This window comes from Neovison vison, chromosome 6 (assembly GCF_020171115.1).
Source record: "Neovison vison isolate M4711 chromosome 6, ASM_NN_V1, whole genome shotgun sequence".
NCBI lineage: Eukaryota > Metazoa > Chordata > Mammalia > Carnivora > Mustelidae > Neogale > Neogale vison.
Window position 1 is genome coordinate 197,727,458 of NC_058096.1, and position 52,836 is coordinate 197,780,293.

General features: G+C 47.0%; 2 protein-coding genes across 5 annotated transcripts; one reads left to right on the forward strand and one right to left on the reverse strand.

The window, feature by feature from the left end:
- Positions 1-251: 251 nt before the first annotated feature.
- Positions 252-32,267, forward strand: ACOX2 (acyl-CoA oxidase 2). The gene is made up of 16 exons (XM_044253296.1): positions 252-618; positions 2,533-2,770; positions 3,192-3,354; positions 3,441-3,592; positions 3,994-4,101; positions 6,348-6,467; positions 6,799-6,914; positions 7,583-7,755; positions 10,083-10,245; positions 11,385-11,575; positions 12,945-13,121; positions 14,621-14,726; positions 19,436-19,653; positions 27,549-27,681; positions 31,091-31,194; positions 32,228-32,267. The coding sequence occupies exons 2-15, from the start codon at positions 2,611-2,613 to the stop codon at positions 31,151-31,153; spliced, it is 2,043 nt and encodes a 680-aa protein (XP_044109231.1). The 5' UTR covers positions 252-618; positions 2,533-2,610; the 3' UTR covers positions 31,154-31,194; positions 32,228-32,267.
- A 1,442-nt stretch (positions 32,268-33,709) lies between these two features.
- Positions 33,710-46,293, reverse strand: KCTD6 (potassium channel tetramerization domain containing 6). Of its 4 annotated transcripts, none has more exons than XM_044253299.1 (3): positions 46,275-46,293; positions 36,370-36,439; positions 33,710-35,141 (listed from the first exon to the last, which is right to left on the reverse strand). In XM_044253299.1, exons 2-3 carry the CDS (start codon positions 36,394-36,396, stop codon positions 34,455-34,457), a joined length of 714 nt encoding a protein of 237 aa, XP_044109234.1. In that variant the 5' UTR covers positions 36,397-36,439; positions 46,275-46,293; the 3' UTR covers positions 33,710-34,454. The 4 variants fall into 4 exon arrangements, with proteins under 4 accessions (XP_044109234.1, XP_044109232.1, XP_044109235.1 ...); XM_044253297.1 differs by lacking the exon at positions 46,275-46,293 and adding an exon at positions 43,131-43,195; XM_044253300.1 differs by lacking the exon at positions 46,275-46,293 and adding an exon at positions 42,612-42,651.
- Positions 46,294-52,836: the final 6,543 nt, after the last annotated feature.

Consider the following 52,836-nt stretch of genomic DNA (forward strand, 5'->3'; position numbering starts at 1 on the left):
CTTGGGGGAATTAAGAAACTCTGTCATAGGGCACCAAGAAACCGGTCATAATCTCAAATTACAACTTGAGATGATTAACATAATTTCAAGTTACAACTGGGAGCGTCACAGTTTGCCAAGAGACTTCCTTTATAGCCTGCGATTTACAGACAAGGGAAGGGAAGTTCAGAGAGGTCAAGTGACATCTCCCGGTCACATCTGCAGGGTCTGAGCCGGGGCCTCTGGACTCCAGGTGAGGGCTGTGGTGTCTGCTGATGCACAGGGAACCGGGTATGCATGTTCCGGGGACCTGCTCTGGAGTGCAGGCGGACAGAGGAAGAGCCAGCGAGAGTCAGCAGTTGACACTCCCAGAGCTGTGCCCTCACCACCCCACCACCCCCGCAGAAGGGGGTGGTGGCAGAAGGCAGAACGGGTCACACCACCTGAGGGAGCCAGTGCAGGAGAGGAAAGCAGGGAACTCAGCGTGGGGACCCTGAGAGCTGAGAGCCGGCCAGGTACTGCCTTCCGGGTTTTCCATGTTCCAGCCCATTCCAGAGGAGGAGAAAGGGGCTGGGCCACCCGCTAGAAACTTAGGCGTGCAGCTCCAGAGAGGCCTGCAGGCAGACACAGGTGAGACAGGTAAGCTGGGTCGGGGGACAGGGGAGTGGGAGGCCCCTGAGGGCTGGACCACCTCCGTCATGACCCTCCCTGTGCTCCTAATGACTCTGAGCTTGGCTTTCTTTGATTTCATTTCAGCCCCTATTTAGAGACCCTGCCCGTGGGCCAGGCCCTGGCTAAGTGTTAGTTTAACTTGACAAAGGCCCCTGCCAGGGCAACTCCAGGAGAGGAAGGCTTGGGATTTTAAAGAGGGCAGTCAGGTGGGCCTCACTGAGGAGGTGACATTGAGCAAAGACTTGAAGGAGGTAATGAGGGAGCAAAGAGGACACCCGGGGGAAGAGTGTTCCAGAAGAAGAGTTCGAGGCAGAGGATACAACTTGGCGGAGGTGGGGTGCAGGGGAGGCCTGCGGTGTCCAGGCACGGCAAGGTGGCAGCAACAGTAAGGGAGTGGAGCAGGAAGACAGGAGTTCAGCTCAGCAGCCTTGCAGGGATCCAGGGGCCAGATGAGAGGGGCTCCTTGACCGTGCCAGGCCCCTTGTCAGCACCCCCATGGCCCTATCACCCCCTCGGGGGTGTGAGTTTGGAAGCCTGCATACAAACCCGACTTGCCGCTTGTGGCTACATGACCTCACAGAGGGTCCTTCCTTCCCATCCTGACCTCCCTGTAAAACAGGCTAGTAACTGTTAAGTAGCGTATCTATAGGGCTGCGTTGGCTGCCTGCGGGAAACACGGATCACATGCCTCTGGACAGCTAGGTGTGGGATGCAAGGAAGTGCCGACCACCCAGGCGCTTGGGAGGGGAACATGCGGGCAAAAAAGGCATTGTTCCTATTGCCTACTCTAACAGCACCCAGCGGGGCAGCAAAGGGCCACTCAGTTTGGGGGGGGGGGGCGGGGGCAGCAGGGCAGGGTGCTACAGTCAGGAAGGCTCCTTGGAGGAGAGGTCCCTGGAGGTTGGGTTTGACTAGGAACAATGGGGGAAAGCGCCAGAAGCAAAAGGGAGCTGGAGCAGGAGGGGAGCTCCCCCGGTGCTGGAGTAGCTGATCCAGGGCTAGGGGCAGGTTGGGGGAAGGTGGTGGAAGCCTGGGAACATAGACTCTCTCCCGCAAAACAGTGCGCACCAAGGGGCAAATTCCAAGTGGAGGGTGGCGGGGAGATACAATGTGACTGCAGCTGAAGAGCTCCACCTGGCAGCCTGGAGAACTGACAAGGGAGAGGCCGAGGTTAGGTGAGAGATGGTGGGGCGGGGTGGGGGACAGACATGGGGATGGAATAAATGCATTTGAGATACTTGAGAAGCAGACTGGAGCCTACCTGATGGTTGCCTTGCTGTGGGGAAACAGGGGCTTCTGAGTGTCCAGGGGTTTGCCGAAGGACTCAGGTCCATCCTGAGTTCCCCGCAGGGGGACGCACAGGGATCCCGGGGGGAACACTGCCCAGGCCCAAAGCGAGCTTCCTCCCCCCCAGCTCTGCAGTACAGCTCACAGAAATGGACTGAGGGAGCCCAGGACTCAGGGGACCAGGTGAATGGGACTGCAAGTCCCTCGAGCGAGGCCCCCTGGCTCTGCGGTCAGACCCTATCCAACTCCTGGCTGCCTCAAGCTGTGCAGCTAGAAGCCACACAGATGCTCACTGTCACCAAATATTTGTACATGAGTGACTTGAACTACTGTGCAAGAATTCCCCCAGGTAACCCATGCAGTACAGGTTGCAGTGGATGGAGCTCGGGCCCTCTGACTGGATCCCGTCCAGATCTCGACAAATGGTCCTGCTCTACCATTTACAGAGCGATTACTGCATGCCTGGCCAGCCGAGGGCACCCTGGGAAAGGGGGTGGGGGTGTGGGGCACTCGCATATTTCAGGGCAGTTGCTTTCCTACCCGGAGGGGTCCCTAGCTGATGTTCAGCTCTGGGCACTTCCTCTTCCTACACAGAGGTCCTTAGTACCCCCGGAGCTTGGAGCACTAGGCCAGAAGTATCTCTCCTGAGACACCAGGCAGCTCCAGGCTAGGATGGACAGCCCAGTGCACCGAGTGTCCCTGGGGGATACCTGGAGCAGGCGAGTGCACCCAGACATGGCGAGTGAGAGGCTCATACAGTCCTTCAGCGTGGAACAACTCACCAACATCCTGGATGGAGGTGCCCAGAACACTGCACTCCGGAGGAAAGTTGGTAAGAGGGAGCTGGGGAGTGGAGCCCCTGGTTTGTGCCCATATGCCTTTCTTGGAAGAAGAGTCCTCCATTAGCAGTCCCACCTTCAAATGACAAATTTTGCTCTCAAAATTCCACTGTTAGAGATTCATTCCTTTGGCCTGGAAGGACCTCTCTAACAAGTCCCTATTCCCTGAGCCCAGCTGAAGGATAGAAGAGTCTTAGGCAGCAGAAGACCGGGAGGCTGGTCCTTAATCTGCCACTGCCTAGCTTTGTAACCTCGAGCAAGTCACCTTCCCACCTCTGGTGCTCAATCATTACATCAGTAAAATGACAATGTCTGACTTCCTTTCCATGCCCACAAGGCAAGAGGGTGGAAAGATCTGAAGGTGCCAGGAACCTCACCCTGGTCTCTAAGCCCTCTGTTCTCTGTCTCTGGAAGAGAGCATCATCCACAGTGACCCAGAGTTTAGCATGAAGGATAATTATTTCATGAACCAGAATGAACGTTACGTGGCCGCCGTCCAGAAGAGATTTCACTTCCAGATAATAGCAAAGCGCCTCGGCTGGTCGGAAAACAGTCCTGAATTCTATTATGCTTACAGGTACTCACTCCCAGGGCAGCCCCTGTCCCAGGGCAGGGTCCCTGTCTCTGGTGGGCTACTCCAGCACCGTGTCCTTTCCCCCACAGAGCCCTTTCTGGAGAACTGGCATTAGGCCTACACACCGTGTTCCTGAAATCCCTCCAGAGCCTGGGCTCTGAGGAGCAGATTGCCAAATGGACCCCGCTCTGCAATGAGTTCCGGATCATTGCATCATATGCCCAGACAGAACTGGGACACGGTGAGCCTGCGTTTCTGCATGCGCGGTTCCAAAGCCCACTCACAGCTGAGTAGTCAGAGATTGTGTATTTCCTATGGAAACATTCCAGCAGGTGGCAGTCAAGGGTCTGGAAGGAGGGGGTTCCCTTTCCTAGTTTATAGAAACACACCACATGAGCTAGCGTGTGTGGCGCAAGTCGTTCCTTCTAGAAATGTCAGCAGGCATCCCTTGTCACGGGCTGGACACGTCTCCCCCACTCAGCCCACGGGTGAAAGACAAGAAATGCCTGTAAGTACAGCTGGGAGCTCCCCGACTCCCGATGAGGCTGGTGCCTGGCAGTTCTGGGCCCACCAGGACGCTGCCCCCCAGGTGGGAATACTATCCTGAACCCTGACTTACAGACTCCCCTCCTTGATTCCCAGGGACGAATCTTCGGGGCCTGGAGACTGAAGCCACCTATGATGCAGCCACCCAGGAGTTTGTGGTGCACAGCCCCACGTTGACAGCCACCAAATGGTGGCCTGGGGACAGTGAGTATCCATCCGTACCCCAGCCCTATCTGTCCCCAAGGAGAACAAAGTTGGACAGCAGAGTAGCACGGCTCTGAGGTCCACGAGACCGCAGACAGATTCCCTATTCCCGGCTGGTGAACTTGAATGAATCAATTCATGTACTTGAACTTCAGGGTCTCACCCTGTCAACAGGGGGGATGGGAAGAATTTCATCCGTGAGTGGCTGAGAGACCCCAACTTTGAAGTAGCTGAGGAAACCCACCCTGTACTTGAACTTCAGGGTCTCACCCTGTCAACAGGGGGGATGGGAAGAATTTCATCCGTGAGTGGCTGAGAGACCCCAACTTTGAAGTAGCTGAGGAAACCCACCCGACCTGTTGGGGATGAGGGCCAGGGCCTCTCCCACAGGCACCCTGCCCCCACACAGACACACGCGTGCACGCACACATCACATACACACGGCCCAGTCCCAGGCACTCTCACCTCCCAAGTTAGTGATTAAGCTTGCCAAGCCATCACCCAGTTAGTTCACAGATCGCCCCCGCTCCAGAAAGGCTCAGCCACGGTCTGGCTGTCGGCACCTCACTGCCCCCTGTGGCCACCAGGTGGCGACCGCACCATGATTTCCCCCAGGCTCTGCCATTGTCCCAGAGGGGATCCCAACAAGGCCCTCTACCCTGGAGGTGACACACACCTGTGAGGGCCCGTCTGTGGCACTTCAGAATCAATTTGGTGAATGCTTCCATTGGGGAGGAAAAAAAAAAAGGAATCCCAAGAGTACGACTAAGCAGAAAGAAACAGGCCAGAGATAAGCAGAGAGGGAAAAAGCTTGAGAGAGAAGTCAAAGAAATAGGGACAGACAGGAGAGAGCAAAGAGAGAGGAGAGGGAGGGAATAGATGACCACCGTCAGAACAGCAGAAAAAAGGGGCGCCTGGGTGGCTCAGTGGGTTAAGCCTCTGCCTTCAGCTCGGGTCATGATCTCAGGGGCCTGGGATCGAGCCCCATGTCGGGCTCTCCGCTCAGTGGGGAGGAAAGAAAAAGAAACCAACCTTGGCAATCAGGCAGGCTTGAAATCCCAGTGCCACCCCGGTCCAAGCCAGTGACCTTGAGGGGCCTCCCTCGCCTCTCTGAGCCTCAGTTTCCTTACCTGGGAAAAGGGGTTCATCATCCCCGCCCTGCGAGAACTGGAGAGCACCAACACAGGGGCCAGCACCACCTGGATTTAGATAAATGGTAATTATCTGTATTCATTATTAGTAGGTGGAGGATACAGTGATTCATTTATAGGTTTTTGAGGACCGAAAAAACAAAAATCTTGCTCATCTCACAGTGCCTTTTGCAAAACACTATTAGATTTGTTTGGTTCTTTGGGAGCAGGTCTCCCTCTCTGGGATCAATGATTCTTTGAGGCCCCTGAGATGGGGGGTAGGGGTAGCAATACACACCTTTCCCTGTGATCCAGGACTGGTTTTCTCACCATGGATCCTAACAGACATACCCCAGCAGCTGTGGCATAAAGATCCTATCTCCCTGATTCCAAAGAAAATGACTCAAGGGCACACACTTCAGCCAGAAGACTACAGAAGAACCAAATTTTTAAAGAAGCCAAGATTCCCCAGATCATTTCATTTAGGCTATTTGCATTAAAATCCATAACCTTTGTGAACTTTGGCTTTGGAAGCAGGGAGCATCTGGAGGGTGTGGAGGGCTCCGCACCCCTCAGGATCTCCAGCAGCCTCCTGCAGCCCCCTCGCCCCGTGCCTGTGTATTGTAGGGAGGTTGCTCCACACACGTGACATTTAGACAGGACCCCCTGCACCTCCAGCCACCAAATGAGTATCCATAAAGTCCACCAAGCCAGTGTGTTCTAGAGCCAGATGCTCATATTAAAGCTCTCAAGACCGTTCCAGCCATTTCCAAGGATGGGTCAAGGCCATGTGAGTCAAGGGGTATCCTGAAAAAGCATCGCTTTGTTGCCCCATATGCTACCTCGTCCTCTGCCTGGCCCTCCCTGCCCTGTGTGACACCCCCCTGAGAAGGCCCTGTACCCTTCAGGCTCCTCATGCACCCTCCCCTGACCTCAACATTTGAGGCTGATCAAACAAAGCCCATCCCGGCTTCCCATGGTGCCCTGCCCTTCCCCAGGCCACCACATTGGTCCTCCTGGCCCGTTATAGACAGGGCCCACACCCAGGCTCCTGATAGGGAGAGTTAGCCTCCTACACCAGAGGTCATGCTGGGCCTCTCCTGTCTCTGCCTTCAGTGGGACGGTCAGCCACCCACACTTTGGTCCAGGCCCAGCTGATCTGCTCAGGAGCCCGGCAGGGCATGCACGCCTTCATTGTGCCCATCCGAAGCCTCCGGGACCACACCCCACTGCCAGGTAAGCCCATATGGCTCCCAGGACCACTGCCATGGAGAGACCCCACCAGGTCTCCCTATCCCAAGGCCTCAGAGCTCATGGGAGAAGCTGGGGCATGGCCCTCCTTGGGCAGGTATGGGTCCCTGGAAAGACCTGGTGCTAACCAGCTGGGTGAACTTGAGCAACATTCAGGACCTGTCTGACCTCAGCTTGGTCATCTGCAAAACAGGTGTAATAACCCCATGTGACAGGCTGCTGTGAGGCTCAGGGGAGGTGGAAGGAATGGGAGGGGGGTACCCGGCAAACAGAAAGCACTTGGCTGACAGACATTCCCATCTTCATCTCCTACTAGGAGTCACTGTTGGAGACATTGGGCCCAAGATGGACTTTGACAACACAGACCATGGCTTCCTGCAACTGGACCACGTGCGGATCCCTAGAGAGAACATGCTGAGTCGCTTTGCACAGGTGGGAGTCTCTCATGCCTACACTGCCTAAAGAGGGGACAGTGGCCCCCTGCGGAATGCTGCTGGCTGTGGGTCTTCCTCCAAAAAGCAGAGTTTGGCCACCCCACCCCACTCTAGAGGGGCTCTGGCATCCCACAGATCTGGGTAAAGCCCCAGTTTAGGAGCTGTGTGATCTTGGGCAAGTCGCTTGACCTCTTTGAGCCTCAGAGTTCTCATGGATCAATGCTCAGAGCTCCATGTGGTGGTAGAGCAGTCATAGGGCAGGGTGGCAAAGCGATGGGAGACGAGGGAAGGGCTGAGGGTGACCAGCTTATGTACCTACCGTAAGGCCTGGACAACCAGTCACTGACCAGACATGAGCCAACTGGAGGAAGTTCTGGAGGTCCCCATGTTGCCAGGCATTCCCTGTGGAATTTAGCTGTGAATTTGGGGAAGGTCCTGGGTGTCCCAGGAGAGGAGCCATGAACCCAGGCCCTGGAGGCAGGGACGGATCAGCAGAAAGCACAGGTGTGTTTCACAACCAGCGCACCTGGCTGGCGGTCAGCCACCTGCTCCCGGCGAGCAGTCTGAGGACGGTGTGCCTGGAGGGGACGGAAGCCCCACGGTCATGGGTGTAGGACAGACTTGGGGGCCTTGGCTCAGACCCAGCACCTGTCTCTGGTCCCCCAGGTCTTGCCGGACGGCACCTACGTCAAGCTGGGAACACAGCAGACCAACTACTTTTCCATGGTGGTGGTGCGGGTGGAGCTTCTCCTGGGCGAGATCATCCCTCTGCTGCAGAAAGCCTGTGTCATCGCCATCCGCTACTCGGTCATCCGCCGCCAATCCAGCATCCGGCCCAGGCAAGGAGCACCCACACGCTGACCATGACAGACAGGGCTAGCTCTCCATCCCACAGCGCCTGCCCCCTGATGCCGCCCCTCTGCCCGAGTGGGGTGCTGGGAATACATGTGACCCCCCACAACACACGCACAACCTCTGGCCAGACCCGGCCCGTCTGACCCTGTCTGCGGGGTCTCCATCGGGTTCTCTCTGTCCCTGGCTGATCTACCCCCAGAGATCGCGGTCTGGGTTTCTGTGTGATCCTGTACCGTCAGATCTGACTCAGATCTGTCTGTCGGGGTTCAGCGCGGCTATGACTGGCTGACTGTGTCTGGGTTGTCAGCTGCTTTGCCAGAAGGTGGGGGACTGTGGCTCCTGAGTTCTGTCGGGGTGGGAGTGAGTGTGTCTGGGAAAGGCCAGCTGTCACGTCGGGCGGTGTGTGGCTGAAGTGGGCTCTGTCCAGCTGTGGCTATCCGCACCCACGTGTGGCACATCCAAATTTGGATCCATTCTGTTGCCTGTGGCTGTGTCCAGTGGGTACCCCCTCTGCCCCATGGGACTGAATAGTGGACTGTACTCTCTGTCGTTATTTGAATATTTATTTCAGCAATCTTCAACCCAACATGGGGCTTGAACTCACAACCCTGAGATCAAGTTCCACAGGCTCTTCCCACTGAGCCTTCCAGGCATGCCAGGACTCTCTCTTTTTCACCGTGTGTTATGTTCCCCCGCGCTCATGCGGGCCTGTGTAAACCTACACGGTTGCCAGCAAATGAAAATACAGGACTGCCCATTAAATTTGAATTTTAGGTAAACAGTAAATAATTTCTTAGAGTAAATATACCCTCAATGGGGACATGCAGCCAAGATGTGGCAGCGAGGAGCTGAGCATATGGTACCAGAGTGGGAAGACAGGCACAGTCCAGCTGACTAAACTCATAGTGCTGAGGGATGGACTTCAGCCTGGCGGTTTCTTGTCCCAACTCAGCTAAGTGACCCTGGGCGAGTCCTTTGCCCACTCTGGGCCTCGATTTTCTTACCTGGGATGTGAAGAGTGGGAGAACCTCCCATCTAAGGACCCAGTATTGTTTCATGCCATGGGCTCGAGGATCCAGGAGACTAAAGCAAAATGGACTGAGGGTCAGAGGCCAGACAGACCTGGGGGACACACAGCTGGGCCGCTTGCCAGCTGTGGGAGCTGGGGCAAGTCTCACCACTTCTTTGTCCCTCAGTGTCCTCACCTACAGCACAGGGCACGACAGGAGCAATCCTTTAGGGCACGGTGGAGAGTGAAATGCAAAAAAGCAAGCCAGGCCCATAGCCCAGGGTCCTTTTCCTCTGGCAAATCCAAGATACTGGGACTGGCCTGGGTATCGAACTCCCCATGCTGAGGGAGTCTTCTCTGGAGGACAGGGGTGCTGGGGGGAAAGGTGCTGCTGCTGAAGTCCTGTCCAGAGCCCAGTTTTCTGGGTTCCACAAGGGTCCCAAGGATAGTTATAAAAGTATGTGTCTGAGGAATCTGGGTGGCTCAGTCGGTTAAACATCTGAACCTTGGTCACGGCTCAGGTCATGATCTCAGGGTTGTAGGGTTGAGCCCCAAGTTGGGCCCTGTGCTGAGTGGGGAGTCTGTTTGAGATTCTCTCTTTCTCTCCCTCTGCCCCTCCCCTCCATGATACATAAATAAAATCTTTTTTTTTTTTTAAGTGTCCAAATGAGGAGCTACTAACCTAAGATTCTCCCCAACAGCCATGGGAGGCTTCTTACATTCACACTTTCTTTTAATCCACAAAGAGTTATCCCGGTCCCCTTCATGCTGGGCACTGTCTCAGGCACTGCAGACAGATCAATGGACAAGGCAGACGTAGTCCCTGCCTTGGGATTCCATCAGGCCCAAGTTCACATCCTCAGAGTTACTGATTAGACTTGATCTACCGCCCAGCACATACTATACTTGCACCTGGACAGTGAACGGTCAAGTTTCACATCATGAAACTTGATGTGTACAAGACTGCAAGCCCTCACTTGAAGTCCTTGGGACCAAATGCATTGGAATTCAGAACTTTCCAGATTTCGGCAAGATAATATGGTGCATATGCTATAATTCTGTACACGTCCCCCATAGGGGCAGAACCCATAAGCAAGCCTGTCAATATTTCTACAGAGAAATGTGTGGATACTCATGTTAGATGACATCTTAAGATTATTATTAACCTCATGTCAGTTCGGGTCAAGTTTTGCAGTGAGTTATAAAAAACTATGAGTTTTTACACCTCTTATGGCTCTGGGGATATAGAAGGTTGAGGGAGCTGTAGTGATCTTCTAAACCTTCTGCTTTTCTTCTCCTCAGCGACCCAGAGGCAAAAATCCTGGACTACCAGACGCAGCAGCAGAAACTCCTCCCTCAGCTGGCCACAGCCTATGCATTCCATTTCCTGGCGCGCAACCTCTTGAAATTCTTGCACAGCTCCTACGATGCCATTCAGAACAAAGACTTCAGCCACCTGCCAGAGGTACCTGCTCTCTGCTGGGGGGGGGGGGCTAGGAGCTGGTAAGATGGCTGAAATTGTTCCTCCCACTGGGAAGCAGCCCCACTCTTGTTCCCATGAACTCCTTTTACTCCCTCCCCCAGCCTCCCAATATCCCAGGGCACCCAGGGCAAACTGTACCCCAACATATAAATCCACCTACATATGGCCTCCAGAAAGCTCCAGAAATGCTAGAGGGAATAATCACACATAAAACATAGAACCCAGGAACACAATCCCTGGTGTGAATTTGAAACCTAAAAAGCTCTGAAAAATTACCATCGTTGAGGCATGGTATGACCTGAATTGATCTGATATATCTCACTGGATATGTATACCTTTTGCAGCCAAAATACTAATGCGTATGATCACTAAGGCTGCCCCAGAATTTTCTGGGTATTATATATAATATGCCTTCAGTGCTCTGCCTTAGCTTTCTAAAATATAAAAAAACAGCAATTCCAAAACCCTTCTGGCCCCAAAGGGTCTCAGATGAAGGATTATGGACTTAGATATACACTGAGGTTCTGTCCACCAGACCATGGGCTTCATAAGCATTGGTTCATTAATCCTTCCAGTTGTGCCACTGGCCCCATTTGTAGTTCCATTTTACAGATTGGGAAAGTAAAGCACAGAGAGATTACGGGTTATGACCTTCCTCCCAAGGACTTAGAAGCCTGAAAGATGGGTAAGGGCTTTCAGAACCAAAAGCTCAAACAGGTCTGCTGCGTGGCTGCCCCTCCTACAACCCAGACCACTGGGGTTGATGGTGGACCTCCACGGTCCCAGGCCTGTTCTCCAAAAATTCCACTTGCCAGCAAAATCCATAACTCCTACATGATGGTGAGCCCAACTCCAGGAAAGCCCGTCTTCCCGAGATCCTGGAGACGCTGGCGAGGACAGGTTCCCTTTGTTTTTACTGCGCCTACAGCTACATTGCCTCATCGTAGGACCTTGGGCAAGTTACGTAACATCTCTGAGCCTCAGCCTCCTCCATGAAGTTGCGAGGGAAATCTTTCTTACTTCACAGGGTTGTCATGGGCATACAGCAGGGGCTCAGTGAGTGGGAGGCACGGTTGTTCCTGGAGGGCCCCCTGACTCACCGCGATCCCCTGTTCTTGCAGCTTCACGCCCTGAGCGCAGGCATCAAGGCCATGACGTCAGACTTGTGCTTCCAGGGTTCCGAGCTGTGCCGCCGAGCCTGCGGCGGCCACGGCTACTCGAAGCTGAGTGGCCTGCCCTCTCTGGTCACCAGAGTGACAGCCTCCTGCACCTACGAGGGTGACAACACTGTACTCTACCTGCAGACGGCCAGGTAAGGCCCCTGCGTGGGCTGAAGCAGCGTCCGAGGCCGCCGGCGGGGGCGGGCACCGGGCGGCGCCGAGCCAGCGGAGGCCAACCACGCACAGTCTCCAGTCCACCCCGAGCTTTCGGTAGGCGGGACAGGAGCACAGCTTTCCCTTGCTTCACAGCCTTCAGGGCCTCCCTACAGCTCACGGGAAAACGCCAAGCTGCACCTGCCCCAAGGTGTCCCTGAGGCCTGCCCCGCCCCTGGCCCCGCCTCCCTTCCCACGTGCTCTCCCTCCCCCCTCGTGTTCCCCCTGCCCCACGTGCTCCCGCTTCCCCTTGTGCTCTCCCTTCCCCAGCTGGACCCGGTTCCTGTTTCCCATCACAGGCTCCCGGAGCTTCCCTCGCCCCGAGAGCTCTGCCCCAGCCTGCTGGATCTGCCGCTCCTCTCAGCCCTCGGGTCCCGGCTTAGCTGCCCTCCCCGACTGAACAGGCCAGGCCTGCACTGAGCGAGGGGCTGTTCTCTGTGAGCCCGAGTTTTGAGGGGCTTGCTCACCGCGGGTCCCCGGGTTTAGCACCGGGCTTGGCCGCCGAGCCTCCCACGTGAGAGGCAGGAAGGGAGGCAGCATTTGCCTCCGCGCAAAGTGGAGGATTCTGTTTATTCTCTTCTGGGGGTTGGGGGGGGCCCTCGGACTGACAAGGCCTTTCCCATCCCTAGAGTATTATGGGAGGTTTTCTCAAATGATAAGAGGGCTACAGTATCCTGTATTAGACATGCAGTGCCCCACCATTATAGGAGCATTACAAATAATTCCAGTTTTCACAAACCTTCTGTCAAGTGACTGTTATCCCCATCTAGAGATGGAGAAACTGAGGCCAAGGGAGATGAGGTAACTTGGACCAGCCAGAGGTATCTGTAGAGCTGCCCTGGAAATCCAGGGCTGGCTGAGCCCAGAGCCTTTAACCACTGGGTCGTCAGAGGAAAGAAGCCGAGAGTCACCAGTCACTCTCCACTCATGTTAGCATTCCTAACCCCTGTCCTTTCTCAAGCAAGAAAATTTGATTTCTGTCATCACTGTACAGTTGAGCACGAATCCCCAAATCCCAAGATCCTAACCAGGAGAAAGGATTCTGTTTGCTCAGATACCAAAAGGGTTTACACTCTGGATCTGAGTGTCTGCGCAGCTCTGCAGCTCCAGCCTCCTTTCCCTAGGGAAGAGACTACAGCCTCAGGGTGCGTTTTTCTGAGGGCCTCACAGCAGGCGGGCTCAGGGGGCTCTGGAGTGAGCTTGCCCATGGGAGGGGCAGGAGCCTGCATGGCCCCGGTTCTCCTGTAGGGAGTATAAGACTGCGTGTTTTCCCCACTGCTTACCTGTTTCCCCCGCCCCCACCCCCAGGTTTCTAGTGAAAAACTACCTGCAAACTCAGGCGATCCCAGGCTCCACACAGAAGTCTCTCCCTCCATCTGTTGCATACCTGACTGCACCCTACCTGGCCAGGTGCCCAGCCCAGAAAGCAGCTGACTTCCTCCACCCAAAACTCTACACCACTGCCTGGGCACACGTGGCAGCCAGGTGAGTAAGAAAGTGGCCGTTCCACCTGGGGGCAGGCTCCTTCCCACACTAGGGCCTTTGGAGCGGGGCTGGGTGAGCATTCGTGGATACTCCTCTGAGAAGAAACCCCCCCTCCCCAACCTCAGTCCTCTCGGTTCCTACCACCATGGGCAGAGAAGGGGAAGCCACATCCATGAGCCACCATCACTTCCCCATCCTGGCCGAGCTGGTAGAAGGACATCACCCCTCTGGCCAGTGCAAGGAAATTCTTTTTTTTTTTTAAGAATTTTTTTGGGGGGGCACCTGAGTGGCTCAGTTGGTTGAGCGACTGCCTTCAACTCAGGTCACGGTCCCGGAGTGTCGGGATCAAGTCCTGCATCAGGCTCCCAGCTCCATGGGGAGTCTGCTTCTCCCTCTGACCTCCTCGCCTCTCATGCTCTCTCTCACTGTCTCTCTCTCTCTCAAATAAATAAATAAAATCTTTTAAAAAAATAGAAATTTAAAAATAAAACACCAAAACAAGCTGGAAGAAATATTATCAGCATATGAAAAGAGGTGTTATACCCTTACCTGTGGTCCAAAGGATGGCTAATAATTATTTCAAGATCACAAGCAACTTTGGACATCCATTTATTTATTCCACAAATACTAAGTGCCTACAGGGCACCAGATACTATTCCAGGCATTTTGGATTTATCAGGAAACCAGTCGCAAAAAGCCCAGGCCTTACAGAACTAATGTTTTAGTTGGGGGAGGTGGTGAGTGCCCAGTAAAGCTTCTCGGGGTAGTTAAAATGCCATTATATTGATTTTTGCTTGGAATTCGATGTGACATCTGTTTATCTACTCCCTGACAAGTAAGAAAAGATAAATATTGCTTAATAAACAGTGTGTTTTGCGTAGAAATTCCAAGGGTCATGAGTGAATGGGTAGGGAATAGAAAATAAAAGAATAAAGGTTATGTACGTGGCAAATGACCGACTTACTGGTTTGGGGGGACAAGAGTTTGTTTAGTTTCTTTTCTTTTCTAGTCTTTTAAGGTCCCTTAGGTAGAACCTGGAACAGGCCAGGTGACTGACAGGTGTCAGTAGCCTTTACAGGAAAACCATTGTCCTTGCTCAGCCACAGAAGTCAGTCAAGGGATTCCGTGGAAACACTGAATGCAGATGTGTGGCATCTGCATTAGAAAGGAGGGTCAGTGCCCGCCCGGGAACCCTGAGGCTTTCCAGCTCCAAGGTCAGGACAGCTCTACCCTTTACTGTGTGACCCCAGACCGGTTAAGTGAGCCAGTCTGGGACTCAGCTTTCCCCATTGTAAATTGGGAATGCCTAGCCTTACAAGGGTTAGAGAGATAATGTATAGTCACCATTTAGCTTTGCAACACAAACCAATAGTCAATCAACGGTAATGACTGCATTTCTACTTCTGAGGGATCCCCAGTTAGCCTGAGACCAGACTCTATCAGTGTCCTTCCCACTCAGTCAGCAAATGGAAGCTTTTTTTTTTTCCTCTGGCCTTCAGGCTCATAAAGGACTCAGCGCATCACCTAGAGACTCTGATACAATCTGGGGCTGACTGGGATGAGGCATGGAACCAGACCACGGTCATACACCTCCAGACTGCTAAGGTGAGCTGCCCCTCAGCTGAAGCACCAGCTGAAAGGGACCTGTTTGATTCCCCAGCAGACCATCACGCTGAGAAAATCTGAGCTCTGCCATTATTCCCCAGCCCTGCTCCGTGGCTGCCCTCGTTTCACTTCCACGGCTTTCGTCCAGGGTATTTTAATTAAAGGACTTAACTCCAAAGCAATCTTGCTGACAGCTCTTAGGGAAAAATGTAATGAGGCAGTGTTATTGGATTTGCTTCAGGTTGTTCAAATATTTCCTCCCAGATAGAAAAGCAGGTCAAGTCTCCCTTTAGCCCCACAGGCAAGCCTTAGATGTCTGATTCAATTTCTACTATGTTTTGTGTTTGTGCATAATTCACATTCAGTCAGCAAATATTTGAGCACCCGCTCAACACCAGGCATGGGTTGGGGGCTGGGGCCTCCGTGGTGCCCTGACACCCAGTGCCATCAAGGCAGCACTGTGATGGGGAGACACAGGCTGCCGCGGGGTCCCAGAGAGGTGCAGCTCTTACCGGGCGTGAGGATCCGAAAGGCTTCCCAGAAGGGACGTAGAGGCCAGGACTTCAAGGAGGAGCTGAAATTAGCCAGGCAAAGGATAGATGCTGTGGTTTGGGAAACAAAGGTTTCCTGGCAAAGGGAACAGCAGATGGAAAAGGAAGAGGCAAGAAAAGGCGCGGTGCTTGAAGAAATGCAAATCCTCCCAAGAAGGAGCTCAAGGAGGAAGACTGAACCCAGGAGAGGAAGGCAGTTAGGGGATGGAGAAAGAGAGGCAAGGCCTGGGACCTTCTGCCTCACTGTGAGGAGTTTGGTTTTGTTCTCATTGCCATGGGAAGCCTTGGCCGACTTTGTATCATGGAAGTAAGGTGATCAGAGTTTCACTGTAGAAGAATCATGCAGGCTGCCTGGGGAGCAATGGACTGGAGGCTGGAAGCGAGTTAGGATCAAGCAGCAGCAATCTGGCCAAGGGCTGAGGATGGTCCCGACCATGACCTTGGCAGAGGGCATGGAGAAGAGTGGATGGATACAGACATATTAAGGGGGTAGGAGATAGTGACAGGCTTCTTAGAGTAGTGGGCTGGGAAAGAGGTTGAGTCCTGAGCTCTAGTTTAGGCAGCTGAGACTGTGGCCCTACCTACAGCTGGAAAACCAAGATGAATGCTCGGATCCTCAAGCATCAGGCCCAGGAACTGGCAGGAGAGCCCGAGGAGTGCTTTGTAGCGCCCTCGGGGCGCGGGCTGGGCATGAGCGCCCCCTGGTGACTCGCCCCCTCTACCACAGCAGCAGGTGCTGGTCTTCCCCGGGGCCACCATCCTCCAGGCTGTGTCCACCACAGGAGCACTCCCTGCTGTGCTAAATGTCCTATCAACACAGGCGAGGGTGAGCCAAGGCTGTGTTCTCACCAGACAAGCACAAAAGGAACCCCAGCTGCCCATGATGCATCCGTTTTCCCAACCTGTGCTCTGCCTTCCAGTGGAGTGGACCCTGCATGCCAGGGTTACCTCATTTAGTACATACCACCCTGGGGGGGGGGGAGCAGCATAATCTCCATTTCAAGGATGAGGAACCAGAACTCAAAAGAATTAAGTCCCAGAAGTAGAAAATAGTTAAGATGCTTTGCTTTCCTTTCCCTCACAGAGGCAAGCTGTGTCCTCAGGGAGCCACTGTGTGTAAGGGAGGGAGGTCATCCCCGAGTTCTAGGGTTACCGAGGGTAGAGAGTTCCACCAGCCTAGAGGAGAAGAGCAAGTCCCTTCTCCTCCGGCCATTGTAAGCTAAAGAAGAGTGGCTTCCTGGGGAGATGGTGCCCAAGCTGACTCTCCGAAGTCAGAAGGGGCAGGGAAATCTGCAATTTCTGAGCTTCATGCTTTGGAAGAACCATCTGCTCTACAGAACTCTTAAGCACCCACCAAGTCCCATCTAGAAACCATAAATATGCAGGTAGAGAGTGAGCAATACAAGGGGAGTGGGGACAGCGGCAGAGTGGTGGCCTAAGTTCTGTTCCCAGCTCTGTGCATGACCGGCCTGTGTGACCTCCAGTGTCCTTCCTTCTCTGGGCTGTAACTGCCCAGTCTGTAAAACAAAGGGGCATGAAAAACACCTTTAGGTTCTGACGACTTCTGGTCCTATTATCTGAGACCCTGCTCAGGAGAGAGGTCCGTCCCTAGGACCACAGGAGCAAATGCTGGCCCTCATTCTAATCCAGCCTCGGTCTCTCATGGCTTTGGCAATGCAAGGGAATGGTGAAGAGTACAGATGCTTAACCAGGAGATGGACTATTTTGGTGTGGATCTTGTTACTACCACTTGCTAGCCAGGTGACCTTGGGCAAGGAACTTAATCCCTCAATGCCTCAGTCTCCTCATCTACAAAATGGAGCCAATCATAGTACCTACCTTTTAAGATTATTATGGAGATTAAATGAGTTAATACATGTAAAACGTAAAATGCATCTAGCATATAAATGCTACACATCCCACCCCATACACCAAATTAGTCAGGAGGCAAGGTTTAAACCAACACACACAAAAAGTAAATAGAGTTCATTGCATTTGGAGCATGGTGCCAAAGTTTGGCTCACCCTGTCACTGGAACAGAAGCCACGGAGGCCAAGACCCTCCAGCAGCTTTTTCTCACTCCACTCCACAGCCCAGGGCCCTGAGAGTTTAAGGATGTGGTCCTCAGATGAGAATAGGGAAGCCGGGTCTTTCTGACTCAGCAGGGGCAGCAACGCACATCTGCTCCCCTTCTGCACCCAACTGTTGCAAACCCAGTGTGGCTGGGAGCACACCAGGTCCAGGCGGCAGAGTGTGTCGTTAGCCCCCGTGTGAGGCCTCCCGTGGGGAAGGCAGATCCTTTCCAAGTGAGAAACCTGATGGGCTCATTTTCCTGTTGAAGACTGTGGCTCTCTGACCCCCACGGAAAGAAATCCCAACTGATGTGATCTGATGTGGGTCTCGGGAGAGAATGGTCAAGAAAGAATTCTTGAGCCATTTTTGGTGCAAAAAAGGTGGTTTTATTAAAGACCAGGGGCAGGACCAGTGAGCAGAAAGAGCTACCCTGGGAGTATGAGGAGCGATTGATTGCATACATTTAAACTGGGAGGGGTAGAGACAAAAAGAGTTTCCAAAAGGATTTTCATACATTCGAGAAGACTTACTGGATCCTGGAGGCCCCGTTATTGTCAAGCTAAGGTGTTTTTTTCCCCTCTAGCAAGGCATTAACATGAAGACAGTTCAGTTGTGCAGTTCAGTTCCTGGAGGAATGTCATACTCTGTCTGTCTCAACTATTTGTCAGCGGGCTGCAAGTTAGAGGAAAATTTCATCTTATCTACATTTCTTTTGCCTTTGTTCCCCACTTCCCCAGCCATGTGGATCGCGGCGCTTCACTGGCGCGGGGCTATGTGGGGGGGGCAGCCTCACCACTGCAGGTGGGCCATTGCCTCACTCTGCCCCAGGGGCCAGCCCCAGCAGACTGGGGCAGCCTCCTGCAAGCACAGTCCAGTGTGCACGCAATAACCCCGGCCCTGTCCCTGTCCCTTGTCAGACTTCTTTGAACCCTCCAGACAGTCTAAGCCTTGCTACTTAAAGGCATTACTGGGAAGCTACCTGGAAATTTGCATTTTCACGAGATGCTCAGCTGATCTGTATGCACATAAACATTTGAGAAGAGTTTTGTTTGCTTGCCTTTTCTCCCTCCCCCCATGGAATTCGTATACCTAACTTGATAACAATAATGTGCATTTGTCTTGGGGAGAAGGGGAATCTTCAAAAATATTCAACAACCGGGGCGCCTGGGTGGCTCAGTGGGCTAAAGCCTCTGCCTTCAGCTCAGGTCATGATCCCAGGGTCGTGGGATCGAGCCCCGCATCGGGCTCTCTGCTCTGCAGGAAGCCTGCTTCACCCTCTCTCTCTGCCTGCCTCTCTACCTACTTGTGATCTCTGTCTGTCAAATAAATAAATAAAATATAAAAACAAAAAACAAAAAACAAAAACAAAAATATTCAACAACCAGCAGGGGGGCACAGACTAATCAGAAAGCACTACAGGCCTCACAGAAGCAGGGGTCTGAAAGCTTCCTGCTGGGTCAGGCATTCATCCTTTATTTGCAGAGCTGTGGGGAGGAGGGGGTCCCAGAGAAGGATCCTGGCTTGACAGAAAGGGGGGTCTCACTAGGTTGAGGGCTGTGGTCACTTACCAAGTGGAACTACTGACAAAGCCAGACTGTTGGGTATGGGTCAACTAACAGCCCCGCTTACTTTGCAGAGTTTACTTTCTAGCTGGGATACATTTTATGTCCATCATGTACCTCTACTTTCTCACCCCAAGACACACAAAAGCACACACACACACACACACACAAACACCCCGCTGCCTTGAACATGGCAAACAACAAACAGCTGTTCAGAAATGTGGTGCTGTCCTCCACTGTCTCCAGGCCAGCCTCCAAGACCCCTGTACTCTTTCTACTTTCAAACCTCCTTGAAATTTCCCCAAACAAAATGGGGAAGTTACCGAGTCGCAGAGCCCACAAGCCCCCAACCGGACCACATGTGCGAACACATATTCACACGCACACACACACCCCATGGAGACCCGCGGTTAGCTCGGGGAAACACGTGGCCACAGCGACCTCACCCCAGCAGTCTTGCCCAGCTTCCAAAATGACTTCTGGAGTCAGAAATCGGAAGCTGATGGATCTTCATGTCTTTTAGGCACACTGCTACTATATCAGTGTGAAGAGCTTTACAGAAACTCTGGAGAAACTGGAAAACAAGCCGGCGGTTCAGCAGGTACTCAAACGCCTCTGTGACCTCTATGCTCTGCACGGCATCCTGACTAACGCTGCTGACTTTCTCCACGATGGCTTCCTGTCTGGGGCCCAAGTAGATGCGGTGAGAACCGGCTACCTAGAGCTGCTCGGCCTCGTCCGGTGAGTGGCTGGCCCCCAGACCCTCAGACCGTGCGAATCTTCAGAGAAGAGCCCCACACTCTTAGTTCCCTTCCCACTCCGAAACCTGGTGCTCCAGGACTTTGCTAAACAGGGTCCGGTAGAAGCAGCAACCACCCTGGAGAGGCTGACCCGGTAGCACAGTTACCTCAAGGTAAAGCGTGATAGATGAATGAAAGGAAAAAAAAATGAAAAAACAATTAGAGGGGCGCCTGGGTGGCTCAGTTGGTTGGACGACTGCCTCCGGCTCAGGGCGTGATCCTGGAGTCCCGGGATCGAGTCCCACATCAGGCTCCCAGCTCCATGGGGAGTCTGCTTCGCTCTCTGACCTTCTCCTCGCTCATTCTCTCTCTCACTGTCTCTCTCTCTCAAATAAATAAATAAAATCTTTAAAAAAAAAAAAAAAGAAAAAACAATTAGAAATAAAAATGCTTAAAAACAAATAATCGCCACCAAATACTCTTCAACACTGTAAAGGAAATAAGGAGAGTATCTAAATGAAGCATCCCACCGTATTCATAGTATGCATTATTACATGCATGGTATGCATGTAATAATAAGTCTTCATCATAGCTCATATTTAAGGAACACGTATATGTGCCAGGCATTATGCCAAAAGCTTTCACATGCATCATCTCACTTAATCCTTACAGCCTTCTGAAATGAACACTATTAATCTCCCCATTTTACTGGGGAGGAAATTCAGGCTGAGGGGAGGAAGTACCTTGCCCCAGGTCTCAGAATCAGCCAGGGGAGATCAAGGGGCACTCTGGGGCCTGACCTGAGAATATGCTCTTCAACTGTGTTAAAGTTAAGGTGGGGTGATTATTTGTTTCAAATAGATCCTTGTCTTTTTGAATGGGCTCAGGCAAACCCATACTAAGTGGGCTAAACTTACTTTAATCCTCGCTCAGCTTCATGATGATTTTTTTTTTTTTAAACCTGGTCATTTATACAAAGATTCATAAAGCCATAATACAAACAGTTCTTAAATGCACACAGTTCAGAGTCATGACATACTAATGCGGCCCTTCCATTCTGTTACACTGTATATAATCTAGATGATCACTTTAAAAACATTGAAACCAAAGCCCCAACCTGAACAGGGCACTGGAAGAAACAAACAAAACAGGGTAGGCACTGTTGTCTCTAGGATAAAAATGGGCTACTTAAGAGTGCAAACTTTTCTGAGAAAATAGGATGACTGTTTCATGTGGGGTGGTATCGTGTGTGTGTGGGGGGGGGAGAGAGAGAGAGAGAGAGAGACTTTTCCCCTAGAATCTCCAATAGTTCATACTATCTATAAGACTAAGATGATAAAAAAGGCCAATAAGCTACTTGTGACAAAGTTTTTTTTTTTTTAAATCCAGATCAAATTATTTTTATTTCTAACAACATGCAACATGCTACAGACCATTTATGAGTCCATATAAGCACCTAACAAATATTCAGTGGTCAGCAAATGTTCAATTAAATCATCAAAAACTGTCAAAAATACATTTTTTACAAGTATGGCCCAGATATTAAACTTTTCCAAATAGAGAGAATCCAGTGGTGAGAACCATTAATAGCAGAACTGAGTATTACACAGGTCAAGCTCAAGTGTACCTAATTCTGAAATGCTTGGCATTTTATTATTTTTTAAAGATTTACTTATTTAGGGGTGCCTGGGTGGCCCAGTGGGTTAAAGCCTCTGCCTTTGGCTCAGGTCATGATCGCAGGGTCCTGGGATCGAGTCCCACATCGGACTCTCTGCTCAGCAGGGAGCCTGCTTCCCCCTCTCTCTCTCTGCCTGCCTCTCTGTCTACTTGTGATCTCTGTCAAATAAATAAATAAAATCTTAAAAAAAAAAAGATTTACTTATTTATCTGAGAGAGAGAGAGAGTCTGAGCAGGGCGTGGGCACTGAGGGAGAAGGAAAGAGAAAATCTTCAAGCAGACTCCTGCTGAGCACAGAGCCCAAGGCACAGGGCTCTGAGATCATGATCTGAGCCACAATTAAGAGTCAGCGGCTTGGGGCGCCTGGGTGGCTCAGTGGGTTAAGCCGCTGCCTTTCGCTCAGGTCATGATCTCAGGGTCCTGGGATCGAGTCCCGCATCGGGCTCTCTGCTCAGCAGGGAGCCTGCTTCCTCCTCTCTCTCTCTCTCTCTCTGCCTACTTGTGATCTCTCTCTGTCAAATAAATAAAATAAAATATTAAAAAAAAAAAAAAAAAAAGAGAGTCAGCGGCTTAACCTTCTAAGTCACCGGGCACCCATGAAATGCTCCGCATTTTAAAGCGTATGAAGTCAATAAGATTCTAGCCTGATTGACATAGATGAAACACAAAAGATCACCCTAACACCTCAGAAGCATGATTTTTTAAAATCTGCTACAGCATTTCTAGGTGCTTGCCTTGGTGCCGGAGATTTACAACTTAAAACCAACAGCACTGACACAAACAGGCAACTTATGCATGCATCTAACCCACAAACTGATTTCCTCACATTATGGTTTTTTGTTTTTTTAAAGATTTTATTGAATATTTGACAGATTGAGAGAGATCATAAGTAGGCAGAGAGGCAGGCGGTGGAGTGGGGGGAAGCAGGCTCCCCACTGAACAGAGAGCCCAATGTGGGGCTCGACCCCTGGACCCTGAGACCATGACCCAAGCTGAAGGCAGACGCTTAACCCACTAAGCCACCCAGGTGCCCCCATGTTATGTTATGGTTCTTAAGTAAACTTCCTATCACTGCAAGGGAGTTAGGTATGTAACAGACATCGTGCATGTAACAGTTCTGTGTCACAGTTCCCTCCCCTGATTACTTAGTATCACCCTCTAATTTCTGAGATGACAAATGAAGGATGGCACACTATTTCATGTGACACTAAGAACCAGCTCTCTGTGTAACGGTAATTAACTGACCCACAGTTTACAGTTGTTTAAGGGGTCATAAAATCTCGGGTGGAGGACAGACAGATGAAGACAACAGACTGACCATATGCATTTACTTTTGTTCCCTCCTGGAACCCATGAAAACACCAGCAAATGGATTAAAAACTTTTTAAAGGTATAAATTGACAAAAAGAACAACCAAGGGATGGGCACCTGGGTGGCTCAGTTGGTTCAGCAACTGCTTTCGGCTCAGGTCATGATCCTGGAGTCCCAGTACTGGGTCCCACATCGGGCTCCATGCTCAGCAGAGAGTCTGTTTCTCCCTTTGACCACCCCCCCTTCTCATTTCTCATGCTCTCTTTCAGTCTCTCTCTCAAATAAATAACTAAACAAAAATTTTAAAAAGAGGAAAAAAAAAAAAAAGAGGAGGAAATGTGAAAGTAAGAAAGTAGATGGACAGTGACTTAGCAGAGCTGAGAAAAACTGAATCACAAACCAGAGTGGGAAACAAGTTATACCAAAGAACCCCAAGAACTAACAGCACTGTGTACGTCTGGCAATCAGGGTGAAAGTAAAACCCACAGGAGGGGCTGAAAGTCTATTTCAGAAGGAGCTGAACTCCTAGCTCCCCTCCTTCTCTGCAAGCAGTTTTGAGATTCTCTGACTCCACCCTGGCAGAAGGGCACACAGATGGTCTGTGGGCCAGGGAACATCGAGCATAGTTGAGAATGAGGCTACCCACAGAAAACAGGGACCTGGATAAATGTTTATAGGCTAAGTGCTAACCTAAGCCCTGCCCTCAGCTCTCTTTCCCCTGGGTCCCAGAAAACTGGCAGCCAGGCCAGTAGCTACAAGAAGATGATAGCATATTCCTTCTCTGGAGAATCTGAACAGCCCAAAGGAGACAAAACTGAAGATACTGACACATGGGTCCCCCCAGTTCACTCCATACTGAATCCCACACATTGACAAGCACACCCAGACTTGTAATCAGCTAGCTAGTGCCCCACTCTTAGCTACGATTAGACACTGAGGATCCCCAGACACCTGGGGGGGAACCCCTGACATAAAAGAGACCCCCAATAAGCAAGAATGAAACAAACTGGACTGCACAAGAGAATCTTCAGGGAAAAGGAATCTTTTTAAAAAGATGAGTAATATCCTTAAAGAGTTAGGAGGAGATACAGCAAGCACAAAATAAGAATGTTATTTCTTAAAAAGTAATATTCAGGGAAAAAAAAAAAAAAAGACCTCTGTGAAACCAGAAAATGATAGTGGAAATGAAAAACTCAGTGGAAGGACCGGAACTGAAAGTTACATAAATCTCACAGAAAAGAAAGCAAAAAGACAAAAAGATAAAAATTAGAAAAGATAAAAATAGTAAGAAGACTGATCTTAACTGTCCATCATCTGAAAAAGCAGTCTAGAAAGGGCAGACAGAGAAAATAGAAGGGAACAAACCATTAACAGAATAATTCAAGAAAATACTCCTCAAATGAAGAGCACAAGTTTCAGACTGAAAAGGCCATAGATGTTTACAGACTAGAGGGACAAACACACACGGAAAAAATAAGTCAAGCATATAGTGTGCAAAATGGTAAGTAAATGCTATGAAGAAAAGGAAAGCAGGGAAGGGGATCAGGAATGCTGGGAGTGCAAAGCAGGGGAAGTGGGGGACTGTAGTTTTATTTTTTAAGGATTTTACTTTTAATCTGTATGCCGAAGGCAGGGCCTGAACTCACAACCCCAAGATTAAGAGTCACCGTCGGGGCGCCTGGGTGGCTCAGTGGGTTAAGCCGCTGCCTTCGGCTCAGGTCATGATCTCAGGGTCCTGGGATCGAGTCCCGCATCCGGCTCTCTGCTCAGCAGGGAGCCTGCTTCCCTCCCTCTCTCTCTCTCTCTGCCTGCCTCTCCATCTACTTGTGATTTCTCTCTGTCAAATAAATAAATAAAATCTTTAAAAAAAAAGCCAGCCAGGTGCCCCAGGGACTGTAGTTTTAAATAAGTCAGAGAAGGCCTCTCAGGGAGGGTGATGTTTGAGGAAAGATCTCAAGGGGTGGGGGCAGGAGAGAAGCCATGGGGTTGGCTGGGAAAGGAGCACCCCAGGCAGAGAAGTACAAACGCTGGAGGCAAGAGCAGGCTTGGCGCGTCCATCCAAAGAACAGACAACAGTGACTGAGGTGGGGGAAGGACAGCAGAGGTCAGAGAGTTTAGGGTGTACCGGGCCAGGGGTGAAAGGGGGTGGAGATCGTCCCAAAGACTTAAGATGTTGGCTCTTACTTTGTGTGAGAGTGGGAGGGTTTTCAGTATTTCAGTCATCTGATGAATTTTTCTAAAGGATCATTCCAGCTGCCATATTAAGAAGTGACTGGACAAGGAGGGTGAATAAAAAGCGGGGAGCCCAGCTAGGAGGTTACCTCAGTAACCCACGGGAAAGATAATGCAGGGTTAGACTAGGTGTTGGCACTGGAGGTAGTGGGAAATGGCTGAAGTTTGGGTGTATTTTGAAGGTAGAACAGGATTTGCTGACAGATCAGATGTGGGGTGTAAGCCACGGAGAGCAGGACAGGTGTTTGGCCAGGACAGAGTTGCCATTCACTACAAATGCACCAGGTTTGGGCAGGATGTGCAGAAGGTGTAGAAGATCAGGAGTTTGGCTTTGAACATGTTCACTTTGAAGAGCCTGTTAGAAATCAAGTAAGATGTTAATAAGCAGGTAAATGAGACGGGAGAGATAAATTTGGAAGTCATTAGCATATCGCTGGTATTTAAAGCCCTCAGAAGGATATCACAGGGAGTGACTGTAAAAGACAAGATGCCCCAGTACTGAGTCTTGGGACCCTCCAAAGAGGAGGAGAGGTGGTGGCCCTGACAAGGGCTATTTCAGTGGAGTGGTGGAAGTGAAAACCTGGACAGATCTAGTCTAGGAGAACAGGTGGAGGAGAAAAAATAGCAAAGCATAAACAAGCACAACACTTTTAAGGAGTTTTATCATAAAGGGGAGCCAAGATCTGGAGTAGATGATGGAGAGGAAAAAATAGACTCAAAACTTTGTTTTCAAGATGCGAAATAGGAAAGCACGTGTGTATCTGAAAATGACCCAGTGGAGAAAGATTTTGACATTGTAGAGGAAAGGCAAGAGAATTTCTAGAATGTTTTCTAGAAGGCAAGAGGGGAAGGCATCTAATGGACGAGGAAGGACTGAAGTGAGCTGGGCACTTGGAAAGCGTACCTGGACTAAAAGAGAAAGCACGCAGAAATATATGGGCGAGAACTTGTGGCTGGGCTCTTACTGAGTCTATTTTATCAGTGAAATGGAACCAAAAGTCATCTAAGTAAGAGAGATGGGGAGGCGGGTAGTGTGGATTTAAGATTCAGAGAGAAGGTGTGAAATAATCATCTAAGAGAATGGGAGTGTAAAGGAATTAGAGCAATGTCATATGATCACTAGGCAGCAGGAAGGGAGTTACATACACCACTTGGCACTGGTTTCCCAGTCACCTATAGCTACAAAGGCACAGAGTCAGTGAAAAACTGCTGAATCTGTTTTTGAGGGAGTAAATGTAACAGACCAGGCATTTCAGCTGAATAAGGAAGGAAGGGAGGCCACCAGGAGGATGAGGGACATGAAGTAAGTGGTGGGTGTGGATAGGGTCAAAGAAGTGTGAACAGCCTGAAATGGAAATGCTCTCACAGTGATGGTGAGGGGTCACCCAGAGAAGATGACAACAGGTAGGTACAGTATCCCAGTCGGCTCAACTGCTTTGGGTGTAAACAATGGCAGTGTTATGCTTTAGATCCTTTCCTTAAAAAAGGAAAAGAAGCATGTGAACATTTGTTTAAAATACTTCATTCGATAGGCTAAAATAAAACATATTTCGTTGGGGACGCCTGGGTGGCTCAGTTGGTTAAGTGGCTGCCTTCGGCTCAGGTCATGATCCCAGCGTCCTGGGATCGAGTCCCACATCGGGCTCCTTGCTTGGCAGGGAGCCTGCTTCTCCCTCTGCCTCTGCCTGCCATTCTGTCTGCCTGTGCTCACTCTCCCTCTCTCTCTCTGACAAATAAATAAATAAAATCTTAAAAAAAACAAAAAAAACATTTTTCGTTGACTGAAAAAGAAAGTGTCAGAGTCAGAACTCTAGAGGGAGTAAGCTAAAAGGGCCGGAGCCAGCAACAGGAAGACACCCCACATCGCCATCCCAGAAAAGGTGCCCATGTGGAGGACCGAGACCTGGGGGGCTCCTGCTGGCCAGTGACAGCGCAACAGGATCAGCGGAGAAGATCCCAGAACGTTGAGGCCACATTTTAGAGGAACATTCGTGTAAGCAATGAAATCACTAAGGATGATGACAGAGGAAATGGGGGAGAGAAGCAGCAGACCAGGAGGTACATCACGAATGGAGAGACCTGGTAGGGACACAGCTCAGCTGTGAGCAGGATACATGAAGTCACCATCATACACACACATACAGCCATCACAGTGGAAGCCCCTAATGCAAGTCTGACTCATTCATAACTATACTAGGAGCAGGAAGGACAAGGAGAAGCAATGCCAGGGCTGGGGCTGGGGGTGGCGGGGGTGGGGGAAAGAGGGGATGACATATAGGGGTGAGGGTAGGGGACCAAAAACATATCCTTATCTTTTTGTAATGGAGAGTTGACAGATAACATCTAAAACGGAACAATCCAGAAGTGGCAATCCAAACAAGATAGAGACATTCAAAATATATCAGCTTAAAGACTGAACCGGATTCCAGGGGTGGGGGAAGTAGAAGGGAGACAAGGAGGTGCTGATTTTAAGTAGCAGGCCTTGAAGACTGCTGGGCTCTATAGTTGTGTAGAGAACAGATCAAAAATCAAAAGTTCTAAAAAAATTTAAAGCTGAGTTGTTAAAAAGTGAATAATGATCTAGTCTCTAATTAGGTGTTGTTATTCACCATCCCTGATTAATTAGATTCATAAGAGCAATCTAAAATACTCACAAACTCTTGTTTTCTCTCACAGGAAGGATGCCATCTTGTTAACTGATGCCTTTGACTTCACGGATCCCAGTTTAAATTCAGCACTTGGCTGTTACGATGGAAATGTCTATGAACGTCTGTTCCACTGGGCTCAGAAGTCACCGACCAATACTCAGGTAGTTGAGTAGAACACGTTATAAATTATGTAAGAGAGCAGAGAACAAGCAGTGAATACACCTCCATGTTTTCTCATTTTAATTGATCCCCATTAGGTTGGAAATTGCTTGGCATAGCGTGTCTGTTGAAAATATTTTGAGAATACATAAAAGAAACCAGGAGTGGGGATATGGCCCGGCAGGAACAGAGTTTGGACTGTAATCAGCAAAAGGCATTGCTCAGAATTTGGTAAAGGGAACTAGGAGGAAGGTCCAGACTCTAAATCATGGCTTGACATACCCAAGGGCATATACACATAGTGGCAGACGGGCTTTTAAATAACAAAAATAAGATAAATCATTGCAGTGATTTAACCATCTTATTTTCGGCCTTTTAACTCTCAGTTTTGTGTTGATAAAAATGAGTACTCAGAGGGGACAGGAAGCTTGGGATGTGGGGGAACACTCTCAGATCCGACCATCTGCTGGAGACACCTCCTTTCTCCGCATTGAGGAACACGGCCCCAGGAACAAAGAAGGCTGCCGCAGCGCCATCGGCAGCCCAGCAGAGCCGTATGAATGACCATTAGGAGGGTTATGGCAAAAAGACCCCCAGCTGTCCTAAGAGAGAATACCAGAACTCGGTGTCATTGACAGGAGAGGGGAGGACTCCTAAAATCCTAATGATCGAGGGCCTGCATCAAAGACCCTCTGCTGTAAGCCTCACTGGAAAAGGTTATGAATGTCAAGGACTCCAATTACTGGAGTAAAGAAATAAACCCTATTTTTAGAATGTGGTAACCCATATTTAATAGCAGATTTGATATAGATGATCAAAACAAAGATAATCTATAGATATGCAACAGATAATTTTAAGCTCTATAGTGCACATATGTTACTCAGATAGGGAAGCCTACTCTTTTACCCCTTAGGTCAAATTTCAGAAAAGGTGTCTCAACGCCTCATAAAATCGGCAACTCTCAGACTTTCATTCACACTTAGCGTGGTGTTAGACTTGCTCTTCACATTTTGCATCCTGTCATACCTCATAGCTTAATCTACCACGATTATCTAAAATTAGAACACAACTGGTCACCTCCAAGATGCTTGTCAGAAGCCAATCCATTTTGGCCACTCCCCGTCTCCAGGGAGGCAGCCTTTTAACCTGACAAGAAAATAGAAAGAACTCACCTAGAGAAAGGTTGATCCATTTACCGCTTCATACAGTCAAGCTACTTCTGGCCTTTTACTTTTTCTAATAATTAGCTCTCCCTGCTTTCTACGGTTTAAATCCTGGCGTGAAACAGCAGTCCTCCTACTCCAGGTGAGCTCCTGTGGCCTAAGGATAACTGTATCATGCCCTTTGATGTGCCGGCGAGAAACCGAGCCTGCCGTACACCTGCCAGCAAATGCTGCTCTATTTAGCTCAGACCTGCTTAACTAGCAATACGAGGAGGAAACATGCCAGTTCTGATTCCTCATCTTCGCTAAAGAACATAGGGAGTCCCTTGGTTTGTTGTTGTTGTTTTTTACACTTTGTGTCTCCTCTTTACTTTAAAAGCACTGAATCTGGATACTATATGAGGGCAGGCTTATGGAAATGAGGGGCATGACTGGTCCATGGCATCAACAGATCTGGTAAAATGTTGATGTATTTCTTCCCATTCACTTCTGTTTTTCCTTTTCTCCTGCTACTTGACTGTGAACAAGGAGGGAGTCTTCCTCTTCCTAAGTCCAGGATCTGTCTCAGAGTAGAATCTTTCCATTTATGGAATAAATGAACACAGTTTTATGATCCTCACAGCGGGCCGGAGAACCTGCTGTAGACACCGTAGGCGCTGTAGACTTCCTGCCCATTGTGGCTTACATCACTTGGCTAAAAGGGGGCCAGGTATAGCAGTGTGGCTCTTCCATGCACAGTAACTTGGGCATGTGAGGTTATCAGTGACCTTGGGGAATTGTCGGTGAGTTAAAATGGCAGTTGGTTGACCACTGACATAGAGCCACAAAATCTTCTGTCACTGGCTCCTTGAGAGTCTACCGAAAAAGCACTTTTAAGGTATGTATTTCTAATCTGCTATAGATAATTCTGAAGCTGCAATAAGAGACATTTTCCCCCTTCATTTGCACTAATAGAAAAAGGCATGTGACAGGTATTTCAAATAAATTAAAACAACAGCTACGTTAAAACACGCCTTGGAGACACAACATTACAAACGGGAATATACTTCATCAACATTTTCTACCAAAAGAAAAGTGCTATGCTAAGTTCAATGTCTTAGAACCCTAAACAGTCTCTGCTCTGTCTGGGCAGGTTGAGTGTTGAGCTCTATCCCTAGATAGGACGATCCGCTTTCTCATAGTTTCCTCTAGCCACGGTGTGTTTTCTGGCTTTTTTCCTGAGCTGGGTACTATTTCAAGCCAGATTCTCCAAAGGAATCGCAAAAGGCTGTTCCTGCTCCTGATGTGAATCCATATTTAAGCGATTACCTATAGATGCAAACTGCGCAAGAATCACTGGGGATTTCAAAACAAGACTCCTATATCCCCTAAGTATTCTACTGTAAAAATTTGTCCAAGTAGCTGCTAGAAGCATTAAACATACCTACTGATTCATTCAGTCAGTCGGTCGTTCAGTAAATATTTATTGAGCATATGCTATATGCCAGAAACTATTCTATGTACTAAAGCTACAGTGGAGAACAAAAGAATCATAGATCCTGTCTTCAATGAGGAGCTTCAAGTTTTAGCCAAGTCAGGCAAAAAATGTGGCTCAGTGGGTTGGGCCGCTGCCTTGGCTCAGGTCATGATCTCAGAGTCCCGGGATCGAGTCCCGCATCGGGCTCTCTGCTCAGCAGGGAGCCTGCTTCCCCCCTCTCTCTCTGTCTGCCTCTCTGCCTACTTGTGATTTCTCTCTGTCAAATAAATAAATAAAATCTTTAAAAATAAATAAATAAATAAATAAATAAATAAACAAGTTAACATAAAAGATGAAAAGATGAGGCTAGAACTATAAAGGAAAGAATCAAGACACACAGTAATGAACAATGGGGAATAACCTACTCTGATATAGAATCTTGATTACCTTAGGCCACCTTCTGATTCCTTGCTTTGTGGTTAATGTTCAATTTCAAAGAACCTCAAAAAGTCAAGCATTTTATTTGTATTAAATTCCAAAAGCAAATGATAAGCTGTTTCTAGTTGGCCACCTGCATCCACAATTTAAAATCTGCATGAGAAAAGGAAGGATGCCCTTTGGAAAAAATGTTTCTCCATATGTTCACACAAAATGCCTTTAAAAAATAATTTTTAAAATTAAGAATCTTATGTAATGTTACTTTTTTGAAACTAAAAACTTAATTTGAAGGTAGAAGTCATTAATTCCCAGCAGAAATTAATGTCCTAACAATGCACTTTTTTCTACAAATAGGGGAACCCTGCCTATGAGAAATACTTAAGACCGCTATTACAAAGCTGGAAATCCAAGCTGTGAAGTCATCAACGGCATTCAAGAGGCACCACTGTGTGATAATGGTACTATGGCATATACAGCATTAAATTTTAAAGTATGCTTCACATACACATTATATATTTCAAAGTGCATATATATATTGTTTTTAAAGTAAGCTCTAGGGACACCTGGCTGGCTCAGTCAGTTAAGCATCTGCCTTTGACTAAGGTCATGATTTTGGGAGTCTTGGGGTCCTGGGATGGAGTCCTGCACTGGGCTCCCAGCTCAGTGGGGAGTCTGCCTCTCCCTCTCTCTTCCACTCCTGCTGTCTCTCTCTCTAATGAATAAGTAAAATCTTTAAGGAAAAAAAAACAAAACAATAAAGTAAACTGATACCCAAGGTGGGCTGGAATTTACAATCCCAAGATCAAGAATTATATACTCTACCAACTCAGCCAGCCAGGCATCCCCTGAAGTATTTATTTTTTTAAAGAGTGGATCATTATCTGCGTGGACTGATAAAACATCTGTGATTTACTTCAAGATAATTCATGAAAAGAAAAGAGGAGAGCCAATAGCTGAAGACAGTCAGTGGGTCCAGGGGTGTTTGCACTATTCGACTTCTGAGTATGTCTGAAATTTCCCATCATAAAAAACAGTAGTGCTATCCATTTGTTGCATCTATTTAGTAAAACTGAAGAATTTTACTTTAGATCTAAAGTCAACAGATTCATCAGTTACCACTTGTGTTTAATTTAGCACACATTTATCCAAGGGTTTAAAAGAACATACACAATTCTCCAAATGTGCTTGTATTTGGAGTAATCTAAATAAAATGCAGAGCCCTGAGAATACCACTAAGTATCGATTTTTGAAAATCAACTATTTCGCAGTGAAAATTATTTAAAATTTTCTTAAAAAGACATAATTGTTTCCAATTACCCAAATATAATCAAACTACATTTTTCATATTGCATAAGTGAATAAAACATTCAAAATTAAATGCCACCAGACAAATTAAATTGCAAAAAATCTCAGCTGGGTACTTTTCCTAATTTACTCATAAAAATAACCATTTAGGTGTTAATATTTTTTTCTTTTTTCTTTTTTTTTCGGTAGCCTCCACACCCAGCATGGAACCCAACTCAGAGCTCAAAGCCATGACCCTGAAATCAAGATGAGACCTGAAATCAAAAGCCAGATGCTCAACAACCGACTGAGCCACCAAGGGGCCCCTCAGTTGTTAATAATTAATAAATCTGAGAAAATTTACCAAAACAAACTTCACTCCAGTAAATCGAGCAAGGAACAGACCCCATAAGATTTTAACTTTTAAAACCCTAGAACAGCTATTATTCCCATTTCTACATCAATTTTCAACCCAAGTCACTCTGTCTTGCCTCTACTTCCGCCAACTCAACACATTAAGTGGCTGGATATTTTTTGGTGGGGGGGACTCTAATCAATTTGAAGTGTGAGACGATTTTCTAAAAAGATAACCTCACACTAGCACATTTACTGAAACCACGGCAACCTGCCAAGAGAATGAAAACGGGAAAATTACAGGTTTCTAGATGCTGGTCATTTGTCAAATCTTTTTTTTTTTTTTAAGATTTTATTTATTTGATGGAGAGAGACACAGTGAGAGAGGGAACACAGCAGGGGGAGTGGGAGAGGCAGAAGCAGGCTTCCCGCAGAGGAGGGAGCCCAATGTGGGCCTCGATCCTAGGACTCTGGGATCATGACCTGAGCAGAAGGCAGAGGCTTAACAACTGAGCCACCCAGCACGCTGGTCATTTGTAAAATCTTAAAATAAATTTTCAGAGACATGGGCAAAAATGGATGTAGGTAAGTGTTCTTATCCTCTTTTCAGAGCAAGAATCTCAGAATCTTCTCTGAGAAGGAGTGACCTGCCGGAGGGCACACAACCTCAGAACGCTAGTCTTCCCTTTAGAAAACAGGGAAGAAATTACATGACTTCCCTTTATAAGGTGTTCTCGAAAACTAAGAAGTCTCACTATAGTTACATAATCCTTCCTGTAACTTCCAAGAAAGATAATCAAATGAACTATTCAAAATAAGACCACAGTGAAATAAAGTACATCCATTTATCTCCTGTTCCAGAGCCTACAGTCACTGCAGTTTAGTTTTTCTCCTCAGAAACAGACTTAACCATAATAATAAAATATATGTGTTGGCCACCATAATATTGTGAGAAAAAAAGTAGCTGAAGGGGCATTTTGTCCCTGTGCTCTCAGTACAAAGCTAGAGTAAGGGTCACATTCAGTGCTGACCGTTGGTGGCTTACTGAAGAAAAATCTGTAATCTTCAACGCAAGTCCTATTTGAAAAAAGTTTACCAACTCTATGTTCACTAATCAAATGTGTACTTTTAGACAAAACAATTAATTCCATCCATTCCTGTTCCAGTAACATGGGAGATTATCTATAAACTGCATCCTAAGTTTCTGCTGAGTCCTCCAGTCAAACACAAAGGCTCTACAGGCAGTATATAGTGGGACATAAACTGAACAGTGCAAACTTGAGGCAAGAATTATGATTTCCCCCCTTAAGTAACAATACTCAACAAATACAAACCTAATTTTCATATTTCGTTTTTTATTAGTTTTTTTTTTCTTCTGGTAGACAGTACACTTGGGAATTATACTGCACCAGGCATAAGAAGTAAGAGTTCTACCACAGGGACATTTTGTATTCAGAATCCAATATAAATATTTCTAGTCAGACATTTCCATGGCTACAGATATTTGGTTGCTTGATTTATATGCATAGAAAGAAACAGTTGTCATAACTGTAAAAAGCAGTACTCAACAAGTACTTTTAAATGATTGGAACAGTTTTCCTTTAATATTACAATACTGCTTATTGGTTTGGAAACTAGGTCACCCTACATGATGTTTTGATTTTTCTCAAAGGCATCATGAGTACTCTGTTTATTCTTTCATTCCTGCATTTTTAACCTTCTAGTTGAGTTAGGGACCATTTAATCAGAAATCATTGTAGCACTGTAATAAAAAAAGCTCTGTTAAGAGTAGATTATATACCATAATGATTTTCATACTTCTTTTTATAAAAAAGGTATCTGGAGGCTCCGAACAGGCACATGCATACTCAAGGTAAAGGGAACAAAACATACAGGAGTCTGCTAAAGCACAAATCTTCCTTCTGGTCCTCACTGCCTTCAAATAAATACAAATACTTAAAAAAACAAAAAAGAAAAACAAACAAAAAACACCCACACTGTGATTTAACAAAAAAAAAAAAAAAAGTCTCTTCCATGGCCTGGAAAGTCCGTTTCCAGGAACTCCTCCCAGGCTTTGAAATCAGTCATCGGTCTTCCGGGCCAGCCTACAGAAAGTCCAGTTGTGCTCCACTGTGTTCTCGTTGGCCCGCTCACTCATGTGATGCACTCGGGTGTTGCGGATCGTGAAACCTTGTTTTGTAATGTATTCCATCAGGTGGACCCTGAGAGAAACTTCCTGGTGATAATCACAGGGTCCGAAAGTGAAGGAAACCTGGCAATCTCTGGTGTCCATCATGTGCTTATTCCACTTCGTGAAATAGTTTGAGATACCTTCTAGTAAGGAATGGACCTTGGTGGTGATGGTTAACTGTGTTATGATGACAGCTACTGGATTAGAGTACTTAGAAAGCTTCCGAGTACTAGATAACTCCACAACTTCTTCAAAAGTATCCATAGGATACAGAGGCTTAGGGTCATTGAGACATTGAATCAAGGGCTCAATCTGATAAAAATCTGCTTCTTTCCGAAGCAGATCAAATTCCTTAAAATCCAGGGGTAAGGTCAACTCTGAAGTTCTTAAGAAGTTGAGGACATAACGGAAAAGAGGTCCATCTCGATCAATGAAGTAATTGCCTTGAGGGTCTCGAGCTGTGGGGAAGTCCCCCCCAAACATAGCTCCAAGCATGGAATCCGGGTAACGCGTCAATGTGGTGAGAGACGTTGTATACAAGTGTCCACCTACATTTAACGTGACTGGGTCAGTCATCTGAAATTTTTAAAAAATGATCAGTCATCTGAAATTTCTTAAATCCTAACTTTGACAAATTAAGAAAGTTAACAGTAACAAGCAGCAAGGCAAAAGACTCCTTTAGACTATAATGTATTCAGCAATCCTATAATGCAAAATAGCTTTACTATCAATGATAAACCTATCCAGATGAAGGGATCTAACATTTTCTTTCAATAGGAAAAGGATAAATCTAATTCATTAAAGCCTTACACTAAAAAAGAAGAGCATGACTTCCAAAGCCACTTAATTTCAGGCCTAGTATCTACCAAGAAGTTTTTAGGGCAGCGTACACTATGGGAAGAGAAAAGCCAAGCTATGTTATGCTCACCTAAGTTTTTTTCTCACATAAGTTTTTTATCTTCCTTTTTCTTAAGTCATTTTAACACAAAATAGAATAAAAATCATCTGATAGTAGAAAGACATCTACTTTCAATATTTCTTTTGTTTTTCCCACTCAAAAAAGGGGAACAAATCATAAAAATTTATTTTAAAAATAAAAATTTGTGCAGACCTAATCTTTATAACTTCTCCATGGAAATAAAAGTGCCAAATACTAAATTAGAATACACAGTCAATACCATCTTATATACTCAAAGGCTAATAGCAGCATTCAAATTGTATAATCCAATCATGTGTTCACTTTTGTAATAATGCTGCAATTTGGCCTTTAATTTCGAAAAGCAAGCTCCTCTAAATAATACATACTTTACCTTTTAGACATTATATGTAAGGAAAAAAAATAAAGACAAAAAGACTTCAGGTACTAGACAAGTGGAGTATTTCTTACCAAAGGAAAATAGGAAGACATTCACACTCAAAAAAAGTACAAGTGGGAGAAGTGGCAGCTTCTCAACCTTTCACTTCCCTAACACAAGAAAATATCCTCTGTACCATTACCTACTAGAGCATTTTAATAGTCACGACTCTATGAAGGAAGAGTTTTAAGAGCAACATACTTTAAAGACCAAAAAAAATAGTATGCTCTCAAGTAAGTCATTACAGAAACTTACTTAGTTCATATTGACTTTGCTTACATAAAAACAGCAAATTAGACCCCAAAAAACAAACAAAGAGGGGATGGGATGATGTACCAATTTATAATTTTCATTTTTATAAGATGTATTATACCGAAGAACACAGAAGAAGGGGGGAATGACACAAATTATCTGCCAGCCTTCAAAACGCATCTGCAGAAGTATCTCACCATATAGCCCCAGTCTCCATTATCCATCTGCTCCAGCGCTGCGTCTTGGGGAGCCCAGGTTCCAGGGAAACTTGGGGAGAAGAAAAAGACATATAACAGAGCATGTAACTATGAAAAAAGAAGGATTATCCCACCCAACAAAGCAGACAGCTACTCATCTTTGCTCAGCCAAAACGAGCTACAGGGCAAAGATCTGGAGAAGAAAATATTCCTCTGCGACCATCCACACATAACTAAAAGATTGACAATCTTTAGAGAAAAAAAATTAACCTATGTTTAAGGAAGGAAGAAGAGCCTAGTAAGTACACCAGTCATTCAAATTCTATCTGCTCTGAAAATTCAATTTTTACAATTTATATAGGAGTACATTACAATTAACTGTTTAACCCTAACCTCATACAAACCTACACTGATCCTTATCAAAAAGGTGGTTTAGGGAAAGGGAGAAAGACGGGGCACCTGGGTGTCTCAGTGGGTTAAGCCACTGCCTTCAGCTCAGGTCATGATCTCAGGGTCCTGGGATCCAGCCCCGCATCAGGCTCTCTGCTCAGCAGGGAGACTGCTTCTCCCCACCCCTGCTTGCCTGTCTGCCTGCCTCTCTGCCTACTTGTGATTTCTCTCTCTGTCAAATAAATAAATAAAATCTTTTAAAAAAAAAAAAAAAAGGAAAGGGAGAAAGACAAAACTCTTTATCCATTTCAGTCACAGAAGCTAAACATCTCAGTAAAAGTCTCAAAAGCCATAAACCTTCACAACACCAGCATCAATTTCCAAGAGAAAGATATCAGAATGGTATTTCTTTTATAACATAAAAATCACTAATGACACTTTTAATAATGACATATTTCATTTTGTACAATAATCAAAACAAATAGAAAACAATTTAAATGCCAAATCATCAGAGCACAACTTGGGACAACCTTACCAATCTGGTTGCAAGTCACTCAGCCGGCACTTAGGGAGAACCAGGCTGAAGACATTGATAAACACCCAGATACTAATGATGCCAGTTTGAATTTATTTTTATCTACAATTCAAAAGCACTTAAAACACTTTCCCAGCTACAGAATTGCTTTAGTCAGTCCCCTCACACATATCACTCTCCAAATCAACCGGCAAAGCAAACTGCAGAGCAAATTTCAAAAGCTCTGGCAAGAGACAGTCAGAAACATGAACTTATCGGTATTTATCCAGGAAAAGCACTGGCTTTTTTATATGGTCTTTGAACAGATTCACTTTTCCCACTTTCAGAGAAATCTGGCACACTATTCCCAGAACAGGCCCTGGCTACAGAAGATCACAAAGGCTCTTTCTCAAAAAGGTCACTCAGGCATGTAGAGAACATTTGCATAGCACAGCAGGGGCTGAAATCAGAGCCTGAAGCATCTATTTTTCCACCTTGCACATTCTTCAAAGAAAACAAGCTAAAATGTGGACCAGACAACGTGCAGTCAGGTTTAATTCTCCATACTCAGCAGCTGGATATAGATAGACCTCCACATGCTATAGGGTGAGAAATGGAACAAATGTTATATTAAGGGGGGTTGTGACAACCCTGCATTCCTCTGACTTGCTTGGCAATATCTGAAGTAAACAGAACCAAGGAAACAGGTTTTATCAATTTACATTATGAGCATCTGATTCAGTTACTGATACAACAGACAGATAAATGACTGAGCGATTTAAAAGGCCAGTCATCCAAAAGTTCTGGTAATAGACTTATCTTTGGCATCTTCCCATCACTCAAAGTTTTCATTCCTGACAGCCTCAAAAATTATTCAGTCAACCAACATTTATTATAGGTGAATTTGGTTGCGGGGATTGTGGGGGGCGATGTGCAATGTAAAGACACAGAAATAGGAAAGATACAATCCTTGTCCTCATGGAGCTTCCTACCTGTGAAGAAAGGCAACATGCAACAACTGTACAGAAAAGTGCTACATAATGGATGGACTAGCAGAGGCCTTCAGGAAGAAAAAGCAAGAACATTTCTAAATGGGCCAACTTCAGAAGAGCTCGCTCAGGACGACTCTGCAGGAATATCTGGACAACCCAAGAGGAGAAGGGATTCCAAAATGAAGAAATAACTTAAACAAAAAGAGATGGACCTTTTTTCTCCCACAATATTCCTGTTACATAAGCCATGCATGAGGGCGCCTAGGTGGCTCAGTCATTAAGCCTCTGCCTGCACCTCGGGTCACAATCCCAGGGTCCTGGGATGGAGTCCCACATAGAGTCTCGCATTGGGCTCCCTGCTCAGCAGGAAGCCTGCTTCTCCCTCTCCCACTCGCCCTGCTTGTGGTCCCTCTCTAGCTAACTGTCTCTCTCTCTCTCTCTCTCTCTCTCTCTCTCTCTCGCTGTCAAATAAATAAAATCTTAAAAACAAAACAAAACAAAACAAAAAACACTTGGATTTTCTGACTGCTAGTCTAGATCTTTCTAAAAATCCCCTCTATGGGTAGAAACTGAAAGAACAGAATCCAAGAAATAAGATGCCCCCCCAGTAGGTGGATTTTATTTACAAATTTAACAGTTAACTCAGTTTAAGTGAGCAGTCACAATGGGTTTGTAAAAATTCCCCTGAGGCAAAATAGCAAGAACCTACTCACTAGTGTGACTGAAGGCTGGTGTCCTCTGCCTTAAGTGAAGCAAAGAACTCTAATCCAGGAATATACGAATGATTAAATGAGAAATGGGAGACCAAAGACAACAGAAAAAAATCAAGACAGCATCAATGTTACAGCTGTTACGCAAGGTCTGTCCACTATTAATCCTTTCCCCCCTTTTTTACTGCTAAACCAAAACAATATAACTTCTTAAACAATCATAAAAAGAAAGTTAGATGATGCCTTTGAATCTGTTCCACAACAAAAGCCCAGGTTCTGTTCTGATACAAAGATGTAATGAAACCTCAAGCTTAATAATTCAAGAAAGCAATTACGGGAATCTATATAAACCCATGTTTCTTAAAAAGCACCCCAAAGCCTCCCTACACTTGTGTATAAGATACAGATACTCAAAATAAAATGAAGTTACTATAAGTCACTCCCAATAACAATAACTAAACAGTCCAAAAAAATCAAATCGTTCACTAAGAGCTCTAAGGGGAAAAAAATAGTATTGATCAGTTTAAATGTTATCCCTACTCCTTACTTCCAGACATCCTCTGTGGAGATGCTTAATGCTCAGATACGGCAAGAAACAAATTAAAAAAAAAAAAAAGCAGTTAGATTCCTGGTCATCCAATAGCTGGATAATCAGCTTCTAAATTGATGACTACTAGGAACATCTCAGAGATAATACAGATGAATGAAATAAAACATAATCCTAAAGAATTTCCGGGATAATGTCAATCTCTTCTACAAATCATTTTTCAGAGCTGCTAACAATTAGAAAATGATTTGTTTGCTTTTCATCTTCTCTCTCTTCTGGCACAGTCTCCAGTGGAGGGCTTAATGAGAAGTTAAATGACCACAAGACAGGCAGCAGAAGGACGATCTTGAAATGGGCATCAAATGGACCTGTTTTACTTAATGAAGACAAAGAAAAATCAAATATTCCGGAAAATTTGCCAGGAATAAAGATTATGAAAGTAACAATGAAAAAATATTTTCTTTAAAGTGACTCTCCTTATTAAAGATCATTTTAAACGGCAATGAATGCAACCAAGCACAATTATAAAGTTCAAAGAAAGGCTTCCGGCCCCTGAAAATCAGTCCTACCTGAAAATATCTGACCTTCAGTGAAAATAAAATTCTTGTGGAAACTACTGGCTAACCATTGCCAAAGAACATAAAGAGTACTGAAAACTCACCCACAGTTAAGCTTCAAAGGTTAATTATGACTAGTGTGTAAATCCTGACAGTGTAATTTTAGCAGATAATTAAGCCAAGGAAAACACATACTGAAGAATTTATAAAAGCCTTAAAAGAAACTGCCAACAATTTTCTCAAGTAGCAAATCTGAAAAATGTACAACCCAACAAGTTAATAACCTAAAGAATAACCGAAGAACTCAGGGCCATTCTCCTCATCATTGCAAAGCTGCAATCAAGCTTTTGGTTATTAAGTAGCTAATTCTACATAAATATTCTGGGTTTACCATTTCTGCTACAAACTAAAACTGAGTTTTCTCTCAGGCAAAAGTCCTACTCCTATATAACAGCCTATCCATCAGAATACACACCACCAAACTCAGATAAATAAAAAAAAACCTCTAACTACTGCCTTCCCAAAGTTTCCAGGTAGCCCCTGTAAAATGTTTTTCTCCTGAAATCTTTGTGTCTGGCACTCAGAAAAGAAGACTCGATAAATTCTATCTATACATATCTTCAAAATGACTTTTGGTATGGAATTCCTCAGTTCTTGAAACATGGGAGTTTGAAAATGAAAACTTTTTATAGTAACTAAAGGACACTAAAGGAATCTTTTGGGTTAACATTCACATATAGGCTGATATAGCCAGGCACACAAAGAGAACATGTTAGGATTAACCATACCAATGCAGAAACAGATTGTTTTTCCTAAAACTAATTATTTTTTTTCTCTCTCCAGTCTCCATATAGTCTAGAGGAAGGAGGTCTAAATTGAAAAAATGACCTTAATGCTGAAGAGCTGTCACAAATAGTCACAAAATTAGAAGATTCCTCTTACTCTCAGTTTCTACAAAATAAAATAGGATAATACCACCTTCCCCAAAATAATGATACCATTTAGGCATAGAACAAAGGCAACAACTGACCTACAGGGTAACAGATCAGGACTAGGGTTCCAAAGTCACATGCAGGTCAGTGCAGCGGAAAGAGAACTGGTTAGTGGTGAGGATTTGTATCCCCCTTCTGCTCCTTTACTAATTATGAGACCCTGAGGAAATTTCTCCTTAAGCCCAGCTTCTTTGCAGAATACGAGAAAATAAGCAAGATCATGAATAGAAAACACTGGCGAGGGGCGCCTGGATGGCTCAGTGGGTTAGAGCCTCTGCCTTTGGCTAGGGTCATGATCCCAGAGTCCTGGGATGGAGCCCCGCGTCGGGCTCTTTGCTCAGCGGGGAACCTGCTTCCGCCTCTCTCTCTCTCTGCCTGCCTCTCTGCCTACTTGTGGTCTCTGTCTGTCAAATAAAATAAATAAAATCTTAAAAAAAAAAAAAAAAAAGAAAGAAAACACTGGCGAGTATTAAACAAACGTGAAAATACTAATGGCAGTGGCATAAACAAAATCTCTGTGATAAATTGAGAAACTTGAGAGTGTGAACACAAGTAATTTAGAGCCCTGGCAGGAAACAAGACAAATATGGAAGAAAAAGTCTCTTAATTTGCTTCCAGTCTTCCCAGGTCCTCCTTTCTTCAGAACTCCACAAGGCAGAATTACAAGTAAAGGGGAGCAAGATGGCTTGTATAGAGACCACCAGACATCTGAGTTCTTGATCACAGAAGGAACTTCCCTAAAGCATGACTCAGGATTATCTCTAAGGTAAAGCCAAATCCAAATACATGTGCTCTGTTTTAAACAGACTCTTAAATATCAAAATTCAAGACACACTGAAGGATCTACAGGATTCACCATAGGATTCCTTTATGTAGGAATGCTTTGGGTAAAACAGGATTTATGAACATTTCAATCATACAAATCTTAGGAATGGCATCTGTGGCAGTCCTCACCACTCAATCTTTAATATCTATAGCATTACATTAAATATAGTTCTCAACTGAACAGCAAGTTCTCTCCAACTACCAACCCTGCAGATAGGAAGATTTTCCTTTTCCCAGCCACACATTTGTTCATTTGAAAATATCAGTCCTGGGCTCAGGCCTGTGCTAAATGCTGTCCTCTAGCTTTCTTCCTATTCTGAGATCACACTTGGACATTTGTGAGAGGAAGGAAATAAATATGTCAAGGGGAAATGGTAAGAGATACCTGGGCTACCCCAAACATTCTTGGCCAAACCAGGTCACCCCGGGTCTGCCTGCCACTCAAACCTCTTCTATCACAAAGTCCTAAAATTGGATTTATCAACTTGTTCCAGAACAGCTATACTTGAACAGAAACATGATAACTTCAGCAGAATAGCCAAAGAGGATCTGGTTCGTTTCTCCGGTCCCACCCTCAGACACAACCTCCACCACTGTCAGCCCAGCAGGTGCTCCAGGGGCTCCCCATTACCACGGTCATTTATCACCTCTGACATCAACCATTAAAAACGCCAAGATACACAAATCCGGGCATAAAGAACTCAGCTGCACTCACAGAGTATCTTTGAGGGCAGGACATGCCCTAAAGAGGTGCTCAGAAGCCCTGCCACAGCCTTTAAATGTGGGCAAACGGTGGCTAATAAGCGCCACCCCCAAGACAATCATTTTCGGGCAAAACTCGAGGTGTCCCCGTCCGGGCCGTGCTTCCCTGTTGCCCGTAGCCAAAGTGCTCCCCCCCACCCCCAACCCGGCCGGGCGTGGGACACAAGATGCTCTGGGCCCGGGCAGGGGGCGCGCCCCGGTGTCGCGAGCTCTGGTCAGCCGAAGCCGCACGTCCCCGCGGGGCGGGCCCCGGAACCCGCCCCAGCCCGGCCGCTCCGCCGCGGGCTGTCCGCCGCGGGCTCGTGCCAGCCCCGGAGCGCGCCGCGCCGGCTCCCCACGGTCCCCTCCGCGCGGCCCGCCCCCGCCCGGATTCTCCTTAACCCCGCTGCCCCGGCCGCTCCGCGCGGGCTTCTCCTTGTGCCTGGCCCTCCCGAGCCCCAGGCCCCCAAGCCCTGGGCCCGCCCCCACTCACTGCGGGGTGGCGGCAGCGGCCCGGCCGGGAGACGCCGGCTGCCGGAGAGCAGGAGCGCGAGGACGAGCGAGCCTGCGCCCAGCGGCGGCGACGGCGGCGGCAGAGCGGACGACTGAGCCCGCGCCCGGAGTTGCGGCTCCTGCCGCCCGGCGCGGGCGGCGCCTTCCCAACAGAGCCGCGGCGCCACGAGTGCGGGCGCCCCCTAACGGCGGCTCGAGCGGGAGGCCAGAGGGCCAGGAGGCCGAAGGAGCTCAGCTTGGCGCAGCCTGGGCCGAGTGGTCAGGCTGGCTCCGCCGCAGTCCCGAAGGCCCGCCCCGAAGCCGAAGCCTCCGCCCCCGAAACACGGAGCCCGCGTCCAGAAACCCGCCCCTTCGTCCCGCCCCCGACCGCAGTTTGGAATCAGCCCAGGCCGTGGCAGTTTTCCTTGCGTCCTCGCACTCGGGTGCTCACAGCTGTTTCTCTCTTTCACGAATACGCATAGGGCCCCGACCATGTACAGCGGCCACCGAGACGGAAGGGGGTCCTAATGAAAGAAGAAAAGAGACAAGACCCAGGAAAATAGCAAAATAATGACAATTGTGATTCTAGGTCTTGGGAAGTATAAGGTTGGAGGAAACGGTGTAAAAGGGGAGGGGCCTCTGCCTCACACTCAGCGGTGGTCAAGACGACCTGGACGCCCTGCCTGTGACCCTAGAGGGAAGCCACCCTGTGATAAGGTCACCCATCCGGCCTGGTGGGCATGGTAGGGAAAGGCAGCCAGCTCAGAAGGGTCGCCATGGGCAGCCAGGTGGGGTGACGGGGAGAGCTGAATTCAACAGAGAAAATGACCAGTGCAAAGGTCCTGAGGCCTAAAGAAGCTGGCCCTAGTTGAGCTGGTGCAGGTACGGCGCTACGGAAACCAAGGCTGCAGAGTCAATTACCTAAAGTCTCAGAGCGAACTGGTCCGCAAGCATAGACTCTTCCCAAATTCCATTCTCTTCCCGCTAACCAGATCTCTGTCCTGGTACCTGTCGGGACCAGGCAAATGATGTTGGTTTTGTCCTTTCCCCGTCTACACCAGGATAACCCCTGGCCTTAGAAACTCACCTGTTTTTCATGTTCGCATGTGCCTGACTGGCTCTGGGGTTTAACTTTTTTTCGCATGATCATCACAGCCAAATCTGATAATTTGGTTTTTCTCCGAAAACTCAAATCGATAGATTGAATGAATGGCATATGTTTCATCAGCATGACTGAGTGCTGTATTATCATATTCAAAAAGACTAGATGAGGATACAGGGAAATGTGTATGAAAATAAGACATGCACAAAATGGTATATGTGGTATAGTTCTAATCTTATGTTTAAAAAACAAAAATATACATAGACAAAAATTTTGAAGAAAATATTTCAAGTCATTGATCATAGTTCTCTAGGATGGGGATGTTAGTGGTTTATTCTTAATGCATTTCTGAATTTTCCGTATTTTATAGAATGCATAGATTTTGAATTTATAATCAGAAAATATAATGTTTTAATTTTTACAAAAGAAAAACACACCAAAATTACCCAACACTCAGATCTTCAGGATTTGGTGCCACTGAAAATCTAGAACTGCCCCCTGCTTGCTAGTATCCTTTAAAGAGTTACTTCCCTTTTCCTCAACTAAAAACAGAGGAATTAATTTTGTCAGTTGTTTTCTCAGAACTATTCCTATATATCTCTTGAAATGTTTATTACTATTATAAATTATATTTTCAAATATACATCTTATAATATATTGATGATTACTGAAATGTGGTTGGCTTTTATGTAATGTATCCAGCAAACTTGGACTCTTTTTTGGCTCTAATAAGTTTACAGCCTCTCTTGAATTCTCTGTTAAATAATCATAGAGTCTGGAAGCAATTACATTTGGTATCTCCCTGTTCAGCCTTTATTTCCTGTTCCTTGTTTTAAGGCACTGACTAAAATCTTCAGCACAATGTTGAAAAGCAATGATGACACTGGGCATTTCCATCTTGTTCTTGACTGTTTCTAATATGTTACCTTTAAAAAGAGTGTTAGTCATAGATTTTTGATAGATACCTTTTATGAGGGTAAGGAAGCACTATTCTGCTTTATTAGGAATGGGTGCTGAATTTTATCAAGTGTGAGATTTTTTCCCCCCCTTACCCAGTGGTGGATTTTATTATATTAAACCATCCATGCATTCGTGGAATTAACATACCTTTGATGATGTGTTCTTTTTTTGAGATAGTGCCGGATTGCATTTCTCAATATTTATTTCTCAATATTTATTTCTCAATATTTATTTATTGCATTTCTCCATATCTACAATGAGATATGCCTGCTAATTTCCTTTCCTCTTCTCTCCTTGTCTGGTTTTGCTATCAAAGCTACATGAGCTCATAAAATCAATTAAGGATGGGTGTCTGTTCACTATACAGCTTATATAAGAGTGTGATTTTTCTGTAGTTTGGATTTTCTATAGAATTCTCCTGCAAACCATCTTGGTTTGGGAGTTGGGGGTGGAAAGTGTTTATACTGACACCCCAACCCACAATATTCAATCTGGCCTCAGTCTCTCCACCTAAATAGCTCTTGTGGGGCCACCAGGAATCTCCTTGTTGCTGAATCCAAAAGAACCTCCTTAGCTCTCCCCAACTCAGCACCCGCCACCCCACAGGTAGGGATGCTCTTGACCACACCCGCCAGGAGTCAGCCTCTTCCCAGGCCCCATTCTAGTTTCCCTCCTTCCTCTGCAGCTCCTCCTCTCAGACTCATGGCAATGCTCCTCCTCTTGCTTTACCTGCCCCTTCGCCCAGGTTTCTGGCCAAGGCCATCCTCTTCTGTCTACCCATCTCTGTGGACTGGCTGAGCCACCTCCATGGATTCCATTATTGTCTCTAAGCCAAAAGATTCCCAGATCCATACCTCCAGCCCAAAGTCTCTCTCCTGAGCTCAACCCACAGATATTACGTATTCTATGGCCCCTACCCTGCTCCAGGCACTGTGCTAAGTTTTTTGCCCTCTGGATCAGTTCTCTATTGCCACATAATAAATCAACCCCAAATTTAGGGGATCAAAGCATAAAGCATTTCTTATCTCACAGTTTCTATGGGTCAAGAATTGAGAAGTAGATTAGGTGGAGAGCAGATCTTACAGTCTAGATGTCAGATGGGGCTGTCGGCCGAAGGCTGGGCTGGGGCCAGAAGCCACTTCTGAGATCACTCAGGTAGTTTTTAGCAGGAAGCAGTGGCTCTTCTTCACCTGAGCCTCTCCCAACAACATGGCCGCTGGGGTGTCCCCCAATGCCAGTGATCTAAGAAAGAAAACACAGAAGCCACTGTGTCTTTTTTTTTTTTTTTTTTAAGATTTTATTTATTCACTTGAGAGAGAGCAAGCGCAAGAAGGGGGAGGGAGAAAGGGGGAGGGAGAGGCAGACTCTCCGCTGAGCAAGGAGCCTGACCTGGGACTTGATCCCAGCCTGGGATCATGACCTGAGCCGGAGGCAGACACTTAACTGACTGAGCCACCCAGGCATCTCAGAAGCCACAGTGTCTTTTATATCATAGCCTTCAAAGTGGCACACATGTAGTCCCTTGGTCTCACAATGTGGGAGGGCGCCACACAAGCAAGTGAGTCCCAGGAGGCCGGGATGACTGGAGTATCTTGGAGGTTGCTCACCACACCCTGACAACTCTGAGGACAGACTACCCACATCATCCCAGGGTACAGATGAGAAAACTAAGGCAAGGTGAGGGGAAGTCATTGACCAAGGCCACACAGCCAAGTGTGAGAAGAAAGCTTTGAACATCAACTCTGCTGGGCGTCACCTGGTTCTTTCCTCCTGTACACCCTCCTCCGATGGCCCACCACCACCTTCTTCATGTGCAAACCTGAACCCAGTCAGTTTGCCACCCCCAAACCTCTCAAGTCCCCAGCTCAGCTCAGCAAGTGGTGCCACCGTCCTCCCATCTGTCCAAACCAGAAGCTTTGAGTCACGTCTGCTCCTCCCGCCCCCTCACTTCCCAGTGCCGGGTAACCCAGCCCTGCCAAGTCTTCCTCCTCAGCGCAGCCTGGATCCATCTCTCCTCCTCTCTCTTCAGCTCCAAGCCACTGACTTGTCTGCCCTGGACATCTGCAGGAGCCCCCTCCCTCATTACCCTCATTCTCTCTGCTCCCACACTACCCATCCGTCCTCTTCTCTCCTGCGTGAGTCACCTTTAAGAACACAAAGCTGGTTGTGTCTCCCTGCCTGCTTTAAACTCCTTCAGTGGCTCCCATTGCTTTCAGGATCCAGCCCAGATTCCCTCCAATGTGATCTGGCCCCTGTTCACTTCTCCAGGCTCTTCCTCTGCCCCTCTTCTCCTCAGCGCCCCGGCCCCTTAGGCCACATTTCAGCATCCAGAACCCACTGTGAATTTTTTTACTTTAGGCCCTCCGTTAGGCTATTCCCTTAGTCTAGAACATTCTTCCCGCAGCCCTCAGCACCCCTGTCTCCTCCTCCTTCAGCGTATTGTCATCTTTTGACCTCCCAGCCAAGCTGATGTCCCCCAGCTGTAGCTTCCACAGTGCCTGTACTCTCTCCCCACCTCACTGCCTCTCAGCTGAACCGTGAGCTCCCTGAGAGCAGAAGCTGCGTCCGTCTGGCTCAGAAGAGCACCCTGTGTGAGCAGAGTGTGCCTGGCACATAGTACCCACTCAGCAACCATGGGCCAGTGTGGTGCATTCTCTCCACTCCCTCCCTCCCCGCCCCTTGCACTCCATATTCCTAGATAAAGTTCGGTTTCTCCAGGAAAGCACGGGATCCCTCACCTCCAAGTCTTGGCACATGCTGTTCCCTCTGCAGGAATGCTCTTCCCTCCTGTCCCTCTATTTACTCAGCTAACTCCTATCTATATGTTCATCAGGAAACTAGGGATGAAAATACACTACGCCCAGTTGAATCTGGATCTCAGATAAATAACAAATAATTGTTTTAGGAAAATTATGTCATTAATATTGCATTAAATACAAGGGTCCTTCCTGTATTTCATCTGACAACTTCCAGCAGGAACCAGCATTGTTCCCTCCTCCTTTGGGAGAGTTCCCTGATCTCCACCGCTACCACCTTAGGTCCACACACTCCCCAAAACCTGGGCTCCCAAACCACACCCCTACCTGCCCCCACTGAGCATAAAGCTCACTCTGTTTTGAAACTGACCTAGAATGTGACCTCCTTTGACAGAGAAGACCTGTCTCAGTCTTCAAAGTGAGTTTTCACCTGGGACTGACCCTGGCCATGGAAATGGTCAGGAAGGTTTACTGAGCGAAGGAATGAAAGAGCACAGAAGAGATGAAAGTAAACAAGATGGAAAAAGGAACCAGCAAATGAAACTCAGCCCAAAACACAGGATGAATCTCTGGGGTACTCTTCCCACTCCACCTCTACCCCCTGCCTTGTCTCTGTCAAGGGGCTGTCTACCCACCCTCACCCCCAGTTTCAGGAAACCTTAGGATAGGTGGAGCAGAAATGCAAAAAGAAACAGTCTTTCCCTTCAGGGTTTTTTCCAAAACAGTCTGGAGCATTCAAATGGGAGGGCCTATAGGGTACAGAAAAGGGGTGGGGGTAGGGGACTGCATGCCTCTGTCTTAAATCAGAAAGACACTGTGAGGATCCCCTGGGTGGGGAGATGCCCTGCAAAGTTGTGGGGTGCTCCTCCACTGCTCAGAGAACTACTGAAGTCCAGCCAGACCACCTGGGGGCTAAACCTCCATTCAGCCTACATGTGGCATTCCAATGACCTTCCACACGGCTCTTAGGGATCCCAGCAGGTAAGGGACCCTAGTGCAACCAATTGCATAGATTATCTGACCCAAAACATTCCTGAGCTCTTTCCAACTACCCCTCCTGGAGAATTGTGAATAGCCAAGGAACTGGCCAGTGGAGAAGTCCATCCACCCACCTGTCTAGTTGGTGGGCTCCTTCTCTTCTGTGTGTGTCTCTCTCCCTTTCTTGCCCTCAGTCTGTTTTGGTCCTGGTACCACTGGTTTCACCAGCTGATGTTCTCCTGGGGCAGCTGAAAGGCATTCCTTAGCCTTTTGCTCAGTGGCTGCCCCAGTTGAGAAATACATTTCTAAACCACCTCCCAACTCCACCCCTGGGGACCAGTCCCAGTCCCTCTGCACACAAAGCCCCCAGCCTCCAGGCCAGGCCTTTGACACAAGTGAGCCTTGCAGCCAGTACTTTTCAATGCTTCCCCCACTCCCAGCCATGGAGACGCTTTGGTAAGTTTGATGAGAGCATTTTTCCTTTTTATAAGGTTCCTAATTACCTATTATTTCTGATCTTCTCTTTAATCAGCTTCCAGAACTCTGCTGGGAGCTACAGAACCAGGGGGAGGAATCTTGTTCTCACCAGTGTTGAGAGAGAGGCCCTGTGGTTGTCCTTGGATGTCACCATCCTCTTCACCATTATGACACTGTAATTAGAGAGAATGGATCTGCCATTAGACCAGGAATCCAAAGTTCTGGCTTCTGTCCTTTTAGTCCCATGGGTGTCTCGGCGTGCCCCATCTGAGAATGTCAGGGGCCTTGAGAGTCTAAAGGGAATAAAGCTGCCTGACCATTGCTTGGGCAGCTGGCAAGAGAACCCCCGATTCTGAGTTCTCATACTCCCCGACAGCTCAGTGCTCTAAATGCCTGTCAATAACACATTTCAGGCCGTGGTTGTCTTCCCACCTCATTCCTAATCCAAACCACTTCCTCTGCATATGTTTGTTTATCCACTTGCAAAGCACAGTTCCTGCCTCTTCTGCTGGATCTCTCCAGGTCCTACAGCCTCTCCTTCCCACCCTAGCTAAGGCCCCTCTTTCCCTACATCTTCCTCTGATGCCCACCCCCCCAACCCTCAACCTAGTGATGGGGCATCCATGCACCCCCTCCATCCACCCGTCCAAATGCATTGCTTTTGTCAAGGAGTTTTTTGGGTCTCTCTCTGAAATAGGGCTGTATTACCTTTAGAGAGCTCCTATGTTTTAACAAAGTGCAAAAAACAATAGTGGTAAAGCTGCCACAGAGTGGGATCTGTTAACGTTCCAGGAGCTTCTGAAATAAAAGGTCTGATTAAATGGCAGGAATGCTATTTTAAACCTATTAAAATGTCCCTCGGGTTTCATGAGGAAGGTAGGGGTTCAAACACCTCAATGGCTAACAGTGGATCCATTGTTATCCCAGCAAAAATGTGAGCATCATGGAGAGAAGTAACTATAGTAACCGCGTGAAGAGCCATGATTCGGGCTTTGGAATTCTGTTACACATGTCACTTATCTCCTGTCACTGACGTCAGGTCCCGAGACCCAGCAAAGCACAGAGGGTGGGACCCCAGCTTGCTTTCTGGCTGTCACCTAGCAGACCTGGGGGCTTGGACCCACTCAGGAGCCCCCCAGCCTCAGTTTCCTCAAATGTAAAGTGATGTAAGAACATCTTGGCAGGTTTGTGGGGACAATGAAATTAAAGGATGAAAAGCTCGGGTAACGCAGTGCCTGGCGTGAAGTCGGCACACAATAAATTGGTAGCTCCTATTATAATAACTAATTGCTATACTGCTGATTCGGAAAGATAAATATAGAACTGAAACTCTGGCAGGCAGCAGGACTGGGCTACGAGAGGGGACATTTTGAGACTGATGATTTGACTGTTCCACCAAGGCCTCTTCAAACATCCATTTATTTTGGTTGCAAGTTGAATATTGTCCACATTGATAATTGCTATGAATAATTAAGAAACAATAGCTTCCGCTGACATTCTTATAGCACTTGTGTGATTAGCTAAATGTCTTTTTATAACCCTTTCTGTCCTAAGACACATAAAACCCAAACCCCTCACATCATAAAACTAAGTTGGCAGAATGAGGTCATTACACAAAATAATAAACAGAAAAGTACTCTTTATTGGGAAGTTATGGTGTCCCTCCCCAAAATCTTGGTTGATTTTTTTTTCTTTTCTCTCTCTTTTTTTAGAAAATTTTGTTACTGAGGTATAATGTTCATATAGGAAGGTACACAAAGCTTAATTGAATGGCTTGATGAATTTTCACAAAGTGAACACACTGGTGAGCAATACCAGATCAAGAAACAAAATTTCACCAGGACTCCAGAAGCCTCCCTCAGGCCCCCTCCTGCTCGGTCATTTCTTTTCTTTTTCCCTTCCTCCTCTTCCTTCTTTGAGATATAATTTACAAACCATAGGATGTATCTGTTTGAAATACACAGGTTGATGAATTTGACTAAATTCACACTGATGTACAACCATTACCACCATCCAGTCTTAGAATTCTTCCAGCATTCCCAAAACTTCCCTGATTCCTGTCCAAGGTTGGTCCCCACTTTGGTCCTGAGCCACAGGCAAACCACTGATCTGCTTCCTGTCTCTAGTTTTGTCTTTGTTAAATGTTCATTTAAGTAGAAGAACGCAATAGTAAACATACCAGAGTAATTTTTTTGCATTATGACTGGTTTTTTTGGTCCTAAAATACATTGATGTAAATACGCCAAGATTATTGTTTCCCAAGTGTGCCCCATGAAGTAACGTTAGGTGGCACATAGACAACTGTCTGATATCTTACTTGTGTATTTTTTCTAAGATGTACAAAATAACTAGTACATCAAGCCACTGGTGTCACAGACACTCTTCCTTAGATCTAGAACAGCTTTAAAAACTAATCAGTTTTTAAACTGATGGCTCAGTTGGTTCAGCATCTGCCTTCAGCTTGGGTCATGATCTCAGGGTCCTGGGATTAAGTTTCGCATTAGGCGGGGGCGCCTGGGTGGCTCAGTGGGTTAAGCCGCTGCCTTCGGCTCAGGTCATGATCCCAAGATCCTGGGGTCGAGTCCCGCATCGGGCTCTCTGCTCAGCAGGGAGCCTGCTTCCTCCTCTCTCTCTCTGCCTGCCTCTCTGCCTGCTTGTGATCTCTCTCTGTCAAATAAATCAATAAAAAAATTAAAAAAAAAAAAAGTTTCGCATTAGGCTTCTTGCTCAGAAGGGAGACTGCTTCTCCCTCTGCCTCTTCTGCCTGTCATTCCTCCTGTTTGTGCGCTCACTCTCGCTCTCTCTCTGACAAATAAATAAAATCTTAAAAAAAATAAAAATAAAATATAATCAATTTAAGGAACCATATTAGTAATAACACAGACAGTAAATAGATAACACAGAAATTGGAAAAGTATATGCAAATTATTGAAGCCAGTAAAATAGAGACCTACATTAAGAAAGAAAAATCATTTATATGAGCCCTGAAATCTTCTGCATGTTAACCAGTATATAGCTGTTTAAAAATACTATTCAGAATTTTAAGACCATTCAAGTGTTTTATCGACCATTCCAACATTTTTTTAAAGTAATCTCTCTGTCTAACATGGGGCTTGAACTCACCACCCAGAGACCAAAAGTCACCTACTCTCCCCACTGAGCCAGCCAGGAACAGCTATTCTGACACTTTTTATTGCATGCCTTCCATGTGCTAGATGCTAGATAAATGTTCATTTAGAGATTCTAGTCAAGCTGCTTTTTGTATTTACATCACAAATATTTTTAAAGGAATCTGATGATTTAAACCCAGTAACACACAGGACGGTATGGCTATGTGCTTGCCCACAGGAGTTGCCCCAAAGGTTCTGGGCTGACCGCCAGAATTCAGAAAAGGGAGAGAAGGCGTGTTTGGATGATGAGGGATTTGGCCACGT

What these genes read in the sequence shown, in the direction of transcription:
- ACOX2 (XM_044253296.1), top strand. Translation starts at nt 2,611, where the DNA reads ATGGACAGCCCAGTGCACCGAGTGTCCCTGGGGGATACCTGGAGCAGG. An exon ending in TGCACTCCGGAGGAAAGTTG is followed by an intron (nt 2,771 to 3,191) that starts GTAAGAGGGAGC and finishes TGTCTCTGGAAG; the next exon opens with AGAGCATCATCCACAGTGAC. An exon ending in TACACCTCCAGACTGCTAAG is followed by an intron (nt 14,727 to 19,435) that starts GTGAGCTGCCCC and finishes CATGTCTTTTAG; the next exon opens with GCACACTGCTACTATATCAG.
- KCTD6 (XM_044253299.1), bottom strand. Translation starts at nt 36,396, where the DNA reads ATGGATAATGGAGACTGGGGCTATATG. An exon ending in ATGGAGACTGGGGCTATATG is followed by an intron (nt 35,142 to 36,369) that starts GTGAGATACTTC and finishes TAAAAATTTCAG; the next exon opens with ATGACTGACCCAGTCACGTT.